Genomic DNA, 72,089 nt, shown 5'->3' with positions numbered 1-72,089 from the left:
CTTCCTCACTTGCTCCCCAAGGCAACTCTCATCCATTGTGACCTAACCATGTGGCACCCAACCTTGAGCCCCAAGATGGATTCAGTAAGGCTACCACCCTTCGGCCAGTGTCCATGACCCGTCACCCGGGTTTGCGCCCCCCTGCCACATGGCGCTGCCAACGTGGTGCGCTGCCCACGTGGCTTGTTGCCAACGTGGCACGATGCCACATGGCGCTGCCACGTGCGCTGCCATGTGCACTGCCACTTGTGCTGCCACATGGCGTGCTGCCATGTGCGCTGCCACATGCGCTGCCACATGGTGCGTTGCCATGTGAGCTGCCACATAGTGTGCTGCCATGTGCGCTGCCACGTGTGCTGCCACATGGTGTGCTGCCACATGGCGTGCTGCCATGTACGCTGTCACGTAGCGCTTCTTTAGCTTTTCGCGTGGCTAGGTTTCTTACTTGTTACTTGAAGCATTTTCCCGTGTCGCCAATTCCGAAATTTTGGCTCGACTTTTAAGATTCGGTTCCGACGCTCTAAGCACGGAATCCGACGTCTTTGTTCATAATTCCTTCCGGATTAATTCGTCGTATCAGATCGTTAGTTGCTTGGGTGTGACCCGAAGGGTCTGTCAAGATTAAGCTGTAATATTAAATAAACATTAATATCACTAATCGGAAGCGACCTCCAACTAGGCATTCCGATCACTTGACCTCACTGAATAATTAGCTTTCTAATAATTTCGAACCCTCTATCGGAATAATACACTTGTTCGAAGGACACCGTTCCTATTAATCTCCTACTAGTCCTTCTGGACAAGTGCAGTTTTTGTGTATAGCCTATTTCCTATGTCACTTAATGTCTCTTCATGAACTATAAGGTAAAATTATTCGTCATCCTTATTACGTTCAAAAGTGTTTCTCAAAATCCGAGTCTGACTATCAATAAGCAGACGATTTATGAAAATCCATCTGAGCACAGCCATGCATTTTACAGTCTCGCTCTTCGAGAGGCCTTGTAAACAACAAAGACATGTTCCCTATTGTTAGTAGGGGACATTTCCAGTCATGTACTATCAGCTTCTCTTACTAAGAGGACCTAGCTTCCTGAGTGTTGCCATCATAATCCCCATGTACGGTAGACGTTTGACGAACATCAAAGCGGACTAGTACTCAAACAAGAGAACTCACAATACTCATGGTCGAGGAATGAGGTTTCGATAGCCATAATGAGAGGTGTACATATGACAATTTTTAAATCTCTTAAAGTACTCTCATAGGTCGATTCGGCATGGTTCTAAACCAATACCTGTGCAAATGATTTATGACAATCATGTCCTTGTAGTACAAGAAACGGTGCTATAAATCATACTACACACTAATCTCAAGTGGTCATTAATCGTCCATCATTTGAATGACCTCGATTAGGGATAATTTTCGATTACAATATTCAATGTTCACTTAATAGGTGTTTCTCTATCAAAGACTGGTCTTGATATCCTATTTTGAATATTCTCAAAATCGAATGGACTCATAATTTAATTCTAAACCACAATTAAATAGTTTTGTGGAATAATTAGTAATAATTTTTGTTGCACTATGAAACCTTTCAACGTTTCATCTTATGATAAATGGTTTTTCCAAATGTTTTAAGAGTAATACTATTTATAAAACATTTATAGAAATCACACCCATATTTAATATACTTGATGTCTCTCGTGTAATTGTGAATGTTGTTGTTCACTTATTGCATAGGTTTAGTTATAATTACTTTGCAAATCTTATCATCTTCATTATTGATCACTTTCATAATAAGATGATAAAATTTGAGAGTGTCATGGTTTATATGTGATTTAGGATTTATTGTCCAAGTGATGGGTCCCACTCATTTTCATGATCTGAGATCTTCAACTTGACTACCTACAATCATTAACGTTCAACAACGAACTTTTCATTGAACAACTTTCTTATTATTGCCTTTAAGGCAACAACAATATTCTCAACATATATTTCAGTAGACTTCCAAATGGTGCTTTGCTTGGATTTTATTCCAAACGGGTCATAGTGATTAGGGATACCCTAGTCATTTGTGATCATGACCTTAAATGCTCGCACATTACACATAGATGCATGTCCCTATTACCATTCTCAAGCCACGACGCATTGTTAGCTCATGCTTATAAATGGCTTCCTTTATAAGGATCTGATCCTTGTTAAGGTTTGTGCTTGCAACATCAATACTAAAATTATATTTGTTTCCATGCGTCAAGAACTCATCCTCTTACTTATCCAAGTGCTCTGGTTGTTCTTGATCATAATCTAACGATCTATTACTTAGATTTAAGTTTATTGGTACTATATACGTACTTCACATGCTCTAAGAAAGTAAGTCGTGTGACGATTTCATATCATAGCGTACATGATGGATTTAATTCTAGAATGATTCTCAATCTTATTCCATCCATGTGACATTTTAGCTCATCCAGTTTCACTAAGTCTTGCTACTGTTTGCTATGTGATACGGTTGAAAATCTCTACTAGAGTCTTTCTTGTTTGACTTAGTATTTAGCTTAGCTCATACTTAGTTCAAACAGTTACTTAGTTTTATACACATGGGTCGAAAGCCTTTCAAAGTCTTTCAATTCATGTTTAACACGGTAAATTCCTTTACTCGTTCAAACATTTTATTAAGTCTATACAATAGATCTTAATTCCCAATATGTACTAAGTGTCGCCATTAGCTTGATCCATTGTCGAAAATACTTTTAAATTTAAGCATTTAGCATTTGGTAGTTAATTTACAACGAGTTCGTAAACTTCTTGTTGGACCTTACAAGATTGACTCTTGCTCCCACTAAACTTCTTATCCACAAGAATTTCTATGTTTCTCTATAAATCAATCCTTTTATTAACTTTATGAGAAAAAACGTTCCAATTCCTTTATGCAATGCTACCTTCAATCCCATAATGGATTACTTGAGCTTGCTTTCAAATCTAGCATTATTTAGATTTTCAAAACCCTTAGACTATTTTCATAGTTCCAAAATCCATTTTTAGGAAGGCGGTTTTGGTATCTATTTTTCCATATTTCATATGTGCAATTTTGCTAGAATAATCATGAAAAGACTTGAGCATTCCGATTGGTGAATAGGTTTTATTAAAATCAACTCCGTGAATTTAATTATATCCTTTTCAACCAATCTAGCTATGTATATATATACATTTCCATATTTGTTAGTTTTCTCCTTGAAAACTTTTTTGCGATTGATGGGTCTTAAACCCTTCATGCACACTACTAGAATACCCTAGCCTTTTCTACACATTTTCAGTGTTTTCTCAACGCTTCAAAGCGTCGGTAAAGTAACTACCGACACTTTGTAAAGTGTCGGAATTTCGCATGTCGGAAATTCCCGACACTTTGTTGTGTCAATAATATCGACGTTTTAAAGCATCTATACTTCACATTCCGACATTTTAAAGTGTCATTATTTTTGAGAGGAAAAACTAATTTATAGGACCATATGTATCCTACTAGTTGTCAAAAATAAATTCTATTTTCACTCGCATAATATAATAAATAAGTAAAAGTTAAACAATAAGAAAAGTAGTACTACATATCTCATTCTATAAATAACAAAACCACAATCTCCGACAATCCATACATAAACTTAAAATTCGTTCATCATCAAAATAACATAATCATAATTTTCGACAATGCTAAAAGTCTAAACAAGAAATTAAGTTCACTGTCGATCTCCATTTGTAACAATGGTCAACCAAAAAAAAAAAACAGATTCCTATTCCATAATTTATGTTGTATTGTTTCCCATATTCAATGAGCAAAATATATGTGCTATTTTTTCATGCCCAATCAAGTAGAAAGATCCAAGTCATCTTCATCCTCATCTTCATCTTCATCATCACCTCCATTTGATTCTTCCATATTCTGTGAAAAAAAGACATCAATTAATATGTTGTGCAATTTATTTGATCCATATAGTACAAAAAGTAATATGAGATTCCTATTCCATAACAAAAAAACCTACAGTTTTCTATTTTAAAGGTGCACTTTAATCCATGTACACCTTACCAGTTACCACTGTATATATATAATTTATAAACAAAAAAATGTGACATATTTTTACAAAAAGGGATGCTGACCTGAGCATGTATGGAGCGTAATGCTATCGAAGTAGCATCTAACATTTCATTAGAGACATTACCGCTTCGCACTGCATCCAACACGTTAGTCATCTGTGTTGTCATTCTCATTAAGTGGTCTGTGGTATGCCTCTTATACCTTGCAAAATCAGCTTTCATAATCTGGTCATTGATACTGTTATAAGAAGTGCCCCTTTTTTTCGCAATAATGCATGAACTCCAAACACGTCATTATGATTCACCCCCAATCCATAACCCAATGGTCTTTGGTTTTTTTTATCCTTATCGTACATCAAATCATTGAAGACTTCGTTCTCTATCACTTCTTAAGGCTTCGGAGTTGATGAATTTGCAGCATTTGAACCAATCATTTTTTTTGCCATGTCCTGCATGGAAGTATATAGTCACACACATGTAAAGTGTATAATTACAAGGTTGGCAGGTAATTAAAATAAAATATGAAATAAGTTAGGAAATAATACAATGAATTCTCTAGTATTTGTGTTGTTAGGATAACATCCATTCTTTGGTTGATGAGTTTTATCAAAAAACTCATAAGCACCGGGCTCTCTTCCATGCTCAATCTCCTTCATAAGCGAATTCATCATTCAATTAATATATTTTAAAATCACAAAAATAGATTAATATTTATGAATAAAGTGTCAACAAATGCATCGGTCATACAAATTTGTCACTTGAATTAGCAAAGCTTGTAGCACCATTAGTATGTAGATGTCCCAAAGAAGCACGTGCTTCTCTTCCGATTTCAGAATAATTCTAACATTATCATAACAAAAGTAAGTTCATGTCATTAAATCAACAACCATTCAATTAAATTAACAAAATTACTTTAAATCGGAAAGAAAAATGTAAAACAGAGATTATAACAAAGTACCTTGCTCTTATTTGAAAACCAATATTCGACCAACGGAAGCCAATTCTCACGAACAATTCCTCCTGGCCTATCATTTTCAATTTGTGTTCTGGTTCGTACTGTGGGATTGAAATATTTAGCTTTGAGCTCAAACTTCCACTGCCTACGATGCTTACCCACGTGCTTAAGCATTGCATCATCATAGATTTTACCATCTGGAATGATGAATTTTTCCTACAAAAATTCATATATTTTTTGGATATAATAATATTATAAAATATATGTATACGTCAAGGAATCAGCTGAATGAAAAATATAATTAAAACCACTTACACGAATCAAATTAACAATATCACCTAGTATTGTTTTATTCACATTTCGCCAATTTACATCTCTTATAGGACAAATATCATCTTTCTTTGCGATACTTGAAATGAATTTCACAAGAATTGATCCGCCCTTTCTAATTGGTTGGAAAAATCCGTTGAATGTAACTTCAAATCTGACTCCTTTTTCAAGAAACCACACATCATGTGGCTGTATAGAACCACTCCATAACTGCACATTTCCTTCAGAATCTACAACTCAAGCATATAAGAATAATACATATATAAATAAGTAGTTTGAATAAAGTATTTATAAACTACTATAATAAAGTTGGTCTTAATGCCATGGTTGTTAGCTTAACTCATATTTCAGCCAAATATACAACATAAACACCACCACAATTCAGAATAGAGAACTGCATGTTACACATACAGAGCAAAGATATCACATACGGTCATTTCCAGAACTAAATTGAATAAGAAAAGGGGAGAAGTACATGTATTATTTTTAAAAAAAATCATGCTATGTCTGAAAACAAAGACTCGTGTAAGGTATCTTACCAATAGCACGAACATCCTCTCTTTCATCAAAGTTAACATCATCACTCCAATCTTAGGCTTCGTCAGTAGAAGAGTTCCCATTTACAGGAATGGAGCGCTTGTTTCTTTTGGCATTCCTTCTTGAACCTCCACCATTTCTACACGCTTCATTCCCATTGTCATTGGAAGAGTTTTCACCAAAATTCATTTGAGATGCATTGTAATTATTAAGCTCATCAGAAGTGATAGTATAAGCAACACTTGTTCCCTGACCTGTTCCTTGATTTGTTCCCTGACCTGTTCCTTTGACTTGTTCCCTGACCTGTTCCTTGACCTGTTCCCTGACCTGTTCCCTTGCCTGCTCCTTGACCTATTCTCTAACCTGCTCTCTGACCTTAATCATTACCATAATTGCTCCTGATTCTTTTGCTACGAAACATATTCAGCTGCTACACATAAACTTGTTAATTTTCATGAAAAAATAAAGTTTCAAGTTACACATAGCAAATAAACTTGTCTAATAATAAACAAAACTCAAAATAAAATGGTAAATTAAATATGAAATTTCAGTTCATGCATGTAATACCAACATTCAAAATGGAAACAGTAGTTACACATTAATTATTCATCTCCCATTTTAAAAAAATCCCTAGGCTTAGATTCTATAACATGTAACCACCCTTTTTCTATCTCATCTTCAACATAAAAAACCTGTTTCGCTTGAGATGAAAAAATAAAAGGATCATCTTTCATTAATCATCCACTATGCATCAACTTTGAAAAGTTGACAGAAATACCCCCATTCTTATATTTCTTCAATCCCTTACTAATTTCTGCCCAATCACACCGAAACACCACAACCTTATAAGTCCCATAATAACTTAATTCATATATTTTGCTGACTTTTCCATAGTAAAACCGGCCATTTGCCTCAACCATAACTCCTGAATTTTGTGTCCTGCGGTAGCATTCATGGTCTACAGTCAGAAACTTGTAGCCATTGATTACAAAGCCTTTATACTCTGTAGTACGATCATATAAACCACTTGCTAAAGCTTTCCTTAGCTTCCCTTGCTCACTACTGCTATCTATGTTATGTACCTGAAATGACAAAATAACTAATAAAGTAAGCAAAAAAATAATGAATAATGTCTCATTTTAACAGAAGTCTATATATAACAACCTGGGCTCTAAGCCAATCAGAGAAATCTTTTATAATCCAATCATACTCTATTATTATGTCACTTCGTACTCCTCTAAATCGATTCTCACGTCGCTTCTGGCGTAAGAACTCACTGTTAAATATCAAAACACTTGAATTATAGAAACAACAACCATACAAATAAAAGACAGAAAAATATATTAAGAAACTTAACTTAATACTTACTCACGAAATTCAGCCATCTCATCAGAATGAAGTAAAACGTAGCGATGTGCTTGCTCTAGACTTTTAGCATCTAAACGAGCAATTTTCTTCGCCCCAATGAATCGACCACCAGAATTAAATAAATAAGCACTTGTATCTAGAATATGATTGTCATTTCTCTTCAGCCTATAAAATAAGGTCTCAATTTCTTCTAAGTATCTTGAACAAAAGTTAATCGTCTCTTCTAAATGGTATCCTTCTGCAATTGACCCTTCTGGTTGTGCTTTGTTACTCACAAATGATTTCAAATGGGCCAAGTACCTACCAAATACAGTTTAAAGAAAAGAAATATAAATATTTAATACATAATAATATTCGATAGATTAAATATTTAATTTTAAATGCTAACCTTTCAATAGGATACATCCACCTATAATGGACTGGTCCACCAAGTTTGGCTTCCTCCACTAAATGAATGACTAAATGAACCATGATTGTAAAAAATGTCGGTACAAACTCTATCTCCATCTTACAAAGAGTTAAAACAATTTTGGTTTGTATCTCATCCAACACTTTCACATTAAGGGTGGTAGAGCACACAATTTTGAAAAAGGATGACAACTCTGACACCAAATCCACAATTTCTGTAGTTCTTGAAGCTTGTAGAGCTATAGGCAAAAGGTCTTTCATAATGACATGGTTGTCATGACTCTTAAGATTCTGAAATTTTTTTTGTTTCATATTCAAACATCTTGAGAGGTTAGAACAAGAACCATCCGGAACTCTTAATTTCCGGAATACCCTTAAGAATCGTAGTTTATCCTCTTTTGACATAGAATAAGAAGCAGGAGGCATAATTGATTGCCCGTTTGGACTAGTATTAATCCAAAGATGTGGCTTTATTACTTTTTCTTTCATTGCCTTTCTAACTTTTTCATCATCCCTGGATTTCTTATCTACATCTAGTAAAGTGACTAAGAAATTGTCACACACATTTTTTTCAATGTGCATAACATCTAAAGTATGACGAAGAGGATTATGCTCCCAATAAGGCAAACATCAAAATCATCATTTTCTTCGTCATCATCATCATCATCATCTTGTCTTGCTCTCTTTTTTTTAGAAGGTTTTTTCCCTTTCCCATATGTATATGCAACCCCTTCTTGTTGAGTTTGAACTTCAGTCCCTGATTGACGGCTTGGAGCAAGACCATACTCTTGTGTCCCATCAAACAAATGGGCTTGCGATCGATACGGGTGATCAATGGGCAGCCACTTTTGAAACCCTTTGTAACACATTTTACCTGCCAACTTTACAGCAGGATTTTCATGGGCACAAGAAGGGCATGCATGATAGCCTTTCGTACTCCACCCTGATAACATTGCATAAGCTGGAAAATCGTTGATTGTCCACATTAGAGCAGCACACAGTTTAAAATATTGTTTTTTGTAAGCATCAAATGCATCTACTCCCTCCCATAATAACTTCAACTCATCCACTAAAGGTTGCAAATAGATATCAATGTCAATTCCGGGACTTGATTTTCCAGGAATTATAGAGGAAAGAATAAATGAAGAACGTTTCATACATAACCATGGTGGGAGATTATAAATCATTAAAACCACTGGCCATGTACTATGCGTGGTATTCATTAAGCGATAAGGATTAAAACCATCACTAGCAAGCCCTAGTCTCACACTTCGGGGATCAGAAGAAAAATCACGATATTTATCATCAAAATCTTTCCATGCTGAAGCATCTGCAGGATGCCTCAATATACCTTCCTATTTATCGCGATCCTTCTCATGCCATATCATATCTTCTGTTGTCTTAGAAGACATAAAAAGTCTTTTCAACCTTTGGATCAAAGGGAAATTTTGAAATACCTTCGTCGGTTCATCTTTCTTTACATCTTTATTTTCCCCACTTGTACTACCTTCTTTAGACTTAGTTGTTTTCCATCTCAAAGCATGGCATACATCACATTCATCCTTGTCCGAATGTTCACCTCGATAGAGAATGCAATTATTAGGGCAAGCATCAATTTTTTCATACCCAAGACCCAAGGTGTTAATCATTCTCTTGGACTCATAAAATGAAGATGGGAACTCCATAATTTGAGGAAATGCTTTAATTAGGAGTTCAAGAATCATTGTAAGGGACTCAACAGATAAGTGATGCATACACTTTATGTGAAACATTCGCACAAGAAATGAAAGTTTAGAGAATGTCTTACATCCATCATATAATTCCTTATTTGAAGCTTCTAATAGTCTCTCAAAGTTAGCTTTTTCTTTTTCATTCATCACTTGCGTTGCGGATGGAGTAGGCTCATCAATCGAGGAATGGTCAAAAAAGTTAGGCTCACTTTGATCACTAGATCCAGCATGATGTGGATCTACAGGTTCAGGCTCATTCACATTGGACATATTAACACCAAAAGCATATCCTAATAAGCCTCTCATATCATCTCGACCTATAACCCCATGTTGTGCTCCTTAACTAGTGCTTCCAGAAACATCCCCAATTGAACCATGCTGATCACTAAACATGCGCTCAAGGACTGGTCCTCTGCCATGAAAAATCCATTTCTTGTATCGCTTGTCAAAACCTTGAAACAAAATATGCTCCTCTATTTCTGGTATTGTCAACCACTCATCCACCCTACATTTCTTACAAGGGCAGAGAGCTTTTCCATCTACAAGCCCTTCTTTAGCCAACTTAATGAATTTTATAGTTCCACTAATATAAGTTGGATGGTTATTGGGTAGTTCAATCCAACTTGTATCGATATCCATGCTTTTCAAATAAGTTTATCCTTACAAACAAATTTAAAAAAATAAAAAAAAGCAAGCATTGAAGTATACTATAAAAAAAATAAGACTCGAAGCCACAATGAAAGGCATCTAACTTTGATTTATAACTGTATAACCTAACAAGGTCATATAGAAGCAATATGAATATAAATCTCATAGATACTCTACGCTCTTACAATGGTAAAAAGAAATAAGATGTTATTTCACTATTAACTATATCTAGATAAATTATTAAGGTATATACTATGTTAAGGTATACGACTATGGTGATATACAATAATAGTCTAAGAATTATAATTAGGAACATCCTTAACTCAAATTTGTAATGTTATGACAAAGCCTTTTTTATTTTTTTGTCTTTTTCATTTTTTGTTTCAATTAGTATATATGCAGTCATGTTTCACCTTAAAGAATCAATTTTAGATATAAAAATTCAAAGAAGTCAATTGTATCCAAGGAAGACACTAAAGACTCTTTAACTAAATAGTGTAGGACCGAGAAGACTATGCTTTTATCATAAAGAAAACTTATAAGAGCAGACCTTCTACGTAATTTAGGGATTAAACTAAGCTAAGACAACTAGTTGATTTATGTATATTAGAAAATTCCATTAAAAAGCGAGCCGTAACTATCCTTTGCTAATCACAATCATCTATTGACTGTTATACTTCACACAATACAACATTAATAACATAGAAGTAATAATTAATACCTAAAAACTCATATTTGAAGTTGCATGTGTAAATATTAAAACTATATTACAGCACTAGTGGGTCAAAATCTCAATTTACTATTATAATAAACATAGTACCAAAGTTTCAAATTTTAATCAAAGGAAATTCTGATCTTAGACAGAAAATAAATATCAATATATTATTTTTACTTTTATCTAAGTAGGATGATGAAGATATAAGAAAGTTCCTAACAAAAACCCAGAAAATCTTGAAATTCCTAACAAAACCCCAAACAGAAGGAAAGCCCCAATTACATTAGAGAAAATCCCACAAAAATAATAAGAATAGAGAGTTATTGTAGCAATTGTAGTAAAAAAAAACATCAATTGCAGGTAGAAAATACAAAGAAAAATCAAAGTCACATCAAACAACGAACGATTTCAAAAGGATTACAACAAATTGGAGCCCAGAAAAATCATCAACTATTAAGACGAAAACGAAAGAAATTAGAGTTCTTACCTCTTAATCTACAATTGATTCTTGAGTTTCCGCCAAAGAAATCACCAATTAACCATGAATCAATCTTCAATAGCTAGGTATTTGAGAATTTTGAGTGTGCAAGGAAAGTGTACTATTTAGACTTTAGAATAGAACCCTATAACTTCCACGCTGTAGCTTAGGTTGATTTGCTTTTTTTATTTTTTTTTAATTTTTTTTTCACTTTTTTAATAGATAGATATGTATGCTGCCCTATTTTTTGGTAAAATTGGAGAGGCGCAAAACAAAAATTTAGAGCCCGCCTTTTATATTTGGCATTATTTAGTGGGATAATTTAGCGATGCTATAAAGTGTAGAATAAAGTGTCGAAATTATAAGGGAAAAAAATAACAACAATGATAGTTCATTAAGTGTCGGAAAAAAAGTGTAGGAATAGTAAGGAATTTGTAGTAGTGGCAATTTTACAAGTTTTAAACATGATTTTCAAACATGGAGTCTATTTCAGATTTTATGGCCTCTAACCATTATTCGGAATTTGGATTTGTCGTAGCTATCTTACAAGGCATTATTTCCTTATTATCTAATAGTAAATTGTATTCTTGTAAGTCTTAGGTTTATTTCTAACTTAATAGAAATTTATAGGATTCAATCCAAGCCTTTGGTGAATTCTATACCTATAAGGGGTAATTGCATCAAACACTGAGTTTTAAGGAGCTTTCAAAACCCTTTGATTATGTTGATCTTACTCCATAATTTGTGATGTTTTTGTGAGTAATGAATTCTCTTTTAAGGCACTTGTAAAGTCCTTTTGAGTTTTCTTGATCAATCATTCTCATGAAGCCCTTTTGAGTCTTCCGAGATTCTTAGTTCTAGTTTGTTGCTAAGCTCGATGGTCATCGAGTTCATTTTTCTCCTACTTTTTGTTTTGGAAATGTGTTACTTTCCAGAAAGACACCACTTAGAGCAACAAACATTATGTTCTCAATTAGGTTGTGGAGGTAATGCCCGCAGTCTCACTTGAATGCTTAAAAAGAGACATGTATATTGTCTTTGGGTAAAAGTTCATTGTGAAACAAACAATTAGCTCCCACTTGAGTTATCTTAGCCTTTAATGAGCCATTAAGCTCCCACTGAGCCACCTATCTCTTGCTAAGCTGGTGAGCTCCCACTGAGTCACTTAGCTCCCACTGAGCCAGTGAGCTCCCACTAAGGCTAAGAGCCTTAGACATATACTTGAAAAGACATTTAGAAGTTAATTCTATCCATAAATGAATATGGTGTCCTTTCTTAGCTTTGATATTTTGTTAAAGAGTAACATTAGTCATTTGTGCAAATCTTTAAGAGTTTTATAGGAAGGGATGTGATCCATCATCGTTCAAGTCATTTCAAATGGCATCGAGGTCTCCGTGAAGACACACTATTTTCTTTGTGGAGTTATTTATGAAAATTTCAATTTTATAACTTTGAGATGGTCACGCTTGGCTCAAGCAAACATCGCTCGATCTAATCTAGACGTTTTGATATCTTGCTAAGTCGATTCTATACTTCATTCACCTCTTGAGCTACTCAAGTTCAAATTTTGTTCACATTTGATGAATATAGCCATATTCTTTGAAATTCTTCATGAAACGTTGAAGTAATTGAATCTTCTTTAGATTTCGGAGTCAACTGTCTGTTCCAAGAACAATAGCTCTTTACTTTGTCAGTTTTTAACAAGTAAGACTTGCTTGTCTTAGAACGATTCCGAATCGATCAATTGTCAAGAGCCTATATAGCCTTGAGTACGTTCTTGTTAATGTGACATTGCTAAAGATGTTTGGAACACAAATCATGCCCATGACTTGAACGTTGTGAGTTTATATTGTTAGGAAAATGTTTGTTTATAATCAAGCATTCTTGACTCATGGCTTGGATAGCCATGACATTCAAATAAATTCACAACTATTGCTCTTTATATTGAATGTGAGTCTTTCCGTGTATTAACGGATTGTTTGATGATTATGGAACATAATAATAACCATTATTTGTTCCAGCCTTAGATTTAAAAGGTCTTTAAACAAAGCATACGATCTTACAACTGATGTAGCACTTCTTGCTTCATTTTAAGCTTGTAAGTCAATAACTTAGCTTTACTTCAATAGTTTGAGGTCACTTTCAAAGTGAAACACTCAAGCAGTATCCGATACTTGTGAAGATAATGACATGCTAAGGTAACTATAATAACATAAACTCTTTTGTAGAAATGGAATTTTATTCCTTTTCTTTGTTCCTTGTTTCCTATATTTCTTATTTATACATCATCTCACAACCTTTAAGAACCGTTGCTTTAAGTGTTTTGACTTTTACACTTTGTTAGGCATATTTAAGCATCTAGTGCGCTGTATAACAAAGTTCCGTCTTTTCCTTTAATTCGTACTTGAATTAATACATCAATGAGTTGTACTCACTAGTGTATAAAGCAAAAAGATATGTTGGTTGTCAAACATTGAAAATTTGAGTTTGTAAGTTAATAATTCATGTTTATCGAAACTACCTAGTATTTTAAATACATGATGTCCAATCGTCCTTACGGACTTAGTTTATAAAAGTCATTTATGAGAATTGTATTTTAGAAATGCCTTTACTTTCATTGAGAACTATTCTCCAAGATTTCCTTTACCAATCATTGAAAACAATATAATTTGATTTAGGATTCTATAAATATAAGTTCAAAGTATAACCATTTATCAAGAAAATAACATAATAAGTTTGAAATTTAAAAGCATTCATGCAAACTTTCAATCTTATTAAGGGTCTTATCTACGCATTAAATTTGTCCCCATTTGGCGAGAATAAGGCGATTCCAAGATCCAAAGAATCAATGAGTGATTAAGCATGATTTGGCTTGTCTTAACACTTATTACTCTAAGGTAAGCAACTCTTTGCTAATGGCTCCAAGCCACTCTTGGTTAGATAAATCATCGCATCTAATGCTCTCTCTACAATTTATCTCCTTTGCCACGACATGTTAGGACTCCATCACTCATATCGTTGAGTCTAACCAAAGCTAACATGTATGTGATGTCTTGCTTTGGCAAACCCATCAACATACCTTACGTTCATAGGAATAATAGTGATGCCTCGCTTTGGCGTAGCCCATCACTACTCTCATTAGGTTGGTAAGTGTTATTTTGGAATGGCAAGTTTTCCTCAATATTATAGAGACCTAGGGTTTCTATGTTGGTTGATTTAAGTGAAATTAATTAATCATCACAACATTCGAAATCCTAGACATACATCTAACATATTATTCATATATATAAGCATAAATATATATCGAAAACATAAGTAAATGATCCATTTGACAACTAGCATGACCCCTTGAGTCTTCAAGTCTTCAAGGGTCTTCTCTTTCAACTTCATGGCTTTGTCTTCTAAGAACCTCCGTCTTAAGAATATAACCAAAAAATGCAAATACTAGTGTCTACTATTAGGACTAATCTAAATATTAAGGTACAAAAATACTCAACGGTTCACAGACCGTATTTAAATTTATAAAAATACATGATGGAACGCAGTCTATATTTTCTATCCTAACCGGGTCCCACTAGTTGCCATTTTATAAAACCTGTGAGAGAATATACATTCCATTCATCCATTCACTATATGTGAATGGCCCATGCATTTTACAACGATAAACAAATAATAACGCGTAAACACGCATAAACACGCATAAACAAGTAACTAATTTAGGTGGTTAATCCGATTAACGCGCCTAATTAAAACTAGTCAAAGTCGTTTAACCGATTATGTGATTAAGCGCAATTAAAATTAAAGCTCCCACTAAATTCCGCATCCAACTTAATTAATCTAATTAATTAAGCCGGTAAACCAAAATTTTGCCAAAATAAAATTTTGTAAGTGCCGCTCAAAACCCGAGGCCTATCCTCCTAAAATAATTAAAATAAATAAACATAATTAAAATCGGCAACGACGCAAAATACATAGCCCATTCCTTTCGTGTGCCTAGAACCAAGCAACATGGCTTGGTTTGCTAGGCACTAAGCCTTGGCAGGGGGTACGAGGCTGCTACTCGCACTAGCCTTGCTGCTATGCTAGGCTCGTGCTGCCTACCAGCCATGCCCGTAAAAGCCCTCGCGCACCCCCGTCTACACGCATACAAGCATCACACTACACTCTCTCGCACACACCGCACGCACAGGCTGCCGCACCAAGCTGCTTCCCTATGCGCAAACCACGCACGCACATAGCACTCGAGGCGCCCAGCAGCCTTGGTAGCCTGATGTGGGCTGCACTAGCAGCCCGGCTGGCCGAGAGCTTGCTTGGGACTCTTAGGCCTCGAGTTATGTGCTCGTGCCTCGAAAAAGTTTCTAATTTTTCATGTGACATTTTTAATCAATTCTAAATTAATTTTAGAATCAATTTATCGGGCAAAAATGAAAATAAAACAAGTCTAACTTAATAAATTCATTCAAGTGCACAAAACCAAATTAATTCCAATAACTATTCTTTAATGAAATTTGGTTCAACTTGATGCAACAAAAATGAAAAAGGTTATTCCCTAAATTAATTATGAGATTTGACAAAATTAAAAAGCGAGTTGGAATTATGAACATAAATATTCAAATAAAGATTCTAACTTTAACTTGTGAATCCTTGAAAAATTACATCTTCCAATATGAAGATTAATGAAAATTCTATCACAAGTTTGAAACTTTATGATTCCTATCAACTTAATAAATGATTAAATTAAAAAAAGTTTAATAAACATACATGTAATTTAGTAACACAAAGTTCTAATCACTTAAAATAATTAAAGATTGAATCTTTAGTACTTAAGAGCCTAAAAATATAAACTTTTCACACTTAAAGCAATTTATTTGCAATTATGTGAAAATTTGAGCCAAATATTAACACCAATTACTACCAAGTAATTATACTCAAAAGTGGTCTAAAATTGCAGAAGCATAAAGGAAAGAACCATATGCATAATCACAATTAATATGCCATTAAGATTCAAGGTTTAAAAGATTTAAAATTTTTCGTCAAAACGAAAAATCCCTAAAAAAGGCATTTCTGGGAAGAAATTGGATTTTTCACAACCCTAAAAGGATCAGAATGTTTCCAGAATATCGATTCCACCCAAAAATCACTAGTTTTGGGCGAAAATCTAGGTTCTGGAGCCAAAATTCTAAATAAAAGGAGATTAAAATTAATATAATTGAGCTACTATGCTAATTAGCAACAACAATTAGAAATTAAATCCATTATAAACACCTTGAAAATTTTATTTACAAAAATAAATGAGCAAGACTCCGATACCGCTGTTGGGTTTCAGTAAGTCTAACTCACCGCGAAACAAAACCCGACCCCAAGACCCGTTCACAATTAATATAACTAAATGACATAAATAACAAGAAAGAGAGAAAAGACGATCATACCCTTGTCGCGTGCTTCGCTCACACCCCAAAGCTCTTACTTGAAAAGCCAAGTCTTGCAAGTGAAGAGACCTCTTACGGTATCTACCCACAACTCGACCCGATAGGTCTCTTACTCGGAGTTTAACCGAGTCGGACCAAAACACTACTCGAGTATTCTATGAAATTAAAGGTTTTCTCTCAAGTGGAGATGCCTTTTTGAGTTCCTACTCAATTGCACAATCCCAAGCTATCCCTTGGATGTTTATAAGAACTGCTTCCTTGTGAATTCCTCTCATCTTTCAATGTGGCACGCTGCCACGTGGCATGCTGCCATGTGCGGTGCTACGTGTGCTTCCACATGGCGTGCTGCCATGTGCACTGCCGCGTGCGCTGCCACACGGTGTGCTGCCATGTGCGCTGCCACATGTGATGCCATGTGTGCTGCCACGTGGCGCGCTTTCCTAGCCTTTCGCGTGGCTAGGGTTTTTACTTCTTACTTGAAGCATTTTCCCGTCTTGCCAATTCCTAAATTTTGGCTCGAATTTTGAGATTCGATTCCGACGCTCTAAGTTCGGAATCCGACGTCTTTGTTCATAATACTCGAGCGACTAATTAATTCCTTCCGGATTAATTCGTCGTATCGGATTGTTAGTTGCTTGGGTATGACCCGAAGGGTTCAGTCAAGATTATGCTTTAATATTAATTATACATTAATATCACTGGTCAGAAGCGGCCTCTAACTAGGCATTCCGATCACTTGACCTCACTGAATAATTAGGTTTCTAATAATTCCGAACCTTCTGTTGGAATAATACACTTGTTCGAAGGACACCATTCATATCAATCTCCCACTTGTCCTTCCGGACAAGTGCGGTTTTTGTGTATAGCCTATTTCCTATGTCACTTAATGTCTCTTCATGAACTATAAGGTAAGATTATTCATCATACTTATTACGTTTTGAAGTGTTTCTCGAAATCCGAGTCCGACTCTTAATAAGCAGATGATTTATAAAAATCCATCTTAGCACGACCATGCATTTTACAGTCTCGCTCTTCGAGAGGCCTTGTAAACAACAAAGACATGTTCCTTATTGTTAGTAGGGACATTCCTAGTCTTGTACTGTTTGCTTCTCTTACTAAGAGGACCTAGCCGCCCGAGTGTTGCAATCATAATCCCTATGTACGGAAGATGTTTTACGAACATCAAAGAGGACTAGTACTCAAACAAGATAACTCACAATACTCATGGTCGAGGGAAGAGGTTCCGATAGCCATAATGAGAGGTGTACTTATGACGATTTTTAAATCTCTTAAAGTACTCGCATAGGTCGATCCGACATGGTTCTAAACCAATACTTGTGCAAATTATTTATGACAATCATGTCCTTGTAGCACAAGAAAACGGTGCTATAAATTTTACTACACACTAATCTCAAGTGGTCATTAATCGTCCATCATTTGAATGACCTCGATTAGGGATAATTTTCGATTACAATATTCAATGTTCACTTAATAGGTGTTTCTTTATCCTAGACTGGTCTTGATACCCTGTTTTTTAATATTCTCAAAATCGAATGGACTCATAATTTAATTCTAAACCACAATTAAATAGTTTTGTGGAAACTTCACAACGGCACCTGACATAGGCTGCAAATAACCTCCCAAGAGACACTTGGAAACTGCCACTTAAACCCCTATAAAGCTGCCTGGAAACTGGACCCAAAACACACCAAAGACACCACCCAAAACGCACTAGAACAACTGGCCAAAAATTCACCAGAAAAACCAGTCGACAACTAGACTTAAGCTAGAGCCAAAACGCCTGAAAACTGACCTGAAATACGCCGGAAAATGCACCAAAAAGGACCAGAAACTGCACCCAAACACAGTCGAAACTGCACCTGAAATAGCCGCAAAACACAGCCTAAAACACGAATAGAAACAACCTGAATTTTTCCTCAATATCGACCAGTATTTCGCTTGAAAACAGCCCTCAAAACTGACCCAAAAACCGCCTAAAATGTGCACCAAAATCGCTTCATAAACGCACCCAAAATCATGACTGAAAACAGAGTAGAAACAACTTGAATTTTGCCTCAATATCGACAAGAATTTCACCTGAAAACAACCCGCAAACAGCCCTCAAAACTGACCCAAAAGTCGCCTGAAATTTGCACCAAAATCGCTCCAAAAACGCACCCAAAATCACAACTGAAAGTCGCCTGAAACTGCCCCTAAATATGGAGCAAAGTGCACCCAAAAAACACCTAAAAACCGCCAGAAATTAGACGCAAACTGCAAGAAAGTTGCCACGAAAATGTCGCTTGAATCGCTTAAGACTGCCAGAAACCGCACCTGCCACCGATGAAGTCGCCTGATCGTGGAAGCCGCCGGAATATGGACATGAAAGCCACCAGAATATGGACGTGGAAGCAACCCTAATCACCCATGAAGATCGCTGGAATTCAAGAAAATTATTATTATTATCATTATCAGATCATTATCATTATTATTACTATTACTTTTACTCATACTCTTACTCTTACTATTACTATTACCATTACTATAAGTATTGTTATTTGATGAGTGGCATTTATGCCACTCTTTTATCCTTTTTCTCTAAGGATTTTCCCCTCATTTGCACTTGTTTGAGCTTTTTCAAAGTGTTTTATCTTTGTTTTTGTGTTGTTTTTTCTTTTCTCGTGTTTTTCCTCTTTGTTCTCCCTTTTTATGTGTTTTCATAGTTTTCTTTGGTATTTTGTAGGTTTTCGACCCCTTTGATGAAGCCTATGGATGCATATGGAGCTAAGGAAGGGAAAGAGATGCTCAAGGAGAAGGCGCGCAGCCTAGCAAGGAGTCGCGGACGTGGGGCTAGAAGCCACGGGCTTGGATCTTTGCTGTGATGTTTCTTTAATGATGCGATAGATGCCTTGCCGCGCCCTTGGAGATGCATCTCCTCAACTTCCCGTGGGCGCGGTATTTTGAGCCTCATTTCTCCCCTGCTCCCAGGCCGCGGCCTCTCCAGCTTCCACCCACGGGCGCGGGTTGCTAGGCTAGGCGGCTTTGTACCAGCCATGAGAGGGCGCGGAATGCGAAGAGAAGGCTCTCCTTGGGTCTTTATTTTCGGATTGGTGATGCATATAAATAGTCTTCTTATTGAATTTTGTAATTATTCTATTTTCCAATCAACATTAGAGCCTTGTATTTTAAAGAGAGAAAGTTTCTTATTCTTCAAGTTTCATCATTGTAATCAAGACTTGGTCAAGGTTATTTCAATCCAATGCTAGAATTTCAAGTTTGCGTCTTTAATAAAGTTTCTCATTAGTATTCTCTTACCCTTTCCTTTAGTTTAATTTATTTGCTTTGATATTGTTTGTTTTCATCTATTTCTTTAGTTGAGCTTGTTGGTTTTGTTTTTCCCTATGTTTTTAATGATGTTTAGTTTTATTACTAGTGGCAAAAAAAGCCATCCGTAACGGGCAAAAAGGGCCCATCCATAACGGGCAGTGTCCGTTACGTATGCGGCCGTTACAGATGGCCATTATTATTCGTAACGGGCGTTGTCCGTTACGAATAAGTTCTGATCAGTGACGAAAGCCGTCTTCTCTTGATCTTTTTTCCACAGGGGCATCTGGTGGAAGCCCGAGTAGGCATCCAGAAAACTCATCAAGGCATGCCCGGCTGTAGAGTCGACCAGGCTGTCGATCTTTGGAAGCGGGTAGCTGTCCTTTGGACATGCCTTGTTTAAGTCGGTGTAATCTACACACATGCGCCAGGTACCATTCGGCTTCTTTAAAAGCACAACGTTTGCAACCTAATCAGGGAAGTTACATGGCTAAATGAACCCAGTGTCTAATAGCTTTTTGACCTCGGCAACTGCCTCCTGACTTCTCTCCTCGCCGTGATTTCTTTTTTTTTACCGGATAAGCTTCTTTTAAGGATCCACGGCGAGTTTGTGTACAGCGAGATCCGGGCTAATGCCTAACATCTCTTCCACTTCAAAGGCAAAGATGTCATTGAATTCCTTCAGTATAAGGTGCATGTATAACTCTTAATTAAGTTATATTTATAACTCATCACTACCCTAATACAAGTATAGGGGCAAGCAAAGGATCGATCCACGAGGAAAAGGGGTTTTCCTCAATCAAGGTAAATTATGAATCTATTGCAAAGGGGTATTTTGAATGTTTTTTTTTTTTTTTGCGTTTTTCAATAATAAAATTACTACTACGAAGGAATGAAAAAAAAGAAAAATAAGAAATAAATAGCTAGAGGAACTAGAATAAGGGAAACAATGCTAGGGGGTACAGGGGTGTCAAATACGATTAACAAAGATAGAGAATGATGATTATCATGAAGAACATGCCATAGAATACAAAGTTCTACCTAAACAATTCACTCTCACGCAATTGTCTAAGCAAATCAATGAATGAGGGCTTGGCCTAATTGAGCTCACTTTCGCGCATCCAATTAGACACTAATCAAATCGAGAGATTAAGAGTGCACAATACATAAAGCTCTACTCAAACAATTCATTTTCATGCAATCATTAAAGTAAAGGTGATCTTATCCTAATTCAAATCACTCCCGTGCATCTTAACAATGTGCTACTACTAATCTCAACCCATCAAAAATCATACATTCATCAATTCATAGCACAAGCTCAATAAATCATCATTAATCATCAATATTGTTCTATGCCTTTCACCCCCTTCCCTTAGCTAAAAACTTAGCCTAGGGAAGAGAAACTAACCATCATAACTAAACTAAACAAGGATTCAATCAACACAAAACTAAACATGATTAAAATCAAAGGAAAAACAAATCCAACAAGCTCAACTAAAGAAATAGATGAAAACAATCAATATCAAAGCAAATAAATCAAACTAAAAGGAAAGGGTAAGAGAATGCTAATGAGAAACTTGATTGAAGAAGGAAACTTGAAAGTCTTCCATTGCATAGAAAAATAAAAGAACCTTCACCAAATCTTGATTACAATGATGAAACTTGAATATTAAGCAACTTTCTCTCTCTAAAATACAAGCTTCTAATGTTAATTGGAAAACAGGATGACAAAAAAATTCAAGAAGAAGACTAATTATATGCATCACCAATTCGGAAATAAAGACCTAAAAAGACCCTTCTCTTCGCATGTCGCGTCCTTTCTTGGCTGGGTACGGAGTTGCCTAGCCCAGCTAGCCGCGCCCGCGGGTCTTAAGGCCACGCCCGCGAATGAAGTCTGGAGAGGCCTTTTTAGCTGAGGAGAGGCCGTGGTCAGGGAACAGGGGGAAAATGGGCTCGAAATGCCGCCCCTGCGGTAAGTTTAGGAGAGGCACCTCCCCGGGCACAGCAAGACATCTCTCGCATCTTTCTAAAAACTTCGGAGCAGCACTCCGCGCTCGCGGCTCCTTGCTTGGTTGCTTGCCCTCTTCTTGAGCATCTTTTTCCCATCCTTATCTCCATATGCATCCATAGGCTTCATCATAGGGGCCGAGAACCTACAAAACATCAAAGAAAACTAAGAGAATAAAAGAAAAGGGAGAAAAAGAAGGAGAACACGAGTAAAGACAAAAAATCACAAAGACGAAGATACAAACGCTTGAAAAGGCTCAAACAAGTGCAAATGAGGGGAAATCCATAAAGAAAAAGGATAAAAGAGTGGCATAAATGCCACTCATCTAAATCCCCCACACTTGCCTCTTGGTTGTCCTCAAGCAAAGAAAGCTAGAAGAGCTAAAGCTAATAAAGAAAAACCGAATTTCTTTTAGCATAAGCAACAAGCCATTTGAACCTCAAGGTCGCCGATAAGGACGATTTGTGATCTCGTGAGGGTCTCCAAAGAGTTTACCCCACAACTCTAACAAAATTTTTCAAGACAAACAAAGAAGGAGAAAACAAGAAGATGAATCAACGAACACATGCAAATAATAATGAAATCAAGATTTTAAAGAAAACAAGCATAAGTGGATGGCAAGCTTTCTAAGTAGTTGAAGTGAGCACGCAAGGGGATGCCGATGGTCGATTGAAGGATAAATCATGCTAAGCATAGAGAACTCTAACAAGCGCCACTCCCTCTACATTCCATACATTCTTATTGCGTTCCCTCATCTAGATTCAAATCCACCCTTGGAGGTAGTAACTTATGAATCCTCGAAGGAGCCGAAATAAAGATAAAACAATATAAAATATGGGAACCCGAAATCTTACCAAGTCATGCTTTTCTCCATACTTGAAATCTAGCTCCCTCCACCGACTAGAGACTCAACCAACCTAGGTAAAAAGAAAAATGAAAGGGTTATAGTGTTGGCTAGGGGTAAAGGTGTGGACAAATTTTAAAATTGGTGCTTAGCCAAATCGTGAAGAGAAGGGTGATCAAGCCTCTTTTACAAAATCCAACATTTACCAATTTTCAAACTGTATTGCCACAAACTTGAATTACATTGCAAAACATTTTGAGCTTTCATCTTCCTCTTTCATCATCATTCAACAACCCCCTTATTTTTTTTTTTTACTTTATTCAAATGTCTTTGCCTTTTATAACTATGGAAGGCTTTTTCTAGGATTTGCACTTGCTTTTATTAAACATATATTCACAACGTCACAATCTCACTTTCCAATTAGAACCATTACCTTCCCATTTCAAATCAAGACATCAATAAGCTTTCGTGGCTTGAGCTTCAGGATCCTAAGGGTGAAAGTAAAACAAAAGGTCGTGGGCTAATAATGTGCTATAATCAAGGAGGGGAAGGCTCAACATGGGAAGCAAAAGGAGAAAATGCAACCAAATATACAAGACACAACAAAATAAAATCTAATCCTAGAGAACAAAATAGTCACCGAATGAAGAATGCTCTTTGTCATTCCTAAGTTAGTTCTGTCGTGATCTTGGGAGTTAGACCCATTTTCTAGACCTAAGCATGCCTTGGTAAGGATCCTACGCTGCTCATACAAAGAAATGTTGGAGGCTTGAACAACGAAACTCACATCGGGTTACAAAAACTACCTCAAGGGCTTCAAATCCCCTAATGAGAGCAACACCTTCTTACCACAAACAAGTGAAATTGGGTTTGATGGGCCTTATGAGTTCTAAACCGGCTACCTTAGCATGGACCTATCCTAGAGTCAACCGATGGTAATCCCGAAGCGTGCAAACTTTTAACACTTAGTAAGAAAGACATTCAATCACACAAGTTAACTTTTATTATGCTCGGGATGAAGATGAAACAACTAAAGTTTTCACAGTTTGTCTTATAAGGGCAAAAGTTTTTATTCAATTTTCAATAAGGAAAGAGAATAAAAGTAATGAGAGGCAAGTAAACATTTAATTCCCAATCGACAAACAAAGATCGTTCGGCATCATACCAACGATCACCAGATTCCGTAGAATCAAATGCATATAACCTCGAACAATCAGCTCCATCCTAATCTAACTAACTATGCACACAAAAGAAAATAAAACAGAGTAACGGAAAGGTCTCACCCAAATGTTTCTTGAAGAAAAGTAAAGCAACCAAACCACTTACGGTATCTAGATATGTTGCTTCCAAAGTTCTTCAAAGCTACAAAAGAGATAGAAAAAAAAAAGAGCAAAACAAACACTATGCAAAGAAAAAGGTTAGAGAAATTCTACAAACTTGAACCTTGGGCATAACCAACTACCCAAATCATTATCCAATCATCATCATCATCATTAAAAACATCATTAATCAACAACAATCTAAAATAAATCAACCAAAAGCTATAAAACCCAACACCCAATCACAATACCAAACATAATTCCCTCAAATGCTCCCATGAGTCCTTGGTGCCTTCGCCCACACTTACCCAAAACTAATCCCTTTGACTTAAACACCCCCCCATACTAGATAAGAGCATCGTCCTTGATGCTTCACATGCAAATAAAAACAAAAGGGGTATGGGACCAAAAGGGGAAGGGAAAACATGCATACCAAAAGGGGAACTATTGGCCATTAGGGTTGGCATCACCATCATCCCCATTCCAACTATCATAGGTAAAACCCGAGGGCGGCCATGGGGATCCCAACCTCTGGTGTAACAAGGAGGCCACCCACAATGACCCTTGAAAAGATCTAGTTGGGATGGGGTCAATTGGTCATATGGCTCGGGTTGCACCAAAGGCAAATGGTGAGAGGGATCAACGTATGGGTAGTTTGGGTCGCCCCTATAATCGCTCCCACCCGAAACCTGATAATCATAGTGATCGGACTCATCGGGGAACTCACGCTTTGGCCCATCAGGGTTCAAGACACCCGCCCAATAGGGGTACGTAGGTTGGTTGTCACCCTTCCAAGATGGCACGGGCCCTTGTTGGGCCGGCGTATATGGATAGTTAACCGGAGGAGTGATCTCCCCTCTACGTACACTCGCATCATATAAGGCGTTAGTTTGAAAGCCATTATATTGGTGAGAGCCGAACATACCATGCATGCTAAGTTGCATGCTCTCCATTTGAGCTCTCATCGCCGCCATCTCATTTTTAAATTCGGGTTGTTGTTGTTGTTGTCGTCTTCTTCTTCCTTCATGTTGTTGTTAATCGGAGGCACCTCCTCCACCTCATCTACTTCCTCTACATCAATACCAATCTCCTCATCTAATTCATTTACTTCATCCACCTCTATTTCATCATGGGGAAGGACACCCGAGTCTTTCCTCACCCACCAAGGGTGATTAACTCCCTTTCTAAGATGGGAAGTGAATTCCGGTTTAGGGAGGAAACAATGATGCTTGCGGGAGATTAGCAAACTCCAAATCCCGTCTACCTTAGTCTCTTTGGTGAATTGCATCGTCTTAAGTTGCTTCGTATCAAACCAAATGTCACTCCCATCGCCTTTCCCCACTATGGTGCAAGAGCACAACTTATCCCCATGACCTAACTTCTTCGCCAATCGAGTGACCATAGCCCCATAATGAATCTCCTCCGTCTTTGTACTCGAGACAATAGCTTCAATGCATTTGGTGAAGATAAAACCCAAATTCACTCTATGACCATAGTCCGTCTTAGAGGCAAGCCACAAAATCCGGATCTCTTCTAAGGTAATCTTTCCCAAATCCTGCTTGTTGAAGACCATATACCCAAGAATACAATGAAGAAGTCTAAGAGCCGGGTGCATGATATCACTACCCAATGAAAACTTAGAATTGAAGCTATTCATCCGGGATATACACTTCCACCAATGAGTGGGGTTATAATCGGGTAATTACTCATATTTGGGGAGGAACAGGTTGGCATCAGGATTGAGGTCAAGGTATTCGTTGAATTGACGGAGGGTCATGGTTTCTTTTTTGTTGAATAGTTGGAAGGAGATAGAAAGGTTGTTGCCCCCGGAGGCATGTGTTTCAAAAGAGGCTAAAAATTCCAAAGTAGGCTCACGGTAGGTTTGGTAAGCCTTCGTTACAAAGGAGTTTAGCCTTAGATTGTTGAAGAAGAACTAACAATCTTCATCAATGCCCAATTGTGTTGTTGTGGGTTGATGATAGTGTTTGGTAGGGTGGATTTTTCGTGATTGTAGGGTGTCATAAGTGGTTTTATGATGTTTCTTGGTAAATTTGGTTGGTGACAAAGGTGGTGGTGGTTGCTCATCATTTAGAGGGGGTTGAGTGGTTGAAGCTTGAGGCTCTTTACCACTCCTTCTCTTCTTTAAACCCATACCAAGCACCATTTTTACTTCTTCACACAATCAAAGCACACTACTCCAAATTCACCCAACAATACCACTACAACACAAACTTCCACAATCCAAATACTTATCAATCACCAATCAACACAAATTAACCACAAATATCCACAAGAAATTCCAAATATCAACTTACAACCAAGAATTAATCAATAAAGACCAACAACAATCACCAATTTATGTATCAAACTTCATCAAGGAAAGACACAAGAATAACCATGTAAACATCAAATTATGATAAAAAATTCAATAAAAACTAGAGAGGAGATGATTATAACAACTATGTGAGCCTAAAATCAACTCCAACTAGCTCAAAGAACCAAATTTTCGAGCAAGCTTCAAGCACATTTAATGGAGTCCCGCGCGAAAATCGGACCAAAAAGTGTGGAAATGGTGAAGATGATGAATTTGAAGGTAATTGGTGAAAATTTTAAGGAGTTTGAGTGAGAAATTGGTTGGATTTGAGAGTTTATAGATTAGGGTTTAAGGTTTGAGGGTTTTTGGGAGAGAGAATGAGTGAGGAAGATGATAAAATGAAGGAGAGGGGGCGAATTCCGGATAAAATAGCTGTGAGAATCCGGGTAGACCCCGACTGTCGCGCTCGCAGGTCCTTAGGCCGGGCCGGGCCTGTGGCTATCGATGTCGCGCCTTCTCCTAGGGCGCGGCTGGGCATCTCCTGCTTTTGAGATTTCCATTTAAACTAACCAGCCGCGCCCGCGGGCCCCTAGAGAGGGATCTCCTTAGGCGCGGGCTTCACCTTAAAGCCGTTAGACTCCAATTTCAATTCTCCCTCATTCATAACTCGATCTTGGCTTGTCAAATCACGACCTAACGGCCTTAAATCCTAAACCACACAAATATTGACCAAGAGTTCAAGCACCTACAGAGAAAAGCCAAAGAAGATAAGATAAGAACTAATAACAAAATCGACTAAAAAGAAGAAAAATAAGAAAGAAAAAAAATTTAGAACTCGGGTTGCCTCCTGAGAAGCGCTTCTTTATAAGGTCACTAGCTTGACCATGAGAAAATTTCATCAAGGAGGAGGCTAAGGATCTAGAGGATCAAGCATTAAGCACTCAATGAGACCAGCTTCATCTTTGCAGAAATGGTGTTTCAGACGATGACCATTAACCATAAACTTTTGATCGCCCGCTTCCAACTCGAACGAACCATAAGGAGTAGTATTTGAAATCACAAAAGACCCCGACCACTTGGACTTACGTTTTTCGGAAAACAAATGAAGTCTTGAATTGAATAACAAGACCTTGTCTCCAACCTTAAAGCTCTTGTTCCAAATGTGTTGGTTGTGCCACTTCTTTGTCTTCTCCTTATATAAGCTCGAGCTTTCATAAGCATCATCTCTAAGCTCTTCGAGTTCATTGAGCTTCAACAATCTCTTCTTAGCAGCCAATGATAAATCCACGTTGAGTTCCTTGATAGCCCACCAAGCCTTGTGTTCCAATTCCACCGGCAAGTGACAAACCTTCCCATAAACCAACCTATAGGGGGTTGTGCCAGTTAGAGTCTTGTATGCCGTCCTTAGAGCCCATAGCGTGTCATCAAGTTTAAGAGACCAATCCTTCCTAGACTTGTTCACCATTCTCTCAAGAAGATTCTTGATTTCTCTATTAGACATCTCCACTTGTCCTTGAGTTTGAGGGTGGTAAGGTAGCCGACCTTGTGGTGAACTCTATACTTTTTAAGAAGGGCTTCGAGTTTCTTCTTGGCAAAGTGAGAGCCTCCATCACTAATGAGCACCCTAAGAACCTCAAATCGAGGAAAGATGATCTTTTTGAGAAGCTTAAGCACAACCTTATTATCGTTGATAGGGGAAGGTATGGCCTCAATCCACTTAGTAACATAATCAACCGCTACCAAGATATACAAAACCCGAGAAGAAAAAACAAAGGGCCACAAGCAAGATAATTGGCGATATTCGCATACCAAGGGCTAGATGTTGAAGCAATAGCCATGAGAGTTTCAAATCCCATCTCCTCATTGATTGGTACATCATCTTTGTTCTCAAAAGGAAGCCTAGACAAATGATCCGCAACATAGTTCTCCGCTCCTTTCTTGTCTCTCATTTCCATGTGAAAATCTTGAAGGGAGAGAACCCAACGGATTAGGCGAGGCTTTGCTTCCTTCTTAGTCACGAGATATCGAACCGCTATAAGATTCGTGTACAAAATCACCTTAGAGCAAATAAGATAGGACCTAAACTTGTCAAAGGCAAACACAATTGCTAGCATTTCTTTCTCCGTCATTGTATAATTCCTTTGAGCTTCATCTAGAGATCTACTTGCATAGTAGATGACATATGATTTTCCTTCCTTCTTTTGTCCAAGCACGACACCTACTGCAAAGTCACTAGCATCGCATATTAGCTCAAAAGGCAAGCTCTAATTTAGAGCTTGCATAACAGGGGAGGAAATTAGAGCTTCCTTGAGCTTAGCAAATGCCTCAAGGCAAGCCTCATTGAAGCTAAAAACAACATCCTTTTTGAGTAATTCGGTCAAAGGATTGGCGATTAATAAAAATCTTTAATAAATCTCCGGAAAAAATCGGCAGGCCCAAGAAAAGCTCTTACTCCCGTGATACAAGTAGGAGGGGGCAACTTTGCAATCACCGAAACCTTGGCCAGATCAACTTCAATGCCTTTCTTTTAAACTTTATGTCCAAGGACAATACTCTCCATAGCAATAAAGTGGCATTTTTCCCAATTCAAAACCAAACTCGTCTCTTGATACCTTTTCAATACTTTCTCAAGATTATAAAGGCAAGGGTCAACAGACGAGCCACCAACACTAAAATCATCCATGAATAATTCAATCACTTTTTCAAGCATCTCGGAGAAAATAGAACTCATGTATCGTTGGAATATTAAAGGAGCACTGCATAACCCGATTGACATTCTCCGGTATGCGAATGTTTCATATCGACAGGTGAATGTAGTTTTCTCTTTATCACTTGGATGGATAGGGTTTTAGAAAAATTCAGAATACCCATCCAAGAAAACAAAAGAAAGCATGGTGAGAAAGTCTCTCCAACATTTGGTCCATAAAGGGGAGAGGGAAATGATCTTTCTTGATATTTTTATTTAATCTCCTACAATCAATGCACATTCTCCACCTGGTCACCGTCTGGGTGGAGGCCTCCTCTCCCCCTTCACCTTTTACAATGGTCATTCCACCCTTCTTTGGTACCACGTGAACCGGGCTAACCCACTTGCTATCGGAGATAGCATAAATTATGCCCACTTCATGTAATTTAAAGATTTCCTTTTTGACTACCTCTTGGAGGTTGGGATTCAACCTCCTTTGAGGTTCAATTGAGGTGGATTGATCATCCTCAAGATGAATACGATGCATGCACAACGAAGAGCTAATACCCTTAATATCATTAATGCTATACCCTATCACATCTCTATATTTTCTTAAGACAACAAACAATTTTTTCAAATCAATTCCATCAAGGGTAGCATTGACAATGGTAGGGTATTTTCCATCATTATCAAGATAAGCATATTTCAAAGAAGGGGAAAAGGGGTTTGAGTTCTACCTTAGGAGGAGGCTTGGAACTCTCCTCCAATTTCTCCTCTTTATGCTCGATCTTGATCTCTTTTTGTTGTTCAACCTCTTCCTCCTTTGAGGTTTCTTCCATAGCCATGACAAACTCTCTTGCCTCTTAAGAATAAAACTCTTCCTTGCATGTAAGAGCTTTAATCATTGGACCTTGTGGCTTCATCATTACCCTTCCCAAGTGATCTAACTCTTTATTCAGAACATCAACTCTATAACATTTCTCAACCATGGGGGTCTTGAGTAATTTGGAAAACTCAAAAACAATCTTCTCATCGGCCACTTCACATGTAATAGTATTGTTCTTGCAATTGATGACCGCCCCCAAGGTTTTAAGAGCTTCTCGACCCAAGATTAACGGAGTATCAACATCTTCCTCCATATCCATCACTACAAAATCACATGGCACAAAGATATGCCCATCTTGAATAGCAACATCCTCGAGCTCACCACAAGGAAGTTTGACCGAGCGGTAGGCCAATTGAATAGTTTTTCTTGTTGGTATCATTTCAATATTGAGTTTTTGCGCAATGAAGAGGGGAATTAAGCTAACACTCGCTCCTAAATCCGCCAAGGCACCCCTAAGTTCCATGTTGCGATTTTAATCGGTAAAGTAAAGCTTCCCGGGTCCTTCTCTTACTTTGGTATCTTGTGTTAAACGAGTGCACTAACTTGATAAGGGAGGGTAATGAGCTCATCATTGAGCTTGCTGTTGTTGGTTAGGATGTCTTTGAGAAATTTGGAGTGCGAAGGCATTTGGGTAACAACTTCGATGAAGGGGAGACTTATGTGTAAGTTCTTCATTACACTACGGAATTTTGCGAATTTATCATTCAACTTTCTCTCCGCAAGTATCCCAGGAAAAGGAGCCGGCTCATCTAGATTCCTAGTCTCACTAGAAGTTGAAGTTGTCTTCTCATCATTAGGCCTCTTCTTCTCTACATTCTCTTCTTTCCCAACAACCTTGTCTTCTTCAACTCTATTCTCCCCCCTCACACCTTCTTCTCCTCCCTTCTTTACTTCACTATCTCCATATTTTGGCCCTTCATAGGATGTAATCGATCTCAATGTGATTGCCTTGCATGAGTCGGGTTTTATGTTATGAGAGGGCTTTGCTTGTGGTTGTCCGGGTAAAGTAGAAGGTGAGTTGAAAGGTACTCTCTCAGTCAATTGGGCTAATTGCGAATCAACCATCTAGTTATGAGCTTTGACCTCTTGCATTTGTTGATTCATGGCTTGGAGTTATTGAAGAATTTGGGTTTGTGTGGAATCGGGTTAAAATGCATGATCTTTAGTCCTTTGAGACACTTGATTTTGGTTGTTGTATTAGTTTTTCCTTGGGTAGTTTCCTTTCGTATTTTTGTTTTAAGGTGGAGGTGGATTTTGGTATTGAGGGTTGGAATTGTATGATGGTTGATCTTGTTGCCCCTATTGTTGAGGTTGAGGTGCAAATTCGGGTGGTGGTTGCCTCCAAGCTACTCCTCCGCCACTTCCACTATATCCATCTAGCCTTGTGTTGTAAGCCGCCACATGCTCGGGGCTCAAACTTCGATATAAGATGTATCGTGGTTTGTGCCACCACAATTTTTACATGAGAAAGAATTGACTTCAGAAGAGCTTGTCCCACTATTAACACTTGTGTTCAACTTTGCAAGCCCCTTAGTCAAAAGCTCAATTTGATGTTGCAATTGATCAACCTTCTCCAATTTGTACATCCCACCTTTCTTCGGTGCATTCCTCCTTCTACCACCCCAAGAGTAGTTCTTCGCTACTTCTTCAATTGTTGCTTCAACTTGATTTTGGGGGATCTTTATCAATTGTCCACCCGCCCCCGCATCCAAGTTAGCTTTAGACATAGGTTCCAATCCATCATAGAAGAATCGCATGAGCAAACTTTGATTGTGTTCATGATGAGGACATGCTTGTACCAACTCCTTGATCCTTTCCCAAGCTTCACTAAGACTCTCATTCGCTTCCTGTTCAAATGATTTAATCTTCCTTCTCATTTTGGCGGTCTTTTACTTGGAAATGAACCTCTTCAAGAACGCCTTGACTATCTCCCTCCATGTTGTGAGAGAATTTGGCTTGACTTGCTTGAGCCACTTCTTTGCTCTTCTCGAAAGTGATTGCCGAAATAGATGCATTCGGATGTACTCTTGAGAAACTTGATTTGTTTGAATCATGGCACGTATCTCAATGAATCTATCAAGGTGCTCAATAGGAGAACCCGAAAATTGTTTCGCTTGTACCATTCTTGTGTATTGGGGGTGAATGGTAAAGTTAGTTTCCGTGACAGGTAGCAAAATCCCTCCCGTGAGCTCATAATCCTCCGAATTTCCAAACTCACGAAACAAAACTTCATCCTCTTGTCCCACCATTGCCTCACTTTGTGAACTTGAAGAACCAGAATCACTCCCACTCTCAACAATAACACCAAGACCAGTTCCCTCTTCTTAATAAAGCCTACGGACTTGTCTCAAAGTTCGGTCGATCTCGTGGTCAATGTTATGTGTGGGTGGTCCTTGAAACCTCCTAAGCATCCACCTAAGCTAAATAAACAATTAGCAATGACTAGCAAGAGAATAAATGAACAAAAGCAAATGCAAAGAATCCAACAATAACACAATAAAAGTGCAAAACTAGCTAAATCCCCGGCAACGGCGCAAAACTTTGATCGAGGGAAGATAAGTTGTTTACTACCTCCTCCTAATCAAATTATATTTATAACTCTTCACTACCCTAATAAAACTATAGGGCAAGCAAAGGATCGATCAACGAGAAAAAGGGGTTTTGATCAATCAAGATTAATTATGAATCTATTGCAAAGGAATATTTTGAATGTTTTTTTTTTGGCATTTTTCAATAGTCAAATTACTAATACGAAGGAATGAAAACAAGCAAAATAAGAAATTAATAGCTAAAGGAACTAGAATAAGGGAAACAACGCTAGGGAGTACAGGGGTGTCAAGCACGATTAACAAAGATAGACAATGATGATTATCATGAGGAACTTGCCATAGAATACAAAGTTCTACCTAAATAATTCACACTCATACAATTGTCTAAGAAAATCAATGAATGAGGGCTTCGCCTAATCGAGATCACTTTCACGCAGCCAATTGGACACTAATCAAATCGACAGATTAGAAGTGCACAATACATAAAGCTCCACTTAAACAATTCATTTTCATGCAATCATTAAAGTAAAGGTGATCTTATCCTAATTGAAATCACTCCCGTGCATCTAAATTAGGGAACATTAAACAATGTGCTACTACTAATCTCAACCCATCAAAAATCATACATTCATCAATTCATAGCATAAGCTCAATCAATCATCATCAATCATCAATATTAATCCATTCCTTTCACCCCCTTCCCCTAGCTAAAAACTTAGCCTAGGGAAGAGAAACTAACTATCATAACTAAACTAAACAAGGATTCAATCAACACAAAACTAAACATGATTAAAATTAAAGGAAAAACAAATCCAACAAGCTCAACTAAAGAAATAAATGAAAACAATCAATATCAAAGCAAATAAATCAAACTAAAAGGAAAGTGTAAGAGAATGCTAATGAGAAACTTGATTGAAGAAGGAAACTTGAAATTCTACCATTGGATAGAAAAATAAAAGAACCTTCACCAAATCTTGATTACAATGATGAAACGTGAAGATTAAGCAACTTTCTCTCTCTAAAATACAAGGTTCTAATGTTAATTGGAAAATAGGAAGACGACAAAATTCAAGAAGAAGACTATTTATATGCATCACCAATTCGGAAATAAAGACCTAAAGAGAACCTTCTCTTCGCATGCCGCGCCCTCTTTTTGCTGGGAACGGGGCTCAAGGCCGTGCCCGCAGGAGAAGTCTGGAGAGGCCTCTCTAATTGAAGAGAGGCCGGGTCTTGGAACAGGGGGAAAAATGGGCTCGAAATGCCGCGCCCGCGGGAAGTTGAGGAGAGACATCTCCCCAGGCGCAGCAATGCATCTCCCACATCTTTGTAAAAACTTCAACGCAGCACTCCGTGCCCGCGGCTTCTTGCTCCGCGCTCGCGGCTCCTTGCTTGGCTGGGGCCCTCTCCTTGAGTATATCTTTCCCATCCTTAACTTCGTACGCATCCATAGGCTTCATTATAGGGGTCATGAACCTATAAAACATCATTGAAAACTAAGAAAACACAAGAAAAGGGAGAAAAAGAGGGGGAATATGAGTAAAGACAAAACATCACAAAAACGAAGATAGAAACGCTTGAAAAGGCTCAAACAAGTGTAAACAAGGGGAAAATCATTAGAGAAAAAGGATAAAAGAGTGGCATAAATGCCACTCATCAGACAGCCTTGCACTCGTTCAGAGTGGGTCCGCTCAGAATAATGTTATAGGCGGTTAGCTCTTCAACCACCAAAAATCGGACGATCATGTCGCCCTTTTCCCTTCTCCCCCATCAGGATGGGTAAATCAATTTGTCCGACTAGGTGCATGACCCCTCCCCCGAAAACCTACAAGAGGATGGGAGACGTCGTATAGGTTGTTCAGCTTGTACTTCAGCTTGGACAAACACTTATAGCTGATGAGGTCATAGGAGCTACCGGTGTCTATAAGGATCCGATCAATCAGTTGGTTGGCGGCCATACATTCAATGACGACCTGGTCGTCATGCGGTCGGCGGACTTTGCCCCAATCCTTCTCAGTGATGAGGACATCTGGGAAGGCTCCGCTGGTGGACGCCTGCCCCTCATCAACAGCATGGATCATCTTTTTCAGATGATCCTTGGTGCCTCGGATGGTCAGACCACCGCTTGTGAAGCCTCCTGCTATGGTGTAGACCGACTCTTTGTCAGTGTCCGAGCTACTAGCAGGCTAGGCAGTCTTGGATGACTGTCCAGGATTCGTCTTGACAAACACTTAGGACTTTAAGGTGTAAGATTTCAGCACCCCCATGTCAGCCAGATGGTCCAACGTCCGCTTGAGGCTATAGCATTCGTTGGTGTCATGGCCAACTTCCTCATGGAAATGGCAGTATTTATTTTTGTTCCACGACTGAACGGAACTCTACATGGGGTTTGGCTTCTCAATGGTCAGCCGGTCCCTTATCTCCATGAGGATGGAGTAGTAGTCTTTATTAAACTTGTACTTTGGGACGTATGGTTTGAATTTTTTCTTTTTCTTCTGGGTCAGCTGATCAGATTCATTAACCACCCATACTTCTTTTCTATTTTTGCTCTCTTCAACTTTCTAAGCCGGTTGAGCAGACCGACTCTCTTTTTGTTTGCCAGACTTCTTGGAGTCTAAATGATGGCTGGACGAGCAGAGTTCAGTGGCTTAAATAAAGCTCTCCGCCTCTATAACGCCACTTAGAGGGTGAAGACCCTCTTTCGGACGAGGTCAAACTTAAAGGTTGAGCTATCCTTCACACCCTTGAAGAAGTCTGCGTAGGCTACCTCGTCAGATAGCCCTTGTATCTGGATTCTCACCAGATTGAACCGTTTGACGTAAGAGCGAAGTCCTTCTCTCTCTCCCTGACGTATGGTGCTCAAGTCGAGAATTGTTTTCTTGATAGGGATGTTCATCGAGAACTGATCACAGTAGAGTAGCTCGTTAGGACTACAAACCCTAACAATGTTATTGGGTTGAGGTTCATGATCAAAATTAAATTGCATATCATCAAAATTAGCACAAACCTCATCACAATGAGCATAAGAGGGAAAGGTGTCAACATGCATATTTGGATCATCACAAGGCACATTAGAAGCATCAAGAGAATTCATGCAAAAATTAAAAGAATCTTGACATTGAGAATCAAAACAAGAAACATGACATTCTCTATCATAAGAATCTCTAGCAAGCTAAATGAAGAAATTTCAAGCATCATGCATAGGCAAAAGATGAAATCTACCATTATACATATTCTCAACCATTCCCCTAATATACTTATTCATGCCCCAATAAGCTATACTACAAGCATCACTAAGAGAACACCCATGGGAATTAAGAAAACCATCTAATCTATCAAAGTAAGCATAGAAGGGTTCATCATCAAATTGAGGAAAAGATAAGCATGCCATTTTTTTACAAAAAGTAAAGAAAAGCAAACAAAAAAAAACAAAGAATATACAAGAACCTAGCTAATCTAATCAACACACATTAATTAACTCCTTAGTCCTCTGCAACGACGCCAAATTTTGATCACGGTAGAGTAGGTCGTTGGGACTACTAACCCTAACCATATTAGAAATTTATAATACCTAAACTTACATTAAACTAGCTAGTGGCAAGTAATGGGTCAAACCACGAAGACTAAGTGTATTAATCTATGCTAATTAGACTACTAGGATGATCGAGATATAGAGATAGAAGAACATATAAAACACTACTTAAAACAAACAACGAAAAATAGGGAAAGTGGAATCCAATTACATCAATGCATTCAACAACAAGATTGCAATTAGATGAAAATGATCTCAATTTGGAACAATCAACATACTCAACTCACTCTCGCGCAATTAAGCATGCTAATTATCCTACTAAACTAATTCACTCTCATGCTTCTGGCCTAGCATAGGTATGGATGAATTTGGACTCTCAAACAACTCACTTTCACACAATTGATTGAAGACACAATTAAGAACATAGAATCAATTAGGTAGAAAGATTCTAATCCATATAAGCATCATCCATACACAATAATCAAGAATCAATTGCATACAAATCACAATCAATCATTCAATTCATCAACATAATCTTCATCCAATTCCCTAGAATAAAATCTAAGCTAACATGATAAAGAAGATCATGAAAAACAAGGTAAAACTAGAATTAAAGCTAAAATTAAACTATTAAACTAATAAACAACTCTAATCAATAAACAATTAAACAAAAACAAGACATAATGGAAAGCAATGAAGATGAGAGAAAGTTAGGAAGACTCATTGAATATATGAGGAGAAAATCCACAAATTGCTTCTTCAACCTCTCAAAACTCCATGAAAAATCCAAGCTTTCTCTCTCTAAAACTACTCCTAAGCTAGAGAGAGAGGCTCCTAATCTAACCCTAAGAGAGAGAAAATAAAAGAGGGTAAACTAATCTAAGGTGAATAATTGTTCAAAGAGTATTAAACCCTAAAGGGTATTTATATTACAAGCTAAAATAAAAAGAAATAAAAAGAAATAAAACTTATCAAATTAATTAAATAAAAAAACTAAAATAAAATAAAATAAAATAAAAAAGAAAAATAAAACCCAATACCCACGAAATACCACTTCAGACCCCCCCTATTCTTTTTCTTTGATAATTAAGGCTGCTCCATTTCAATCATCACCATCACCGCAATTAATCAACGGCTGGAAAGCATCAATGATCAACATCACTAAGCATCATGACCCTTCATCGACATCATCAATTTTCATCTCCAAATAAAATCAATCATGGCCGTTGGATTTCGAAATGCTTAAGGATTCATGAATAAGTCACGTGATAATTAAGAAATTCAAGACCTATGAAGGAGCGGTCGCGGCTAGGAATCTCCTCGGCATCTACCGCTTCAAATAATGAGCTACAAAATACCGTGTCCGCACCCACGATGGAAGAGGCCGCCCCCATGTCTGTAATTGCGAATTTGGGTTCGACTGATGGGCGGTTGCGGTGGCTGCTACTAGGATCTGATTTGCGTGGGAGTTGGAGGTGGTTTGGTGGTTGAAATGGTTGGCTGAGATTGGCGGCGTGGTGGCGTTTGCGTGGGTTGGTGTTTAGGTGCGGCAGATTGGAGGTGATTTGTTGCGTTGCTGTTGTTGTTGGCTGATTGGAAAGGAAGGAGGAGCAGGGGAATTGTGGTTTGGGGTGGTGTAGGATAGTGAAAGGTGTGGTGATGGTTAATGGGCAGCATGAGGGGCTTGGAAGGTCTTGAATTGTGAAGCTCATCTGACATGAACTAGGGGACCGAACCTTGACCCGAACACATACCTCTACAAACCAAGAAAACCGAGAGAAAAATGGGCCAAAAACTAACATAATAAAATAAAACAAAGTAGAAATAAAACTAATAAAACAAAATAAAGGACTAAATTAAAATAATAAGAAAATGAGAGAAAATAGGAATTTATTATATAACAAGAACTGAAAAACTTAAAACATAAACATAGAAAATAAGAGAATTTAAGTAAATTACGAAAATAAGCTAAAAACTATTAAAAGATAACAAAATAACTTAAAACAGGAGACAAATATTGAAAAACAAGTAAATAAAGGATAAAACGAGCTAAATTATTAGAAAATAAGCCGGAAAACGAATCAATAAACACCCCTAAAAGTGACATAAAAGTCACTTATCAAGAATTTGGAGGCAAACACGAAGGCAAGCCACCTAAAGCTATCAATACATCCGGCTGGCAGGTTGCCAAACCATTGTTGGGCTATGCCCTTCAAGGTAGCCGGGAAGCATCGGCACCACATAGTGTCTTCCAACCCCTGCATGTGCATAAGGTTGGTGTAGGCCATGAGGTGGTCATCAGGGTTGGTGGTACCATCATAGGGACCAACAATGACATTCTTAACCTTGGCCGGCTGTGCCGCCTCGGTTATTTCCTTGGTGAACGCAGAGGTTTGTTCACTAAGTTTAAGCAGACGGAGCTGGCAATCTAGGGCTAAACATTGTGTGCCGCCTGACCTCCGAAGAGGGCCGGCTGCATGAATGGTGGGACATACTTCCCGTATGGCATCTGAGCCACATACAAGACTGCCCCAATCATTTGAGGGCCAGTATGGACGGACTTGCCGCCTATGTGGCTCTCATGCAAGGATTGAGAATTCCTTGATGATGTATTTTTGAAGCTGTCTGGAAAGCTTGATGTAGAGGCTGACTCGGACAGCTGTTGGCTCCGGTTGTGCTCGATGATGTGTCAAGAATCGGAAAAGGTTTTTTTGCTGTCATCCAGCTGAACAGCTTGGATGACCTTTCTTTTGCCCGTCTGGGGCAGAAGGATCTTGGACCAGTCAATGGCAGGCATAGTCTTCTCCTTTGGGTGTGGAGTAGGCTGCTTGTCTCTGACTGACTTTCTCCTCTCAGCTTGAGGAGTCTTTTTGGCCGACTAACCCTTGCTAGAGCCAACCGTCCTCTTGTTGATCAGGTTCTTGATTTTACTCTTGAAACTTGTCATGAATTTCATGAGTTCATCTCGGGTGACTAGAGCCTGACCCCGCGCCAGGGTGTTCCCAAGCGGTGGTCCAGCAGACTTGTTGGTACCAGCTTCGTTGTTGCCCCGTTGTAACCTATCACTGGGATAGAGGCACTTTGAGATGATTGACCAATCAGGGGCCACATAAGTTTCGACCTCGCTATCGTTATCTGAATCGTGGTCCGTGTGGACCTCCCCGTCGGCCGTAGATCGGTTGGGTTAAGGTGGCGGTACAGACTCTTAACCATCTTAGAGGTACTCTCCCCACAGACGGCGCCAAATGTTTTGGGTGTTTTTGTCCCTCGGGAGAGTTACGTCACCAAGAGTGGTCTGGCGCGATCTATACCTACAAAACACAAAGACTCCGGTTTGTAGGAGCTCCGCCTTTGACAATCAGGTTAGTATCAATCGAAGAATACGAAAAGGTACGAAAAAGGTGAAAGTGAGATCTTCTCGAATTCCGAGATCAGGTGTTTCTTTAATGTGAGAGAATGTAGGGTTGTTGTAATAAATGAATTGTCCCAAAAATGGGGGAAATCTCCCTATTTATAGGGTCATTGGAAAAAGTTCCCTTCGTTTGGTTAGGATAACTTAATGGGTTGCGTCGTTTTGCGGTGCTCTGGGAATTGGGCCCAGAACGCCGCAATTCTATCTTCTATTTCAGGGTGACACATGTCAGATGTTGAGTGGCCCATATTAAACCTGTCCAGGGCTGACACGTGTCCCTCTGTGATTGGGCCACTTGTCTAGGCTATTTTACCCTAAACAATAGGTATGGAAGAATTTAGACTCTCAAACAACTCACTTCCGCACAATTGATTGAAAGCACAATTGAGAACATAGAATCAATTAGCTAGAAATATTCTAATCCGTATAAACATCATCTATACACAATAATCAAGAACAAATTGCATATTAATCACAATCGATTATTCAATTCATCAACGTAACCTTCATCTATTTCCGTAGAACAAAATCTAAGCAAACATAATAAACAAACACATGGAAAACAAGCTAAAACAAGAATTAAAGCTAGATCAAACAAGAAAACTAATTAACCACTCTAATCAACAAGGAATTAAGCCAAAAACAAGAATTAAACAAGCAATAAAGGTGAGAGAAAGTTAGAAAAGCTCATTGAATAATTGAGAAGAGAATCCACAAAGTTGCTTCTTCAAAATCTCAAATCTCCATTGAAATCCAAGCTTTCTCTCTCTAAAACTACTCCTAAAATAGAGAGAAAATCCTAATCTAACCCTAAGAGAGAGAAAATAAAAGAGAGGCTCAAACTAATCTAATCTCCTTTTTGGATCCATAATAATTATTAGAGTATTAACCTAAAAGTGAGTATTTATATTACAAGCCAACTAAAATAAAAGAGAATAGAAAATAAAGGAAGAAAAGAAAGAAAGAAAAAGGAAAATAAATAATAATAAAGAAAAGGGAAATAAAAAGCCAAATTAAAAAGAAAACAAAAACCCACCCAAATTAAATCCCAAAACCATCAGCTTCCCATCTTTCACCTGCCTGCTCTGATTCGCATCATCACCACCATCATAATAATCAATCATTTATCATCTTCGTGCATTGCAAGCATCAGCATTATCATCATCAAGCATCAATAAGTTATGGCAGTTAGATTAATAAAATCAATCGCGACCGTCGAAATGCATTAAACCGTACAAATTCACACGCGAAAATGGAGCGGCCGCGACTAGGCATCTCCCGGCAATCTACAGAAAATGAAGCGCCCGCTGTGGTCTGGGTTGCTGCAGCCGCTACTTTGGTGATGATTTGTGGTGATTTACGGGCTGCATTGCTTTAGGGATTGCTGCTGGCGGTGATGCGGGGTAGATAGGAGGTCGCAGGTGGTGTGGTGGCTGCTATAAATTGTGGTAGTGGTGATTAGAGGTGGCCTGGTGGGGATGGGTTGCGATTTGCGTGGGAGTTGGATTGGAAAAGAGGTGGTGCGCGCGGTGTTCAGTGTTGTTGTTGGTGGTGGTGGTGGTGGTGATGAATTGGGGTGATTTGGTGATGTTGGCAAGCGTTTGGAAAGATGCAGGACATAGGGGCTGCGGGTGAGTGGTGGCCAAATGGTGGTTGCTCCTATTGTGTTTGGTGTTTCTGTGAGGAGCTAGAAGCAGGGGAAGTCGTTTTGGTTTAGTTGTGGTGTAGGGTAAAATGTGGTGTGGTGAAGGACAAGAGGGAAGAAGAGTGGCAGCACATCATTGTTTGCTTGGCTCAAATTTTGTGCCTCAAACACGGCCTCAAATCGAAATACTTGCCTCAAATCCAAAATGTCGAATTCACAACTACGCAAACCATACAAGAATAAAATAAAATAATAAATAAAAGTAAATAAAATCAAATATTAAATTATAATTGAAAATTAAAGGAAAGAGAAAGGTGAGAAAATTATTCTTAAACTATGAAATATAAATAAATAACAAAATAAGCTAAAAACTAACAAAAATGCAAAAATTACCAAATTAAAGAATAAAAGAAGAGAATAAGAAAATAAGAGAATTAAAGATTAAAACGAGGAAAATTATAGGAAAATAGATCGGAAAACGACTCTAAAAATACCACTAAAAGTGACATAAAAGTCACTTATCATTTGACAAACATCAAGGCAGACTAGTACCCAAACAAGAGAACTTACAATACTCATGGTCGAGGAAAGTGGTTCCTATATCCATAATGAGAAGTATACTTATGAAGATTTTAAATCTCTTAAAGTAATTTCATTGGTCGATCCGATATAGTTCTAAACCAATACATGTGCAAATGATTTATGACAATCATGTCCTTGTAGCACAAGAAATGGTGCTTTAAATGATACTGCACACTAATCTCAAATGGTCATTAATCATCCAACATTTAAATAACCTTGATTAGGGATAATTTTTCGATTAAATATTTAACATTCACTTAATAGGTGTTTCTTTATCCAAGACATTGTCTTGATACCCTGTTTTAAATATTTTCAAAACAAATGAACACATTATTTAATTTTAAACCACAATTGAATAAAAATGGAGTAATAAAAATTTGCTGAAAAAATTTAATTGCTCCATAAAAGAATGGTTCGTTGACGGAAGGGAAATTCTAGGTCGTTGGATTCTAAAATTTCTTCAATGAAACAAAATTTATAACCAAACCTACTCCTAGCTGTTAGGCGAAGGTTACTATTCAAACGCACTACAAACCATGAAGATCCTATTTTCAAGCAACGTCCTTACTTATTGGAGAAAGAAGCACGATCCTTGCGACTATTAATGATGCAATTACGTCGATCAACACACCAATATCAGGATGTGACACGTGAAGTGGAGCAATTTCCTAATGAGATCAATATAAATGGTACTTATAAGAACCATTAATATTTACTTTATAGCAGTAATAATACTACCTTGCATTAAGGATTCTATTAAATTTTTAAAAAACTTTCATTCCAGAAAGCTCACCTAATGAGGGGATAGACAATGATGCTAGAGCTGATGAGCGAATTGTCGGAAGGAGAGGTAACCACTTTGCCAAGCTACTTAACCACACACATAAGTGATGTCGACATTGTTAATTGATATTCACTAAAATAAATCATTTGCATGCAGAAGTGACTCATCAATGTCGTCGTACCGATGGGTTTGATAGACGTTGGGAGTTTGGACCTAGAACGGTTGTGTGTTCTAATTGCAAGGCCCTTATGTGGATAGAAGAAAGGGTAAAGAGTAGCAATAAAACACACCCAAGGTTCAATCACTGCTGTCAAAGTGGGCAAGTTATATTGCCGCTTTTACCTTTGACACCGCCATTTTTAATGTCACTTTTGCCACATCAGCAATTCCGAAACAATATTAGAGCTTTCAACTCTATGTTAGCTTTCACCTCTATGGGTGATCGGATTGATAACACTGTTAATGATGGTAGAGGCCCCTATGTCTATCGCATAAGTGGTAGTAATTACCATCGAATTGGAACTTTACTCCCTGAGCCGGGAACAGGTCCGAAGTTTGCACAGTTGTACATCTATGATACTGACAATGAAACATCCAACCAACTACATCACATGGGGGGCGCGGAAGCTTCTTCCATAGATCCAGGAATTTTACAAGGACTAAAAATGATGCTTGATGATATAAATCCTTATGTCACAGTATTCAGAAATGCTGGCAATATGTTGCGCGATCAAGGTGAGCATCAAAATTTGAGAATTAAGCTTATTTGCGCAAGAGAAGGCAGACAATATATCCAACCAACCGCAAGTGAAGTGGCTGCATTGATGGTAGGTGATGGAACTGAAGACATAGGTAATCGAGATATCATATTGCAAAAAATAGATGGTGGGTTACAAAGGATTGATGAAACTCATCCAAGTTATATGCCTTTACAATACCCACTACTGTTTCCATATGGTACCGATGGATGGAGAGTTGGGATACCTAAGGCGTCAAGTACAAGTACCAGTCGAAGTACTGTGACAATACGACAATTCTACGCATTTAGGATACATGATAGGGAAGAGGAGGGTGACACCTTGATAGGTTCCGGGCGCTTATTGCAACAATTTGATGTTGATGCATACGCTGCAATGGAACAATATCGATTATCATGGATAAGGAGAAATTAAGGCAGGCTTCGCTCTGATTTATACAGTGGACTCCAAGATGCAATCAGGGCTCGAGATGTCAATGCTACTGATGTAGGTCGATTATTCATATTACCATCATCCTTCACACGAAGCCCCCGTAATATGGCCCATCATTATGAAGATGATGTGGCAATTGTTCGTGTTTTGGGTCCGCTTGATTTATTTATAAATTTCACTTGCAATCCAAACTGGCCTGAGATTGTAAATGAGATATCTACACGTGGAAGTCGTCGCACTGAAGATAGACCAGACATTGTAGCACGTGTTTTCAAGATCAAATTGAAACAAATGCTTCGCGATTTGAAGGATAACAAGAAGTTTGGAAAAGTCATTGCTGGTGAGTTGTGTTGATTAATTATATAATCGTACTATATTTTTGACTTATCAAATTAATTAACATGGGACATATTTCATGTTACAAATTTTTATGTCATTGAATTTCAAAAGCGCGGACTTCCACATGCGCATATTCTCATAACATTGGCTCTAGAAGATAAGCCTAAGTGTCCAGAGGATATCGATGTAATTATCTCTGCGGAAATCCCTGACAAGGATGTAGATCCTTTGGAATTTGAAACAGTTACCAAGAACATGCTCCATGGACCATGTGGGCCATGTTTAATCGATGGAAAGTGTTCAAAGCATTTCCCGAAGAAATTTTGTACTGAAACCACCTTTGATGATAATGGCTTTGTGCAGTATAGACGTAGACAACATAGAGAGCCCATCATTGTTGATGGAAGGGAAGTAGATAATCGTTGGGTGGTACCATATAACAGAGATCTATGTGTTAAGTACAATGCACACATAAATGTTGAGCGTGTTGCTGTGAGAAGTGTGGTAAAGTATCTATACAAGTATGTTACTAAAGGTCAAGATCGAGCAACAGTTGTCATTGAAAACAATTCAACCACACGACGTAGTCAAGAGGTACGACAAGGAAACAGAGTGGATGAGATAAAACAATACTTAGATTGTCGATATGTATCGGCCATTGAAGCATGCTGGAGAATATTTGAGTTTGTTTTGCAACATCAATATCCTTCAACGGAACTACTTCAGTTTCATCTACCTGGTGAACAATTTGTAGTTTTCAATGATAATGATGATCTGCACACAGTCCTTGAACGACCGAGATTGCAACAAACCATGTTAACTATGTGGTTTCAAGCTAACAAGGATTTTCCAGAAGCAAATCAATACACTTACCAAAATTTTCCTATGGGATTTACATGGAATCGTTCTACAAAAAGGTAGGCACAACGGCAAGAAAGACCTTGCATTGGTAGATTTCCATTTGTTCATCCAAATTTCGAGGAACGATATTACTTACGGATGCTTTTAACTAAGGTTGTGGAGTGGAATCTTTTGAAGATATACGAACTGTTGATGGTGTCATCCACCCTACCTTTAGATCTGCATGTCATGCCTTTGGGTTGCTTGATGACGATAATGAGTGGCATGAAACTCTGTCAGAAGCCTCTAACTGGGCATCGGGTTCACAGTTGAGAAACATGTTTTGCTCCATATTGATGTTTTCGGAAGTAAGTGATCCGAAACAGTTGTGGGAACAACATTGGGGTGAACTTACGGATGACCTAGAGAGAATGATGCAACGTCAAACTAGAAACCCTAACTTACGATTAACTCTCGAAGAGATGCAGAATGAAGGGTTACAAGAGATTGAGCATATATTGAATAAACTTGGAAGGTCATTGATAGATTTCCCTGACATGCCACAACCTTCTTCAGAGTTAGCACGCAATGCCTTAAATCGGTTGATAAGAGATGAACTTGAATATGACACACATGATGAAGCCAACAGATTTGATACCTTAGTTAGAGGGTTAAACACGGATCAATATAGAGTATATGCTGCAATACTTGATGCTCATTCTCGAGATGCAGGTGGCCTATTTTTTGTCTACGGTAGTGGTGGGACAGGAAAGACATACCTATGGAACACTCTGATTGCGAAATTCAGATCTGAAAGAAAGATCGTGCTCTCTGTGGCTTCATCGGGAATTGCTGCTTTATTATTGCCTGGGGGTAAAACCGCACATTCGACTTTCAAGATTCCTTTTGATCCTGATCAACATTCCGTTTGTAACTTCAAAAAAGACTCAACCCGTGCTGATTTGATCCGTGAAGCATCATTGATTATATGGGACGAGGCTCCAATGACCCATCGATTAGCATTTGAGGCGGTAGATCGACATTTCAAGGATATTTGTAGTGAAAATAGAGTTTTTGGAGGTAAATTGGTTGTTCTTGGTGGAGACTTTAGACAGATACTTCCCGTGGTGCCAGATAAAGGACGAGAATCTATTGTTGCAGCTACCTTGCATCGAGCGTCCTTTTGGAGAGACTGCCAAGTTATGTGCCTAAGGATAAATATGCGTTTATGTCGAAGTGACGTTCCCTCCGATACCCTTGAACAAATTCGAGAATTTGCTGATTGGATAATAAAAGTTGGAGAAGGAGTTATAGCAGGAGTGCCCATTACAGAGGAAGGTGAACCAAATTGGATTGAAATACCACGTGATTTTTTGATAGCCAATGATGAACATGGTTTGCAAAATCTCATTAACTTTGTCTACCCCAACTTGCCTTCAAATTACACGGACTGGGAGTACCTCAAGGATCGCGGAATTCTAGCACCAACAAACAATGATGTAGATGAGTTAAATTCGAAGATTTTATCAATGCTACCAGGAAACGTGCATAGGTACTATAGTTCGGATACTTTGGGTCATACAGGAGATGGTGGGATCCTTGATAACATGGAGCCTATGGAATTATTAAACTCATTAAATTTGTCGGGTCTTCCTAATCATTGCTTAGAGCTGAAAGTTGGTGCCCCGGTAATATTGATGCAAAATATGAACCAATCCATAGGGTTGTGCAATGGAACACGCCTTATAATCAAGAAATTGGGTTACAAAGTGATTGAGGCACAAGTGATCACAGGTCCCAGAGCTACAGAATCAGTTCTAATTCCGCGAATTGATTTAACACCTTCCAACAAGAAGATAGATCTCCCTCTTAAAAGACGGAAATTTCCATTAAAATTGGCCTTTGCCATGACAATAAATAAGAGCCAAGGACAGACGTTGAGCAAAGTTGGCATTTTTCTCCCTAGGCCCGTGTTTAGTCATGGCCAATTATATGTTGCAATGTCACGAGTTACATCTCCTTCCGGGCTAAAAATCTTAGTACAAAATAAGAAGGATATTTCTCACAGTGTGACTAAAAATATTGTGTATAAGGAAGTATTAAACAGTGTAAATTAGCTATGTATGTAATTTTGTTATAACATTTATTTAGTAACTCTTAGTAATGTTTGTTTTAGTGTAATTTTAGAGCTATACTATTTTATTTTTATATATTAGATTTTCTTTGTCATGTTAATGCTTATATTTTACTTTATTAATGATTTATTTCATTATCTATACTATTTATGTAACCTTTATACATGTGCGAGGTTGGATCAATAATGAAATATTATGTAAATTATTTTTTATGCCCACTTCAATGATGTTAAAGTGCAGGAAATGAACACAAGATACACACCATGTCGTTGTATTACCCTTACGACATTGAATGTGAATATGAGAGTGCGTTTATTATGGGTGGTCAATGAACAAAGTAGAGCTAGAGGTACAAATTACGTCCATCGTTCGTGGAGTATGGTATTCATTGACTCGGAGGTTTGAACTATATTTTTACTTAGTGCTTACTTTTTTTCCAATATATTCATTTATTTGACACTTATGTATGTATGAAATTTTCAATTTCTAGGGGGACGAAGTTCAAATCACACTATTTAATGCTGACATTGATAAATATAAAGAGATCTTCAAACAAGGAAAGGTTTATTCAATTGCTCAGCTAGATCTTATGCCTCTAGATACATCTTACAAATATTCCAATAACCAAATGAGGTTAAAATTTGGCAACAAGACCATGATAACAGAAATTCTTGATGATTGTGATGATATCCCAAGGTACAATTTCAAGTTTATTGAATTTTGCCACATTCCACAGTACCTTCACCTGCGCAATAGTCCTCTCATCGGTATGTGTCTTTTAGTAATTAAAATAAATAATACTAATTTCTTTGCATTTTAAAAATTATTTAGTTATGAAGGTCATATCCGATCTTTTTTTCTTGATGATGAATGTACACAGATGTTATTGGATTGGTTATATATGTGTCTGAATCATATAGAGTCTCGGGTGGGAGACATCAATTCAAAAGAGATGTATTACTCTGCAACACAAAGTAAGAGCATATTACAAAAGTTACAATATGTTTATGTAATTCTAACAACTTATGCAATGTTAAGTGAAAAAAAGAAAAAAAAAATCTAATGACATATTTTGATTTACAGCATGGAAACAATGAGGCTAACTTTATGGGAAGGGTTTGCTCATGATCAAGGTCGTTTCTTATTCAATGAGCTTAATCAGGACCATGTGTTGGGTGCATCCATGGTATCATTTGGCTCATATTATGGTAAAATAAGTTTTATAAAATTAGATAACCATGGAAAGACTATGGTGTCATTTTTATTATTATCATTGCTTTGAATATTTTTACTAACCTTCCAATAGGTGCATGTCTTTCGACTGTTGGACGTACCAGAATTTTTATTGATCCTGATATTGATGAAACTGATGATCTACATGGCTGGTAATCCTAAAAACATCATAATATACAATGTAAGTTTTTGTTGGATACTAATGTACTTATATAACTCATATAGGTATGCGGATGATGGATATGTCCAAAAACATATCAGCTGGAGTCAGATATTAGCCAATAGTATCTCTGAAATGGAAATGGTGTTTAATGCAAAAAGGATCAAATTAAATCAGTTTTCAACGGCTCATAATGTATGTATATCAACAATTATTGATTTCATTTTCTTATACATGAGGTATTAAATATTTGATGTGTGTTTTCAGGTAAAATACTTTCGAGTACTAGCAAAGGTGTTATCTATTGATTCTTCTATGCCTATTTGGTATGAATCATGTGCTCGACACTTAAGGAGAGATGATATGTGTAAGGAGTGTGACCCCTCTTTTAGTAGGCCAAGGTATTTCACTTTATTATTTTATATAAAAAATATAATTATAACCTGCTTTACTTATCACTATACCTAATTATATCGTATCAATAACAACAGATATAGAATCAATGTAAAAATTGGTGACGCTACAAATACAATGTCTGTTACACTCTTTGTCCAATATGCTGAGATGATTATCGGTTGTCCAATATCAAGTATTCAAGCGATTACAGATAATGTGAGTATATTCTTTTATCAAATATATTAAGTAATTACTCACCGGCATAATGGCTACATTTGTTATTTATGAACAGGAATTTGGAGACTACTTTCTAGAGGAGTATCTGAGTGAACGATTGATGAATACATTCACTTTCATACTACATGTTCCTGAGATAGGAAATGATGATATCATAGTTGCATGTGTTTTACAAGTAAAATGGGAGGAAGAATTCTATTATCTGAAACGAGAGATGCGTGGACAATCCAATTGAAGACTTAGATTCATTTAGCATAATATTTCAAGACTTTAATTTTTTTAAAATATGAATTCAACACTTGGTGTATTTTTTTTTTTTTTTTTTTTTTTTTTTTTTAATTTGTAATCAATTTGTTTTTTGTTTTTTCATTTTTTTGGTTTTTGTTGTTATTATATTTGGTTTTATTAAATACCATTTGCATCACTATACTTTGTATTTTTTTTAATCCTATCCTTAATTATAACCCGTGCATTAGCACGGGCACATTCTAGTTAAAGGATAAAAGAAGAGAATAAGAAAATAAGAGAATTAAAGATTAAAACGAGGAAAATTATAGGAAAATAAATCGGAAAACGACTCTAAAAATACCACTAAAAGTGACATAAAAGTCAGTTATCATTTGACAAACATCAAGGCAGACTAGTACCCAAACAAGAGAACTTACAATACGCATGGTCGAGGAAAGTGGTTCCTATATCCATAATGAGAAGTATACTTATGAAGATTTTAAATCTCTTAAAGTAATTTCATTGGTCGATCCGATATAGTTCTAAACCAATACATGTGCAAATGATTTATGACAATCATGTCCTTGTAGCACAAGAAATGGTGCTTTAAATGATACTGCACACTAATCTCAAATGGTCATTAATCGTCCAACATTTAAATAACCTTGATTAGGGATAATTTTTCAATTAAATATTGAACATTCACTTAATAGGTGTTTCTTTATCCAAGACATTGTCTTGATACCCTGTTTTAAATATTTTCAAAACAAATGGACTCATTATTTAATTTTAAACCACAATTGAATAAAAATGGAGTAATAAAAATTTGCTGAAAAAATTTAATTGCTCCATAAAAGAATGGTTCATTGACGGAAGGGAAATTCTAGGTCGTTGGATTCTAAAATTCCTTCAATGAAACAAAATTTATAACCAAACCTACTCCTAGTGTAGGGGTATGTTCGAGTCGAACCCAAAGGAATGGAGGCAAATGCTATGGTCTTAAGTCAAGCTATTCCGAAGATTGAATAATTAGTTTGGTAAAACAAAAGCAAATCAACACGATAAATTCTAAAAATGGAAATCAATATCAGGATACTAGGGAATTAGGATCCACATGCATTCACGATAAACATGCTAATTTGACGAGAAGCTGAACAATTGAATAATGCAAGGGAGAATAGTATTTGCAATAAAAATCACTTGAAAAGCTATTTCCTAGGTGTCAAACTATTGGTCTCTACGAATAACTATCAAAGAAAAATCAAAAGACAAGTTCAATAGATAAGAGTAGCTTCCAAATCAATGTGTCGTATCAATGAAAACTACAATGCAATGTATCTTGATAATCAAGGTAGCTACTCCTTAACAAATCAAACACATGCACAAATTCTATCAACCAATTTAATCACAAAATCAAATCAATCAAAATCCTCAAATTAGCAATGATCTATCATTCCTACATGCTTCACCACATCCCTAGCAAAAGATCTACTTACTTTACATTGTAGAATTGAAAAGAAAAACTGTACAAATCATCAATTTCATCATCAACATTGTAATCAAAATATCAACAATCAAATCAAACAATCAACTAGAAATTCAACAATATATCAAATATCAAACTCTAAAATTGCATTAAGGAGAAACAAATTCGTACAAAACTTTGATCAATATCAAAGAGAATGAAGATCAAATGTAGCGATCATCAATTATCAAGTTTCTCTTTGTAAAATTTATGAACAAAAGTTTCCCTAAATCTTGAGCTTCTCTCTCTAAACATTTAATCTATTCAATTTCTCCTAAAATTATAGTACTCTCTCTAATACAATCCTCTCTCTAAAAAGGAAAAAAAATCTATATACAATAAAACTAACAAAGGAGAAGTTAGTTAGACATCAAAAAGGATCCCGTAAAGGCGCACCCTCTCCTCATAATGCACGGCCGCAGAGATATGGGTACGAAACAGGGGAAACAAGGCTGCGCGTCCGCGCTTAGGAGCAGGGTAGCCTTCACTCGTGCGTCCATCGATGCCTCCATGCGCTCCATTTGATGAACATTAGGGGTGGCAGTTTCCAAATGCTCCCACAGTGGGTTCAACACCACTTTTGATGCCCACGCAGCTTGAGAGCGCGGCCTAGAAGACTTGGAGCTTGCACACCTTAACACTTGAGCTTCAAAGGGTGAGATCGGCTTGCATCTTGAGCCTTACAAATCTTGAGAAAGAGCCATGGAGATCCTTGGAATTCACCTTTCTCCCGAAATCAAAGAAAAGCAATCAAATAAAAGAGAAAAAGCGAAATAAACTAAGAAATGCAAGAAAACGGGAAAACAATTAAGGAAAACATAAACTAGAGAAATAGAAGATAAAACTAAAGAAAAAGAGATAAAAGAGCAATAAAAGCAATTAAAATCATCATAAAAGAGGCTAAATGAGTGCTATAAATGACACTCATCATTCATTATAGTGTTTTACATTAAAAACCTTAAAATTAATTAAAACACATAAACAGGGAAATCAAAGCCAGTCTTCAATGTGTCTGATTCCCATTGCCTTAACCTGCTTGTTATGTTTCACTTGAGGTAAAGGTCTAGTGAGTGTATAAGCTACGTTTTCGTCTGTTCCAATCTTACAAATTCTTATTTCACCCTCGGACTTCCATTCCCTTATCACGTAAAATCGCCTCTTAACATGTTTGACCTTCTGATGTTCCCTTGGCTCCTTGGCCTGAGCAATAGCTCCATTGTTGTCACAATAGAGATCTATTGGGTCCTTGATGGAGGGTACAACATCAAGTTCACCAACGAACTTATGATTCCAAACTGTCTCCTTAGCCGCTTCTAAAGCTGCCAAGTATTCAGCTTCAACTGTAGCATCTGCAGTGGTGCTTTGCTTAGCACTCTTTGTAGACACCTGATTGTGTCCCCCCAAAAACCATACCAAGTGATGAGTACTTTTCATGTCATTGATTATCGAGTAAGGTGAAATGTGAAAAGGTCTTGTTAATTCCCTTATTTTCTAAAATGTTTTATTAACAATAATTCAATTCATATTTCGAAAATCATTCATTTTGTGTCCTATTTTATGAAAAAAGTCCTTTCTACTTTATTTTGGTCCATAATATGGGTCCAATAATTATGTAGTTTGATGGGGCTTTAAAAGAGTTTTCCAACGATATATTATAAGCCCAATTCCTATTTATAATGAGGAAGTTATGGCCAAAATACTAACTAGGCTTAAATCTCACTTTATTTGCAGACCCAATGATTATGTGGAGGCTCCATTAATTTTAATTGTATTTCTAAAGTCATTAGGATTTTTCTTAATCTTCTAGTATTATTTAGAAGGTTATTTCGAGTTCTAAAGGGGTTAGGATTGATAATTATAATTATTATTTATTTTAAAAAGATAAAAAATTCTACATCGGATAAAACAAGTGTTTCAAAAAGGATTTATAATTGATTTAGTAAAGGTACGGATTTCGGCCAACCCAATTTGATTGGAAGTCGGATTCCGTACGAATTTTGTCGTACGGCATCTATCGCGCCGCGATAGGTCTATCGCTGTGCGATAAGCCATCGTGTTGCGATGGAAGCTGTTTTACTCCAAGTCAAATTCTAACTCTTATCTGATTGTTTTCAGTCACTTTTCTCTTTAAATAGGGATGATTTTCTCCGTTTTCAATTCATCCACAATCATCATATCTTCTCTCTCTTTAAGCTAAAGCTTATTCTTTCTCTCTTTCTTTATTTTCTAAACCTTTTCTACACCTTCACAAAAATACACCATCTTCCTTTGCGAGACTTAGATGCACCTAACCAAGCTCGAAGTTGCCTTAGACCTTGACGTGAAAGTTTGATAGTTCTGAGGGTTTAGTCCCAAATCCTATTTTTAATTCTTTGATTACATTTATTGTTTTGTATTTTTATTGAAGTTACTAACGTGTATCTTGTTTTGATAGAAAAAGGTACGAGACATCAAAGTAAGTAATTTGATTGATTAATTATTCTTTTGATACAGAAATCATGCTAGAATGTTATTAAAATTCCGAGTATCATGTTAGGATGCTCTTATTGATTTCTAGTATCATGTGTAGGATAAAGGTTTGATTTTTATTATTTAGAGACATGCTAGGATTTGTTATTAGTCATGTTAGTATCATCCCTTGGATCTTGCTAATAATATAACGCTTTGATGAGATGAGTTTGATGATGATGATTCGTGGAGTTAATAATTATCATGTTGCTTGATATTATTGTTATTGCCTGATCACACCCTTTTTATGCAGGTTTAAAGGGAATTTGTACTTGAAATCACGCATCATAAGATAATTTATAGTTTGATTTTAGGCTAATATGATTTTAATTCAAGTGATCGCCAATAATAGATTTATTTGTACATTAATTATTAACAAACATCGATTAAACAGCTTTAAAATTAATATAATGATTGTATTTTTATCGAAAAGCGCACAAGAATATGAGAAGAACAAAGTAAAGGCCTATTTAGGGCAAGTTCAATCTCTTACAGGTTGGATTCGTACCATCATCCCCGAATATCCAGTCATGGTTCAAGAACACTATGGAGTTAGCGATCTCTGTGATTGTGAATGGTGTGTAACCTTCACCTTGTGGACGATTTACATGTTCCTAAAACTTGTTGGTGACTCTTTGACTCTAGCTTCCATCCCTTTGGACGCCACCATGCTTAAATGCATGATCACAGTGGGGAGGATTTCTATTTTTGTTCCTAAAATTTATTTTGGAAATTGATATAGAATTAGTGGATGAGACTTGAAACATTCTAAATATTCATGTGCGTAATTTTTTATTAACATTGTGGTATAAGCATAAAAAGGTCTACATTGGAAATATCATCCGTAATGCATAAAAAACATAGGATTTTTACATATAGGAAAATTGGGAAATATCTTTCACAACGAGAATTGAAAAAATACTACGAAAATAAAAAAATTCAGAGAACACAGAAAGTTTACTAAGGCATGTAGGAACTGTCACGAGACATGTAGGAACCGAATCTAGTACTGTTTGGCCGATTTCACTTCCTGATTGAGTTTTTCCTTGTTTTACAAAACCCATACGTGTTCTACATATGGCTTTAGCCATTGGGATTCACGCTCCATCTACCCAATCGAACGCTCCGTGCAACGAAGGGTACATCCAACTATGGAAGCAAGTTTAACTTTCGGGGTCCCATCCATACGCGTCAATCCTTCCAAAGGTAAGGGTTTTGCGCGATTCATCCGGACTCATAACCATGGACCTTCTTTGACTACCACAATCCTTGAAATTTAGAGAACTAGAGCCATGGTTAGGTTGCAAACTCATTGCATCATACTGTGACTACTTGACTACTTGTGCATCTTTTACTTGTCCATAGCCTATACGTGATTAAACTAACCGTTTGTTTTACTTGTGGTTAAAAATAAGACTTGATAAAATGATTAATGACTAAAGGACTTTTCTTAATTAATCAATTAATTAATTCAGATTATTACAGTCTAATGATATTCGACTTAGCATGACTATAGGCTTACCCTTTTTGGGCTAAACACAGGAAACAAGTTAAAACTGACGTTTCAACATTGACGCAGAGGTTTGACTTGTGACACAAAACGGCGGTGTCCGTCGCGACGCGATAGTGATATCGCACGGCGATGGTTCTGACGCGACGCGATAGTGTAATCTATTGCACGATGGTCCAAATTTTCGTTCAGGTCTTCGCGTCAAGTCTAATTTATTAATTAATTAATAACCAAGGTTATATTTTTGTCATAAATCGAGTCAAGTAACGTAGTCCCATGGTTTTACACAAGTCTTAAGAATGCCACTCTCACTCACTAAAAAATAGCACACACTTTTTATATATGTGTCACCATGACCATGTCTAAGAGTCTTGTATGCGCATTTTTTGTCATTTTTAGAGGGGTAATTCGGATATATCCTCCCAACATAACCATGTTGCTTGAAACATAATTAGATCCTCATACTCGTTTCAAAAATTTACACCCATTTTTTTGTTTTTTTTAAAACTAATAAAAGTCAAATTCAATTCAAGTCGAATCATTAAAAGAGTCAATGGTTTAATATTACATCGCTTGGTCGAGGAGAGAAGGGCGCTTAATCAAGGACAACACCTTCGTCCAAGTACTACTTTTTGATAAATCGATTCGACGCAGAAAAAGGTTCGTGACATTTGATACCCAAGAGGAAGTTGATGAAATCAAGCAAAACATTAATGGAGTCACTGAAATGATTAAGAATCTCGCTGTCCAAGTCAATGACCCTAGCAAACAACTACAGGTTGATACTATCAGGCGCAATGAGGATAGCCTCAAAAAAATGTCCAATGACTACCACCCTTATTTTCATTTTAAAGCTTTTGAGACAATATAATAATGAGCATTAAGGAATTTGATATGAGGGTCTTCCCCTTGCTTTTCCCACTTTCTCTTGAAACCATTTATTAGCAATGGTTTTTCTCCTTAGATAAGGAAAAGATCGCTTTTTTAGAAACCATTACGAATGCCGTTATACATAGGTATAAGTACAATATTCAAGTTGAAACTGACCATAGGGCACTTAAAATGCTAAAGTAGAAAGAAAACGAAGGATTTACTGCCTTCTACAATAAGTGGAAGGAAGCTTCCGCTAAGATGGTCGAGGTCCCTACTGAAAGGGAGTCCGTGAGGATGTTCATCAAGAACCTCGAAGAAAAGTAATCAAAGCATTTAAAATACCAAACCAACTTGAATACTTTCAAGGCCGTCTATAACATATGCATGGACATCGAGGATGACCTTGCAAAACAAAAAGCTGCTAACAATAGCAACAGCGGCTTAAAAGGAAAGAGAACGACAATTCTTCTTCTTCCAAAACCACCCACTCAAATAACATTAGCACCTTTAACATGAATGAAGTCTTTTCCACGAACAATCAGGGACAAAGGAAGGTATTTAGGAGAAACTTCACTCCTATAGGCATGAGCTATGATACACCCTTTAATCGCCTTCATGCTAAAGGGATCATCACCCCTATTGGACCAATAGAAAATCCACTAGTTAAAAGGACGGCTAATTGGAACCCGAACGCATGTTACAAGTATCACCAAGGCAGGGGCCATGCTACTAAAAATTGTTGGAAGTTTAAAGAAGCCATCTAAGACTTGATCGACAACGACAAACTTCCATTGCCTCTTGCTAGCAAGAAGCCGAGCATTAATACTGCTCCACTTTCGGATTCCTTAGCAATTTTCGAAGAGGAGGATCACACCATAGAAAATTGTATCAAATTCAAGGATCTCATTTAAGGATTCATCAACAGTGGAAAGCTTGTCCCAACTAAGTAAGAAAAATATGTTAAAATCAATGGAGTTTAGGATAGTGACGATGAGGATGTCTACCTTAAAGATGTGGAGGAACCTCCACTCTCCACGATTTATCCTATCGTTGACATTTTGGATGAGGAAGATTCCCCCAATGATGTCCTTAAAAGATCAGTAAGGATACAACCTCCCATCACAAATTCGCCTATTCCTACCACTCAATAAGTCCCAATACCACTTATAGAAGACAACGATGTTGTCAAACAACTTAAAAAGACTAAAGTTGAGATGAACATAGGGAAACTATTACCTACATCCCACAAGCATAGGCTCGCTGTAATGGATGCTTTGGCTAAGGTAGGAATAGACTCAGAAACCACTCCAAAGGGATTGGCCAACTTCCTTACAAGTGATCTTCCTAGTCCTATCAACTTGATCACCTTTTCTGACAAAGACTTACCTCAAGAAGGTGACAAGCATATGACAACGGGAAAACTAGGTCATTGTTATGACTAATCTTCCCTATGGTCAAACAATATTTGTAAACAATTAACTAAACCAAAATACTAGTATAATGGCAACCTAAACCAATATACTAGTATACTAAACAATTAACTTAATGTCTCTTCATGAACTATAAGGTAAGATTATTGGTCATCCTTATTATGTCCAGAAGTGTTTCTCGAAATCCATGTTTGACAGTCAATAAATAGATTATTTCCAAAATCCATCTGAGAACGGCCATGCATTTTCACAGTCTCGCTCTTCGAGAGGCCTTGTAAAAAACAAAGACATGTTCCCTATCGATGATAGGGGGACATTCCCAATCTTGTACTGTGAGCTTCTCTTACTAAGAGGACCTAGCCGCCCGAGTTTTGCCGTTATAATCTCCATGTACGGCAGACGTTTGACTAACAACAAAACGGACTAGTACTCAAACAAGAGAACTCACAATACTCATGGTCGAGGAAAGAGGTTCCGCTAGCCATAATGAGAAGTATACTAATGACGATTTTTAAATATCTTAAAGTATTCTCATAGGTTTATCCAATATGGTTCTAAACCAATACCTGTGCAAATGATTTATGACAATTATGTCCTTTTAACACAAGAAACGGTGCTGTAAATCAAACTACAAACTAATCTCAAGTGGTCATTAATCGTCCATTATTTAAATGACCTCGATTAGGGATAATTTTCGATTATAATATTCAATGTTCACTTAATAGGTGTTTCTTTATCCTAGACTGGTCTTGATACCCTATTTTGAATATTCTCATAATCGAATGGACTCAATATTTAATTCAAACCACAATTAAATAGAAACGGAGTGATAAAATTGCATGAAATTAAATTACTCCAAAACAAGAATGGTTCATCTTAGTATCTTACATTAAAATGTTCAAAAATTAATTAAAACACTAAATAGGGAAATCATAGCCAATCTTCAACGTGCCTGATTCCCATTGCCTTAATTTGCTTGATGTGATTCACTTGAGGCAGAGGTTTAGTAAGTGGATCAGCTACATTGTTATCCGTTCAAACTTTACTGATTTTACCCCCTGATTCCCATTGCCTCAATTCGCTTGTTGTACTTCACTGATTTCACCCCCTGATTTCTATTCTTTTATCATGTGAAATTGCCGCTTCACATGTTTGACCTTCTGATGTTCCTTTGGCTCTCTAGCCTGAGTAATAGGTGCATTGTTGTCACAATAGAGAGCTATTGGACCCTTGATGAAGGGTACAACATCAAGTTCACCAACGAACTTTTGAACCCAAACTACCTCCTTACCCGCTTTAGCAGCTGCCAAGTATTCGGCTACAGTTGTAGAATCTACAGTTGAGCTTTGCTTGGCACTCTTCCAACTAAACGCTCCATTTAGACCGAACACGTATCTAGACTGTGATTTGAAATCATCTCTGTTTGTTTGGAAGCTTGCGTCGGTATAACCTTCATCAACTAATTCTTCTGAGGAACCATATACCAGGAATTTATCCTTGTTCCTTTTCAGGTACATTAGGATATTCTTGGCCGAAGTCCAAAGCGCCTTTCCTAGGTCTGATTGGTATCGGCTCGTAGCACTCAAGGCATACGATACATCTGGCCTAGTACATATCATGGCATACATGATCGATCCAATAAGCGAAGCATATGGAATCTGATTCATCCTTTCCCGTTCATCAGGTGTCTTTGGACACTTCTTCTTTCTTAGGGTTATGCCGTGTGACATGGGTAGGTGACCCTCTTAGCCTCCTGCATGTTGAATTGAGTTAGTAACTTATCAATGTAAGTACTCTGGCTCAATCCAATCATCCTCTTAGATCTATCCCTATAGATCTTGATGCCTAATATGTACCGAGCCTCTCCCAAGTCTTTCATTGAAAAACATTTTCCAAGCCAGGTCTTTACAGACTCTAACATCGAAATACTATTTCATATGAGCAATATGTCATCGACATATAAGACTAGGAAGGGGATGTCACTCCCACTGACCTTCTTATAAACACAAGATTCATCCAGATTCTTGATAAAACCAAACTTACTAATGGCTTTATCAAGTCACAGATTCCAACTTCTACTAGCTTGCTTTAGCCCATAAATGGACTTTTTAAGCTTACACACTTTCCCAGCATTGTTTTGGTCGACAAAACCTTCAGGTTGTGCCATATACACAGTTTCTTCCAAAATTCCATTGAGGAAGGCGGTTTTGACGTCCATCTGCCATATTTCACAATTGAAATATGCAACGATTGCTAAGATGATTCGAACGGATTTAAGTAATTTCATCGTAATCAATACCATGAATTTTCCTGTAACCTTTTTCTACCAGTCTAGCTTTGTAAATGAATACATTCCCATCTTTGTCGGATTTCAATTTGAAAATCCACTTACATCCAATAGGTGTGTAACCATCGGGTAAGTCAACCAAGTCCTAAATTTAATTTTCAAACATGGAATCTATTTCTGATCTCAGGGCCTCTTTCCATTTAGTAGAGTCGGTGCTCGCCATCGCTTCCTTGTAGGTTGCCAGTTCGTCTCCATCCACTGCCACGATGTCCTGATTCTCAGTTAATACAACACCAAGATACCTATCAGGTTGGGACCTGGGCCTTTGTGACCTACGTAGGGTAACGAATTGAGCATTTGCATTGTCAGTTTGACTTTTCACATTTTAACTGGCGTGAACAGATGTTGTTTGAGCACTTTGACTGTCAATTTGATTTTATTGCTCGTCCTCTCGAACTTCATCGAGTTTGATTTTCCTCCCACTTGTCATTTTGGAAAGGTATTCCTTCTCCAAAAAGACACCATCGTGAGCAACAAACAGTTTGTTCTCGGATTTGTTGTAGAAGTAATACCCTTTGGTTTCTTTTGGGTAGTCCACAATGAAAATAATGTCAGATTTGGGCTGAAGTTTGTCATAAATTAATTTTGTGACATATGCTTCGCATCCCCATATCTTGAGAAAAGACAACCTTGGAGGTTTCTTCGTCCATAGTTCATATGGAGTCTTTTCCACAACTTTTGATGGAGCACGATTAAGTAGTAGTGCCGCGGTTAGAAGTGCGTGTCCCCAGAAAGAAATAGGAAGATCACTAAGACCAATTGTTGATCGTACCATGTCTAGCAAGGTTCGATTTCTCCTTTCGGATACTGTAAGGAGGGTGTGCCCATCGTAGGGGATCCTTCTCCTTAAATGCCCATGGCCCTTTAAAAGCCTAGAACTTTACACTTGTTAGAGTGCATTAGGATTTGAATTCTTGATTGTATGGGGGACCTTGAATTAGAATTGATTCTATCATTACGCTTTTTTGTAAGAAACAAGTAGGAGTCACCAATGAGTTTTAGGAATGATAGGAATGGTGTCCTTCGAACAAGTGTATTATTTCGATAGAGGGTTCGGAGCTATAGAAAAGCTATTTATTCAGTAAGTTCAAGTGATTGGAATGCCTAAGTGGAGGCCGCTTCCGATTAGTAATATTAATTCATAATTAATATTACAGCTTAATCTTGACTGAACCCTTTTGGTCACACCTAAGCAACTAACGATCTGACACGACGAATTAATTCGGATGGAATCAATGAATCGCTCGATTAATAAAAATTTACACGTCGAAAATCAAGCTAGGAGTGTCCAAACCGAGCGTCGCAAGTTGAGTCGAATTAATAAAAGAAGAGACGGTAAAATCAATAATTAATCAGCAAGATTACAAAAATACCCCTAGTATCGGAATGCCCAGAGCAAACCGAGTGCTAGGGGCCAATGGTGTTAGCATGCGCACCGAACAAAGGCAATGGTGCTTGATGCGCATGGCAAGCTAGCTATGGTGTGCAGCTGGCCTAGCTGGCAGCACCAGCCTCACGCACGCAAGCAGCAGCCCGCATTGATGTGTGGCGTGCTGCGCGCATATGCGTGCTGGGAACGCAGCATGTTAGCAGCTAACAGCGTGCTAGCATACTAGCAACCAGGTGCGTGCACCTTGCCCAGTAGCCTGCAAGAATGCGTGGCTTGCTGGGCTAAGGGCAGCAGCAGCGCGCACGGGCCAGCAACCCATCCTAGCACAAGGCCGCCAACTGGGCACGCCTTGGTGCCCAAGGCTGGGGTGCTAGTGGCAGTTGCTGATTGGTGCAAGTAGGTGCATATGGTCGGTCATAGAGAAGCTTTGGGGATCAAGTTTTAGTCCCCCCCCCCTTCCCTTGTGGTCCTTACCTAACCCTTCCTCTTAGTGTGCCACTTGTTGATTATTTAGTTGTTGGCTATTTTCTTTTATTTTTGATTTAAAATTAAAAGGAGAAAATTGATTTTACCAACTCTCCCACATTTATTGGAGCATGTGGGAGAGTGGATTTCTCACTTGATTTTCCCTATAAATACCCAACATGGAATATGGGAAAACTCACTTGAATAAGAGCTCAATTAGGCATCTCCACTTGATAGAAAACCTATAAGATCATTAATTACTTGGGTGGTCTTATGGTCGTACTTGGCTAACCTCCATGTATTAGACCGATCGGGTCGAGTTGTGGGTGGACTTCGTTGGAGGTCCTTGCCATTTGTGATGCTATACTTTTTTCAAGTAAGAGCTCTTTTCGGTTGAGCGAAGCACGCTACATGGGTAATTTAGTCTTTTCTCTATTCTTGTTATTTATGCATTTTGTTATATTAATTATGAGTTTGTTCTTGGGCTCAGGTTTAATTGCCGCGGAGAGTCGGACTTATCGAAACCCAACAGCGGTATCTGAGCCTTGCTCATTTATTTTTATAACAAATAATTTTTAAGGTGTTTTAATGATTTATTTTTCTATTTCATGTTACTAATTAGATTAGTAGCTCGGTTTTATTAATTTTAAACCCATTTTAAAGCTGATTATTTGCCCCGAACCTAGATTTTCGCCCAAAAATAGTGAATTTTGGGTGGAAACAATGTTCTGAAAATGTTTTTACTCTTTCAGGACTGTAAAAAAGGCCAAAATCTGACCAGAAACGCCTTTTTTCGAGGGTTTTTCATTTTGACGAAAATTTTTAAATCTTTTAACCTTGAATCTTAATGCATATTTATGGTGATTATGCATATGGTTCTTTCTTTAATGTTTCTGCATTTTTTTGGTCTTCTTTAAGCATGGTTACTTTGTAGTAATTAGTGCTTGAAAGATTGGTTAAATTTTAACATAATTGCAAATCCATTGCATTAAGTGTGAAAATTTTATTCTTTGAGGCTTCTAAGTACTAAAGATCCAATCTTTAATTGTTTTAAGTGGTTGGAACTTTGAGTTACTAAATTCCATTAATTTTTGGTCGAACTTTTGATTTAATCATGTATTAAATTGATTGGAATCATAAAGTTTGAATCTTGTGATAGAAATTTCATTTATCTTCATATTGGAAGATATAATTTTTGAAGGATTCACAAGTTAACGTTGGAATTTTTATTTGAATTTTGTGTTCATAATTCCAACTCCCCTTTATTTTGTCAAAATCTCATGATTAATTTAAATCAATTAAATTAATAGTGAATATTGCCCTTATTTATTTTATTGCACCAAGTTGAACCAATTTTATTAAAGAATAGTTCTTGGGATTAATTTTAGTTGTGTGCACTTTGATGAATTTTATTTAAGTTGGACTTTTATAATTTTTCATTTTTGCTCATTCAATTAATTCTAAAATTAACTTGGAATTAATTAATTAAAGTCACGCAAAAATTTGGGTTTAATCCCGAGACTGTGGCACGTAAACCAAGGCACACTACCCTCGGCCAGCCGGGCTACTAAGTAGCCCACATGTGGCTTCCAAGGGGTTAGTGCGCTTAGTGCACGCCACACACCTCAAGGCGGGGCAGTTGCCTGCTCACCAGCAGCATGGCGCACCATGGCCAACCAGGAAGCGAAGCCCAGCACAACAGTTGTTGCTGGCATAGCGCGCTGCTGTGCACGCATGGGTGTGCGTGGCCTGGCTGGGGTGCTTGCTGCTGCTTTGGTGCGGGAGTAAGTGTGTGTGTGTGCGTTTTGGTGCGTTGCGAAGGGGGAAACCAGCCTTGTGCGTGCTGCCTTGCACCTTGCAACCCGCAGCAAATGCTGCTTGGCTAGGCCTAGCAAGTGTTGCGTTGGGGTGGTGCAGGAGCATGCACCAAGTCGCATTGCCCAAGGGGTTGCTAGGCACCCTTTTGGCTAGCAGTGGTGCGCACCTATCTAGTCTAGGTGCGCGAACCATTTGCGTGCGGTTGGCTACGTGTTTGCTAATTTTGCCATTTTAATTATTCTAATTAATTTAATTATATTTGGTTTTAATTATTTTAATTAAATTTTTGAGGTTAGGCTTTACTTTGAGCGGCATTGGCAAAATTTTATCTTGGAAAAATTTTGGGTTTACCGGCTTACTTAATTGGATTAATTAAGACAAATGCGGAATTTAGTTGGAGCTTCAATTTTAGTTGCGCTAAATTTCATAATCGGATAAACAACTTTGACTAGTTTTAATTAGGCACGTTAATCGGATCAATAACCTAAATTAGTTACTAGTTTACGCGTGTTTGTGAATTGTTACTTGTTTATCATTGTAAAATTCATGGGCCATTCACAAATAGTGAATGGATGAATGGAATGTATAGTCTCCCTCAGGTTTTATAAAAATGGCAACTTGTGGGGCCCGATTAGGATAGAAAATACGGACTGCATTCTGTCTCGTATTTTTGTAAATCTAAATACGGTCTGCGAACCGTTGAGTATTTTTGTACCTTAATATTTAGATTAGTCCTAATCGTAGATACTAGTATTTGCATTATTTTGTTTATGTCTTGAAGACGGAGGTTCTTGGAAGACGAAGCCATGAAGTTACAAAAGACGACCCTTGAAGACTCAAGGGGTCATGCTAGTTGTCAAATGCATCATTATTTATGTTTTCGATATATAATTATGATTATATATATTAATTATATGTTAGATGGATGTTTAGGATTTCGAATATTGTGATGATTAATTAAGTTTACTTAAATCACCAACATAGAAACCCTAGGTCCATAAAATATTGAGTAAAATTGCCATTCAAAAACAACACTTACCGACCTATTGAGAGTAGCGATGGGCTATGCCAAAGCGAGGCATCAATATTACAACCTAGGATACGTAAGGCATACCAGGTATCCAAGTTGGTTTTTGTTATACTCAAGGATATGAGTGATGGAGTCCTAACATGTCGTGGCAAAGTGGATAAGTTGTTGAGAGAGCATTGGATGCGAAGATTTATCTAACCAAGAGTGACTTAGAGCCATTAGCAAAGAGTTTTTTACCTTACAATTTAAGTGTTAAGACAAGCCAAGGCATGCTTAACTACTCATTGTTTCTTTGGAACTTGGAATCGACTTATTCTCACCAAATGGGGAAAATTTAATCTGTGAATAAGACATTAAAATAAGTTTGATTAATATGCATGATTTCAATCTTATTTAAGTATTATGAATGATTTTTCATTTCAAATTCTTTCAATTGTAGAACAATATCTGTAAATAACTCAAACAACCAATTCTCGACAAGAAGAAGTTGAGTGGGCCAAATTTTCTTGATTGGTAAAGGAACTTCCATATAGTTCTCATGCAAGAGCAAAAGGAATATGTCCTTGATGAGAAAATGCCTGAGACTCCCAATGAGGAGATGACTCAGGCTACCCTAAACCGATGGCAAATTGCCAATCGGGATGTCAAATGCATCATGTTGGCCACAATTTCTCCCGACCTTCAAAAGAATTTCTTTGATAAGGAGACTGCTTTTAAGATCATTTTTTGAGCTGCAGAACATGTTCTAAGAGCAGGCCTAAACTGAAAGGTTTGAAACCCACATGCAGATACTTGAGAGCAAGCTCAAAAAAAGAGAGCCAGTCAGCCCAAATGTACTCAAAATGATAGGATTATTTGAAAACATGGGAAGGCTTGATGCGGGGTATTCAACCGAGATGGCAATTAACATCATTCTTCACTCGCTGCACAAAGGCTATGAACAGTTTATGATGAACTATAACATGCATAGCATGGAGAAAACCCTCACAGAGCTTCATGGTATGTTGAAGCAAGCCGAGCAAACACTCAAGGATGAGGGGAAGCACGATATGCTCATAGTCAGAAAGGGCAATCCGTTCAAATTCTCAGGCAAGAAGAAGAAAGGCTTTAAGGGGTAGGATAAGAAAAAGACTTTTCCGCCTAAGTCAAAGGCTAACAAGGATAACAAGGTGAAGAAGGTACCATCTTCTATATCAGTTTTATCTGATTTCGAATGCTTCTATTATAAGAAGAAGGGATATTGGAAGAAAGATTGCCTCAAATTCAAGGAAGATAAGAAGAACGGAACAGTTGCTTCTAGATCAAGTATATTCGTTATAAACATAAACTTCACTAGCTCAACACCATGGGTATTAGATATCGAATGTGGCTCACACCTTTGTTCCAATTCTCAAGGACTATGGAACACTAGGAAGCTAGCGAAGGGAGAGGTTGAACTCCAGGTCAGCAATAGAGCCAGAATTGCAGTCGTATCTGTAGGAACTCTCAATTTGTCTTTGCCCTCGGGCTAGTTTTGGAACTTGAAAACTGTTTTTATGTTCCGAACATTACCAAAAACATTATTTCAATTTTGCCGTTGGACGCAAAAGGTTTTGAGTTTTGAGTAAAGGACAAAGAATGCTCGTTTTATCTCGATAATGTTTTATATGGTATAGAACATTCTGAAAATTGTCTTTTAGTGCTTTCATTAGACAAACAAGTTTATAATGTTAATAATACCGCTAAGAAAGCTAAGACCATTGTGTCAAATCAAACGTACTTGTGGCATTGTTGTCTTGGCCACATTAACATCAAACGCATTAAAAAACTAGTACCAGAAGGTGTGCTTGACTCATTCGATTTAGAATCGTTTGAGAATTGCAAAGGATGTTTATTAGGCAAGATGATTGAGCAGCCATTCTCCAAATTGGGAGAAAGGGTAAGTGACTTGTTGGGCCTAATGCACACCGATGTATGTGGACCAATGAGCTCCACCACAAGAAACGACCATCGATATTTTATCATCTTCACAGACGACTGTATTAGATATGGCTATGTGTACCTTATGTCGCATAAATCTGAATCGTCTGAAAAGTTTAAAGAATTTCAGAGTGAAGTTGCAAAACATCTTGGTAAGAAAATCAAAGCCCTTCAATCGGATCGAGGTGGTGAATACTTGAGCCAGAAATTCGATGACCATCTGAAAGAAAAGGGTATACTTTAATAATTGACACCTCTAGGAACTCCACAATGGACTGGAGTATCCGAAAGGAGAAATCGAACCTTGTTTGACATGGTAAGATCAAAAATGGGTCATAGTGATCTTCCTATTTCTTTATGGAGACACGCACTCCTAACTGCAACACTATCACTGAACCGTGCTCCATCATAAGTTGTAGAAAAGACTCCATATGAGCTATGGACGAAGAAACCTCCTAGGTTGTATTTTCTAAAGATATGAGGATGCGAAGCATATGTCAAGAAATTAATTTCTGACAAACTTCACCCCAAATCTGACAAGGTTTTCTTTGTGGGCTACCAAAAAGAAACCAAAGGGTATTACTTCTACAATAAATTCGAGAATAAAGTGTTTGTTTCTCGCGATGGTGTCTTTTTTGAGAAGGAACACTTTTCCAAAATGACAAGTGGTAGGAAAATCGAACTCCATGAAGTTCGAGAGGAAAAGGAACAAAATCTGATTGACAGTCAAAGTGCTTAAACAAAATCTATTGGCGTTTGTAAAAATGTGCAAAGTCAAACCGACAATGCAAATGCTCAGTCCATTACCCTACGTAGGTTGTTGAGGCCGAGGTCTCAACCTGATAGGTTTCTTGGTATTATACTAACCGAGAATCAGGAGATCCTAGTAATGGATGGAGACGAACTGACAACCTACAAGCAAGCGATGGCGAGCACCGACTCTGCTAAATGGCAAGAGGCCATGAGATATGAAATGGATTCCATGTTTGAAAATCAAGTCAGGGACTTGGTTGACTTACCCGAGGATTACACACCTAACAGATGCAAGTGGATTTTCAAATTGAAAACCGACAAAGATGGAAATGTATTCATTTACAAAGCTACATTGGTAGCAAAAGGTTACAGGAAAATACATTGTATTGATTACGATGAAACCTTTTCTCCAGTCGCAATGCCTAAATCCGTTCGGATTCTCCTAGCGATTGCCGCATATTACAACTATGAAATATGGAAGATGGACGTCAAAACCGCTTTCCTCAATGGAATTTTTGATGAAACTGGGTACATAACACAGCCTGAAGGTTTTGTCGACCAAAACAATGCTAGGAAAGTGTGTAAGCTTAAAAAGTCCATCTACGGGCTAAAGCAAGCTAGCAGAAGTTAGAACCTGCGATTCGATGAAGCCATCTGCAAGTTTGGTTTTATCAAGAATCTAGATGAATCTTTTGGTTACAAGAAGGTCAGTGGGAGTGACATCACCTTCCTAGTCTTATATGTCGATGACATATTGCTCATTGGAAACAACAATCCGATGTTAGAGTTTGTAAAGGCTTGGCTTGGAAAATATTTTTCAATGAATGACTTGGGAAAGGCTCAGTACATATTGGGCATCATGATCTATAGGGATAAATCGAAAAGGTTGATTGGATTGAGACAAAGAACTTATATTGATAAGGTACTTGCACGATTCAAGATGGAAGAGGCCAAGAGAGGTCACTTGCCCATGTCACATGGCACAAACTTGAACAAGAAGTAGTTTCCGAAGACACCTAATGAGCGAGAAAGGATGAATAAGATTCCATATGCTTCGCTAATTGGATTAATCATGTATGCCATGATATGTACTAGGCCAGATGTATCGTATGCCTTGAGTGCTACGAGACGATACCAATCAGACCCAGGAGAGGCGTATCGTATTACCCCCCAAGTGTGAAGAGTTTTTTCGTGATGTTCGGAAAAATCTGAACACTTAGAACGGTGTATATATATATATATATATATATATATATATATATATATATATATATATATATATATATATATATATATATATATGTACACACACATTTTTTTTTAATTTCTCCCCTCCAAGTGTTATGAGCTATACCATGTGATTCGGTAAAGTGCATAACACATAGAATCTTTAATTGAATGCTAATAGACATGATTGTTAATTATGAATGAACGAGTTTATCCGGATTTTTATATGTAATACTTTTTAAGTCGATCAATGTTTATTAATTGACGGATTTCATCGCCACCAGTATCCATTAATATAACGGCTCCTTCTGATAGAGTTTCAATTACGCGGTACGGTCCTATATAATTAGGTTTGAATTTCCCTCTTGGATTGGTTGCTGGACCCCTAACCTATTTTAGTACAAAGTCACCTTCTTTCATAATACGGGGTCATATCCTTTTGTTAAAGTGTCGCACAATGCGTAGTTGGTAGACTTCTACATGATGCATAGCTTTTAATCATCGTTCATCGAGGAATAAAAGGTCTTCATACCTTGCTTGTACCCATTCAGCTTTAGGTAGCTTACTTTCGATTACGATGCATAGGGATGGTATTTCTAGTTCAATTGGTTGAACTGCGTCCATGCCGAAAACTAAGGAGTATGGAGTTACTCCTATTGATGTTCGTATGGATGTTCTATAACCCCATAGAGGGAAGTGTAGTTTGTTCGGCCAGTCCTTATAGTTTTCTGCAATTTTCTTATTGACGACAGTTATGTTTTTATTTGTCGGTTCTACTGCTCCGTTCATTCGGGGTCTATATGGACACAAATGATGATGTTTTACTTTATAACGACCCAAGAGGGTCTCAACTTCTACTTTGAATTGAGATCCCTGGTCACTAATTAGTGCATGTGGAACTCCATTTCTACAAAATATTTTTTGTTTGTGAAACTTTGCGACATGTTTAGAAGTGATATTAATGTAAGAAGTGGCCTCGATCCACTTAGTAAAGTAATCGATGGCTACTAGTACGTACTCGTGTCCTCCTGCTCCCGTTAGAGAAACTTTCCCAATTATGTCAATTCCCCAAGTCGAGAAAGGCCAAGGGGAAGTGAGGTTATATAGTTCGGACGGTGGAAGGTGTTGTAAATTAGCGAACATTTGGCACTCTAGACATTTCTTGACGTATTGTATGCAATCATGTTCCATTGTTGACCAAAAGTACCCTTGTCGAGAGATAATTTTAGCAAGCATTTTTCCATTCATGTGAGGACCACACACCTTTGTGAGTATTCTCCATAAGGCATGTGGATTTCGGGTGGTCTATACACAATAAGCTTTGACCATCGGGTCCTTTCTTGCATAATTGACCATTTCATAAACCATATTGGGCTACGAGTGTTCTCAAAACTCGTTGGTCTTTTGATGAAGTATTTGTAGGATATGTGCCATGAGTAATATATTGGAGGATATGATCATACCAAGGACTTTCCCCTTGGATGTCATTTATTTCTTCTATTTCGTTGCAATAAGCTGGTTCGTCTCTTCAATCAACGCACAATGTCATCATATTTAAGTGATCTGGAATGTTGATCATTGAGGCTAATTTTGCTAGCGCATCGGCAAATTGATTCTCATCCCTTGGGAGGTATTTGAAATCATTATAATCAAAATGCTCGATGAGTTGCTCTAGGTGTGCTTGGTATAATATCATTGTGAAGTTCTTAATTTTCCATTTTTTAAGTATATGGTTTATTATCAAGCTGGAATCTCCATATACCTTTAATTTTTGCACACCTATGCTAGATGCTGCTTCTAGTCCAATAATGCACGCTTCACATTCCGCGGCATTATTAGTAACTTCAAAGTCTTGTTTGACAGAGATTAAAGTATGTGCTCCCTTTAGACTTATGAGTAACACTCCCACACCGCATCCTTTTTAATTGGATGCACCATCGAAGTACATTACCTACTTGTCATCGTATGTCATGAGAATCTCTTCATCCGAAAGGTGAGTACTTTCTGCATGACTTGTTTAAATAGGATGTTGAGCCAGAAAATCGGATATTACTTTTCCTTTTATTGACTTTTCAGGAATATAGTTTAGTTCGAATTTAGCTAACATTACCAACCATTTGGATATTCTTCCTTGTACGGGTGGTTGTTCTAACAAATACTTTATCGGATTTTGTTGTGAAATCACATGAGTGGTGTGGGGTAGTATATAATGTTGTAGTTTTTTAGTTTCCCAGACTAATGCTAAACTTGTTTTTTCCAAGGTGCTACATTTTTTTTTATATTGGATGAATTTTGTGCTTATATGATATATTGCACGCTCGACTTTTTCTACCTCTTGTGCTAACATGGCTCCTGTGGCAATTTCTGTAACGGTGATGTATAGCCTAAGAGGTAATTTGGGAAATGGTGGTGCTAAAACTGGTGGACTTTTGGGATAATCTTTGATTTTCTCAAAGGCCTCTTGGCATTGATCGTCCCATTCATGTTTTTCCTCTTTTTTCAAATTTTTAAATATTGGCTCACAAGTCATCGTCAATTTATTAATAAATCGACTAATGTATTGTAGTTTGCCAAGGAATCCCCTAATTTCTTTTTCTGTTTGAGGGGGAGACATATCAACAATTGCCTTTATTTTAGAGGGATCGATCTCAATACCACGTGTGCTAACTACATACCGAGTAACTTGCCAGAAGTTACTCCGAAGGCGTATTTTTGTGGATTCAATCGCATTTTATATTCTTTTATGCGAGTGAAGATTTTGTGTAAAGCTTTTATGTGTCCCATTATATCTTTGGACTTCACAATCATGTCATCCACATACACATTTATTTCTTTATGCATCATATCATGCAAGAGAGTCGCAGCCGTTCTTTGGTACGTAGCTCTCGCATTTTTTAGACTAAATAGCATGACGGTATAGTAATATGTACCCCAAGGAGTAATAGATCATATCTTTTCTTCATCTTCTTTTGCCATTAGGATTTGGTTGTAACCTGCTTATCCATTCATAAAGGATAACATCGCATGTTCAGTTGTGTTATCTATCAATATATCGATATGAGATAGAGGAAAATCGTCTTTAGGGCTAGCCTTGGTTAGGTCTCTAAAGTTGACACACATGCGAACTCGTTTATCCTTTTTAGGGACTGAGAAGATGTTCGCTACCCATTCTGGGTAATTACATACGCGAATAAAACCAGTGTCTAATTGCTTTTGTATTTCTTCTTTTATTTTCAAAGCGACGTCAGGTTTCATTCGTCGAAGTTTTTGTTTTACTGGTTTAGAGGTAGGGTTCAAGGGAATGGTATGTTCCGCAATTTCCCTATCCATTCCAGGCATGTCCTTGTATGACCAAGCGAACACGTCTTCGAATTCTTTGAGCGGCGATATGAAGATTGATCGTTCTTCAGGATTAAAGGTTAAGCCAATTTTGACTTCCTTTTTGTTCTCATTTGTTCCTATATTAATTGTTTCAGTTTCTTCAATTATAGGATTCTTCTGTTCTCGTTCATTCATTAATTCAACCATTTTGTTAATGTTATCATCTTCATTAAATGATTATTATAGCATTGAAAAGATTCAAGAGAAGGCATATACTCAGAAATAGAGCTCATATTATTGAAATCAAAAGAAAGTACATCAAGAGGAGAATCCTTTTTTGGATTCTCATCCTCAGAACTAGAAAATAAAGACTCGGTAATGGCAAGAAGGACTAAATTTTCAGCTTCCTTAAAATCTAAACTAGAGTCATCATCAGATTCTTCAAACATATCCCCTTCGCCTGTGGTGATCTCCAGCTTGCCCCCTTTATGGTTAATCCACTTGAAAGTCTTCCTCCATCCTTGCTCGAAAGTTACATTGAAAGGGGTGATCAACGAATTTTGGTAAAAAGCTTCATCTTAGATGGAATTTTGATTAGTCATTCTAGCAACATG

The 72,089-nt window shown here is 37.5% G+C and overlaps 4 protein-coding genes, 2 long non-coding RNA genes and 1 other non-coding gene across 8 annotated transcripts; 2 read left to right on the top strand and 5 right to left on the bottom strand.

Annotated features, from left to right (window-relative positions):
* Window positions 1-3,571: 3,571 nt before the first annotated feature.
* LOC145568748 (uncharacterized) lies at window positions 3,572-4,481 on the bottom strand. The gene is made up of 2 exons (XR_014095917.1): window positions 4,145-4,481; window positions 3,572-3,929 (listed from the first exon to the last, which is right to left on the bottom strand). It is a non-coding gene; the product is annotated as an uncharacterized LOC145568748 (long non-coding RNA).
* A 160-nt stretch (window positions 4,482-4,641) lies between these two features.
* On the bottom strand, window positions 4,642-6,091 carry LOC145568747 (uncharacterized). 2 transcript variants are annotated; one of them, XR_014095916.1, is made up of 4 exons: window positions 5,906-6,091; window positions 5,352-5,596; window positions 5,040-5,252; window positions 4,642-4,731 (listed from the first exon to the last, which is right to left on the bottom strand). It is a non-coding gene; the product is annotated as an uncharacterized LOC145568747 (long non-coding RNA). The 2 variants fall into 2 exon arrangements; XR_014095915.1 differs by lacking the exon at window positions 4,642-4,731 and having other exon boundaries at window positions 4,886-5,252.
* A 375-nt stretch (window positions 6,092-6,466) lies between these two features.
* LOC145568746 (uncharacterized) lies at window positions 6,467-7,516 on the bottom strand. The gene is made up of 3 exons (XM_081628162.1): window positions 7,272-7,516; window positions 7,068-7,179; window positions 6,467-6,985 (listed from the first exon to the last, which is right to left on the bottom strand). The coding sequence occupies exons 1-3, from the start codon at window positions 7,286-7,288 to the stop codon at window positions 6,641-6,643; spliced, it is 474 nt and encodes a 157-aa protein (XP_081484288.1). The 5' UTR covers window positions 7,289-7,516; the 3' UTR covers window positions 6,467-6,640.
* Window positions 7,517-27,398: 19,882 nt separating this feature from the next.
* On the bottom strand, window positions 27,399-27,989 carry LOC145566471 (uncharacterized). The gene has a single exon (XM_081625881.1). It carries the CDS (start codon window positions 27,987-27,989, stop codon window positions 27,399-27,401), a length of 591 nt encoding a protein of 196 aa, XP_081482007.1.
* Window positions 27,990-30,037: 2,048 nt separating this feature from the next.
* On the bottom strand, window positions 30,038-30,523 carry LOC145566470 (uncharacterized). Its single transcript, XM_081625880.1, has one exon. The coding sequence runs from the start codon at window positions 30,521-30,523 to the stop codon at window positions 30,038-30,040; it is 486 nt and encodes a 161-aa protein (XP_081482006.1).
* A 1,310-nt stretch (window positions 30,524-31,833) lies between these two features.
* On the top strand, window positions 31,834-31,940 carry LOC145569632 (small nucleolar RNA R71). Its single transcript, XR_014096206.1, has one exon. It is a non-coding gene; the product is annotated as a small nucleolar RNA R71 (small nucleolar RNA).
* Window positions 31,941-43,856: 11,916 nt separating this feature from the next.
* Window positions 43,857-49,326, top strand: LOC145566468 (uncharacterized). Its single transcript, XM_081625879.1, has 11 exons — window positions 43,857-44,091; window positions 44,245-45,007; window positions 45,169-47,038; window positions 47,556-47,832; window positions 47,946-48,039; window positions 48,149-48,273; window positions 48,372-48,450; window positions 48,524-48,653; window positions 48,726-48,859; window positions 48,950-49,070; window positions 49,147-49,326. The coding sequence occupies exons 1-11, from the start codon at window positions 43,857-43,859 to the stop codon at window positions 49,324-49,326; spliced, it is 4,008 nt and encodes a 1,335-aa protein (XP_081482005.1).
* Window positions 49,327-72,089: the final 22,763 nt, after the last annotated feature.

This window comes from Chenopodium album, chromosome 11 (assembly GCF_948465745.1).
Source record: "Chenopodium album chromosome 11, dcCheAlbu1.1, whole genome shotgun sequence".
Classification (NCBI taxonomy): Eukaryota; Viridiplantae; Streptophyta; class Magnoliopsida; order Caryophyllales; family Amaranthaceae; genus Chenopodium; species Chenopodium album.
Note: the sequence above shows the minus strand (reverse complement) of the source record. Positions and strands in the feature narration are given on the sequence as shown.

Excerpts from the sequence above, each read along its gene's own strand:
- LOC145568746 (XM_081628162.1), bottom strand. Across the intron at positions 6,986-7,067 it reads CTGATTGGCTTAGAGCCCAG|GTACATAACATAGATAGCAG; the intron begins GTTGTTATATAT and ends TTGTCATTTCAG.
- LOC145566471 (XM_081625881.1), bottom strand. The coding sequence starts at position 27,989 with ATGTCTAATAGAGAAATCAAGAATCTTCTTGAGAGAATGGTGAACAAG.
- LOC145566470 (XM_081625880.1), bottom strand. The coding sequence starts at position 30,523 with ATGGAACTTAGGGGTGCCTTGGCGGATTTAGGAGCGAGTGTTAGCTTA.
- LOC145566468 (XM_081625879.1), top strand. The coding sequence starts at position 43,857 with ATGGCCCATCATTATGAAGATGATGTGGCAATTGTTCGTGTTTTGGGT. Across the intron at positions 47,833-47,945 it reads GCGCAATAGTCCTCTCATCG|ATGTTATTGGATTGGTTATA; the intron begins GTATGTGTCTTT and ends GAATGTACACAG. Across the intron at positions 48,040-48,148 it reads GTATTACTCTGCAACACAAA|CATGGAAACAATGAGGCTAA; the intron begins GTAAGAGCATAT and ends TTTGATTTACAG.